Raw genomic sequence first — 72089 nt, 5'->3', positions numbered from 1 at the left:
TTTCAATTTTAACTAATTTAATTACATGTCTAATATAATTATCATATCACACTAATATGAAATCTAATTGATTGGTTTAACTAATATGACAATATATGTACAAAATTGATTTTGACCATGACAACTTTTTAATCTCATTACTTTGAATCATTTAACGCTCCACAAATTGATGAGATAAGGAAAGAGGTATGACCCAAGAGTGGTGGCCTGATCTTTTATATTAGTAATTATCCAAATCCTATTAAATAATTTTTTTACCAATCCTACAATATACTTGAATATATAGTGACACATAACATTTGATGTTTTTCACAATGACAACATGGCCAAATGATGAGTTTATAGTTTTATATTGTTGTAGCCTTGGTGGCCTAACACACCCTTCCCTTAAACTTCAATCAATCATTCAATTCATTTCTACTCCAACTCTCACACATCATGGTATTATCCTTCATGTCCATATAAACAAAACAACACAAATTTATCGACTCAAATTTTGCCTTATACTAATGAAAATATGTTATGTTAATTAAAAAATTTAAATATTTATTACTTTTTTCTATTTCTGCTTCACCGTGATTGATATGAGACATAGTTTAGGACAACAAATCGTTATTCGAAACATCCAAGCCATCACTCCTTTCCATTCCACTTGTGCTAAAACTAATATCCCCATAACCAACCTAATAAAATATAAAGTCAACTAGGACACATACATCACCTAAATCCATAATCCAAATCTTATAACACTTAAATAACAGACCAAGTTGTACATATAGTAGTTGCCAATGTTGAACAATAATACATACACAAAACTTTAGAACTTCCCTCACCAAACACTATAATACACACCAAAATCCTATCACCATTACACTAAAATCATCACCACCATTAGCAATGTCTAACAACAAAAACATCACTCCTTTTATCTTTCCACAGGCTCATTCAACTGTTCTTCCTGACCCATCAAACTTTTTCTCCCCAAACCTTGTCTCAAAACCACTTCCTACTAACTCTTTCTTCCAAAACTTTGTCCTAAAAAATGGTGACCAACCTGAATATATTCACCCTTATCTCATCAAATCTTCAAACTCTTCTCTTACTCTTTCTTACCCTTCTAGATCTTCCAATTCTGCTGTCATATCCCAAGTGTTTAATGCTGATATTACAATCTCTTCAAAAGAAAGTTCCATTGGGAAGCATATAATTTCTTCCTATAGTGATCTTAGTGTGACTTTGGATTTGCCTTATTCCAACCTTAGTTTCTTTCTTGTTAGGGGAAGTCCCTTTGTTACTGCTTCTGTGACCCAAGAAACTTCTCTTTCCATCACTACTATTCATGCAATTATCTCATTATCTTCCAATGATTCTCTTACCAAACACACTTTGAGCCTCAACAATGGCCAAACTTGGATTATCTATGCTTCTTCACCAATCAAGTTGGATCATAGTACTTCTGAGATAACTTCTGATGCCTTTTCTGGGATAATAAGGATTGCTTTGCTGCCTGATTCGGATTCGCGACACGAGCCGATTCTTGACAGGTTCAGTACTAGTTACCCTGTGTCTGGTGATGCTGTGATAAGGGAACCATTTTGTGTGGAATATAAGTGGGAAAAGAGAGGTTGGGGTGATTTGTTGATATTAGCACACCCTCTTCATCTTAAGCTTTTATCTAATAGTGTCAACGATGTTACTATTCTTGATGATTTCAAGTACAATAGCATTGATGGAGAGCTTGTTGGTGTTGTTGGAAATTCATGGATTTTGGAAAGTGACCCTATTTCAATAACATGGCATTCAACCTTTGGTGTCAAAGAAGAATCTCATGATGAAATTGTTTCTGCACTTAAAAAAGATGTTGATGCTCTTAACTCATCAGCAATAACAACAACTTCATCATACTTTTATGGTAAATTGATAGCAAGGGCTGCAAGATTAGCATTGATAGCAGAAGAAGTTTTTTACTTTGAAGCAATTCCAAAGGTTAGAAATTTTCTAAAAGAAACCATTGAGCCATGGTTAGAAGGAACTTTCAATGGTAATGGATTCTTATATGATAAAAAATGGGGTGGCCTTATAACCCAACAAGGGTCTAATGATTCTGGTGGTGATTTTGGTTTTGGAGTTTACAATGATCATCATTACCATTTAGGCTATTTCCTTTATGCAATAGCAGTACTTGTTAAGATTGATCCAACATGGGGTAATAAATACAAGCCTCAAGCATATTCACTTATGAAAGATTTTATGACTTTGGATAAAAAACCAACCTCAAATTATTATACACCTCTAAGATGCTTTGATCTTTATGCATTGCATTCTTGGGCTGGAGGAGTAACAGAATTTTCTGATGGAAGAAACCAAGAGAGTACAAGTGAAGCTGTGCATGCATATTATTCAGCATCATTGTTGGGTTTAGCATATGGTGATGCAAGTGTTGTTTCAATTGGTTCAACACTAACATCATTGGAAATACTTGGAACACAAACTTGGTGGCATGTGAAAGAAGAAAGTACATTATATGAGGAAGAATTTACCAAAGAAAATAGGGTAGTTGGTGTTCTTTGGGCTAATAAAAGAGATAGTGGATTATGGTTTGCACCTGCAGAATTAAGAGAAGATAGGCTTGGTATTCAAGTATTACCTATAGTGCCTATTAGTGAAGTTTTGTTCTCTAATATTGGTTATGTTAAGGAGCTTGTGGAATGGACATTGCCTGCATTGAATAGAGAAGGTGTTGGAGAAGGTTGGAAGGGTTTTGCTTATGCTCTTCAAGGTGTTTATGATAATGAAAATGCATTGAAAAAGATTAGAGGTTTGAATGGTTTTGATGATGGTAATTCATTCACTAATTTGTTATGGTGGATTCATAGCAGAGGTAATTGATCAAGAGGTATAATTTGGTTATTGAAAAGTGAAAAAAAAATGAGAATAAATTTGGTTAATTGGTTTGGTTATTGAATCATTTTTAGTGTCTAAGAAGAAAACAAAAAAAATAATGTTGTAATATTTTCATGCATTGTATTTGTACCCTACTTATGTAGTTCAATTTATGTATGTTATTTTGTAGTCTCTTTTATTAATTAATAAAATATTTGTGGACTTTTGCACTAATTGGTAGTGTTGAATTTGGGGTGATGACTCAGTGGTGCAAGTTTAAGAGCGATTTATTTCATTTTTAAATGAAAGCCACCACCTAGTTGATGCATGTAATCATGTTTTGTATTAACATTGTTGTTTATTTTGGCTACAATTATATAAACTACTAGGGCATTATTACCAAGGAGCAATAATTATATGAATATATGAGAACATATGTTGTCCAACAAGTTAAGTGTGTCATTGCATGTACCATCAACTTGTGATTGGTTGAAAAATGAATAATATGGTAATTAAAAATGAGAAATGATAGTACATGTTATGATATAAATTGTAGGACAACAAATATGAACTCATGAATTTATGTAGAATCATAATATTCATTTAAAATAGTTGTTACTCGTTAAAATTACTTTAACGTGTAGTGAAACAATTAATACACCCAAGTAGGTAATAAGAGAGACTTAATAGAGGTAGGTATTTACAATGTAAAATTTTTATTATATTTAATCATTTAGTTTTAAATATAAATAATACCAATATAAATAATAGATAATATATAAATTTTGACCGTGACAATATATATATATATTACACTATTCTTTTATTTCTCCACTTGTTAAAAAACCACAAAATACAACTTGGTAATAGTAATTCCATTATCTAGGGATATGCTTAAAGAAAGGAAAGAAAAAATATTAAAGGATTAGAAAGTGAAGGAAGCAAAGAGAAAGAGAAAGAAAGACAAACTTCTTCCTTGTTTGAAGTATGAAATTTAGATGAGAGAAAAGTAAAATAATAATAATGTAATAATATTTTTTATTTAAAAATATAATTAACAATAATGTAATTATATAATTTTACTAAAAGAAATAAACAATAGGTTAATTAAAAATGAGAAATGAATAATAATATAATTATATGAAAATAGACACATGAATAATTTTTTTAGAGGCACTAAAAAACCTTACCTCTCATTAGTCTAACTCGAAAAAACTTTCTAAAACTACCTATTCCATTCCTAACCACACTCCCTTAAATGTATGTCTATGTTAAATAAAAAAACTATATATAATGAATAATATTAGTTTAAGGTTTTGTTTAGTTCAGGAAAGAAAATAGAATAAATTAAAGTCGAAAGAAAGATAATAAAAAATGAAATGATTTTTTAATCATTTGGTTTGAAAGAAAAGTGGAAGAAAATAAGTAGAATGAAAAAGTTTGAATATATCAAATGACATATATATCTTTATTACGCATGATATAAAATGTTTTTTTTGATATATTACATATATTTTTCATAGTGATTATGTAAATATAATATTGATAAATTGATGAATATAATATTATACATTACTAGTGTAAATATTTAGTACATTACTCACAATTCATTTATATTACTTTTTATTTAAGAGTAAATGCTAATTAAAAATAATGCTAGATGATACAATAACAATGTAAAAAACTATTACCCTACTAATACATAAATCTGTAAACTAACTGTGCATAAATATTACTCTCATTTTTAACAGTTAGTTTTCTTTTCATTAGTCAAGAGAAAAGTTTTATGCACATCACATATACATTTTTTCTTTCATTCTATTTTCTCTCTTTAATGGGAGAGGAAAGTTCCACAATCACACCATTTTCTCCCCCATTTTTCTTTCCATCCATTTTCACTCAAAACAAACATAAAGATTATAATCTAGGGTATCCTTGCACCCTTTCTAAATGAACAGCCCAATACACGATTGGTGGAATCTATATAAATATATGCAGTCTTACTTTTAGAAGCGAAGAGACTATTTTATATAATCATAAATCCCTTTAATATACATTCTATATTTTGATATAAAGATTACATCCTTGTGTAAATACAGGCAAAAATACAATATACTTTAACCAAGCCAAAAAATGTAAATATTAACAACTTTTTTCATATAGTAAAATAGATGTTCTAAATAATTCTCTGTAGCTTTGGACCAGATTTGTGACCCAATTTCAACATATAGAACAAAAACTCATTCCATGTGTCAACAGGTCCTGGCAAACACCAATGAACACAGTCATTAAATGTCACATTTTTGTCCTTACCATGTCCAAAATTATTAGGATGTCCATCAGGCCTTAGCAGCATAATTTCAGTACTATCTATCATGTTAAATTTCAGACCCCTTTTTATAGCAACCTTTTTTGCTGCTTTAAATTCCTTAACTTGAGTCAAATATGTCTCAAGAACATACCCATCTAACTTCATTTCTTCATTGCTAAATGGTTTTGTCCTAATACAATTCCCTCCTTTGTTCCAATCTCCATTCTCAAAGTGTGATGGAGAAAATGTCCTAAAAAATGTCACCCCTTTAAATCTTCTAAGGTTTAGAAGTGTCCCAAATGCGGTCCGAAACGCTTTCTTGTATCCGTAATAATGACCAAGGTCTGTGACATTTTTCTTCCCACATTTGTTGCATCCAACAAGTTTTTTATTTTCATAGAATAATAGAGGCTTGAAAAACCAATGCCCTGCTGAGATAATAGCTATGTCAAATTCTTCAACTTTACTAGCCCAAGCTTCATCTGCTTCATCTAGATACAGTTTCATAATGCTATCATCACTAGATTTCACAAAATATGGAGACCATAGATTTGCAAGGGTAAAATTGTATTCAACATAATAGTATCGTTTGAAATATGTTTCATCTGTTGTATATTTCAGAGAAACGTCCTCAGGTTCAGACACCTGAAATAATAAATCACATAAGAACCATATAAGTATGTTTTGAAGATTGTTAAATTCATCTGAATTGGATTTATAAGCCGAGCATGCAAAGCGGGTAATGATTATGATCGAAAAACAATTGTTAGACTTCCAATACCATAATATTATGGTCGATATAAAGTACCACAATTTAAAACCTTTACGAGTTAAGACAAGTTTTCAATACACTCTTAAAAATTACATAAAAAAGTAAGTGTGAATTATTTACTTACATGACTTAGGAGGCATAACAAAGATTGCATCTGATTTCTCCCAACAGAGTCTCCTACAAAGACCATTTTCTTACCTTTAACAACATTTAAGAATTGAGTTGCATCAAATAATGGAAGCTCACATTCATTTGGTTTCCACCTCCAATGAAGAAACTCACTATCAGGTCTTCCAAACTTCATGCAATTTTGTTGATCTATTATCCAATGACAACTTTCATTATCATAGTAAGGTCCTTCATGGTAATGAACCCATTTTCCTGAGAAGATGTTACATTGTTTAACTTCTGTGCTGTTTTTCAAAACACTAATAGAAGATATCTTTTGAGATGGTTCACTTGAGTCTCTCATAAGAGAAAGTGGAAGCATAATGAGAAGAAGAGTGAAGAGTATAAGGATAATGCTTTTAGGAGTGTTTCTTGCAGTGTACTTCACATTGAGAACTTCATTGGTTCTAACCTTCATAATTGAGTTAAATTCTGCATCAAAAACTTTGCTGAAAAGCTTATATAAATATAAAACTTTCTTGTCAAGTTTTTAGTTATGATAAACCTTTCAAGCTTTGATTGAGCTTATACTTATAACTAAACTTTCTCAGAGTATTCATTATTACAGCATAATCACACCAATAAAGTATTGGTCTAGTAATGTAAGGTCTTGTTAGATCCCATTATAATTAAAAGATGAATGTTTCGATTCCTGGGAGTGACATTATACACTTGAAATTGATTAGTTCATTACTCAAAAAGGTAAAAAAATAACCGTATTAGTACACAAAAAAGCATCATTATGAGTTCATTATATGTCCCAGTCTTGTTAAAACGTCATTACTCATAATCATACCCCACGTGTATATAGAGGGAAAGAACAGAAACAAAATTACAAAAGTCTCATTTCCACTTTTCTTTTTTTTGCTATGGCACCTTCTGTGGGTGGAAAAATAAGTTTCATATTTTCCGTCTCATTACTAATTAATTTTAAGATAGAACCTTAACATAGTGTTAGAATCAGAGCCACTTTTACTTGTCATGAACCAAAATATATCTTTTAATCACGAGTCAATAGTAATCATTCGCCTAGTAGTACCAAAAAATGGAAAAATATAAAATTAGAATCAATGAACGTGTCTAGTAGATTTCTATGGAGGGGGTGTATTAGAAAGTAAGTCTCACATCGTTCTCATTCTCCTAAGTATAATTTAAATACTTGTTGGGCTACTCCTATTATTTCTAATTGATTTTGAGATGGAATTTGCCTATGTTTTGGTTGTAAAAGAAGGAATTTCTTCTTTTCTAAACAATGAGTTGTAAGCACTTCTTTCTTTTTTTCACTTCTAGCTTTGCATAAAGTCATAAACAATGGTCCTTATGGACTATGGTTGATTCTTCACATTACTTTTATATGCATGTAGATGTATTATGTAAATCTATTATTTTAAATTATAGTTATGATTGTACTTACTATAAATATAAGAAAATGTAATCGATGCAACCATAATTATAGTTATGATATTATTGTGGAGTGTAATTTAAAACATCGTGTCTCTATGAGATTGCTAGCCAATTTATAAACAACTAAGACTTTGGTTTCAAAATATATACTTAACAACTAAGACTCTCTAATTAATAAAACATTTTAAAAATTATCAAAAGAATCCAATTGTTTAGCACTCATTGTATTTTCTATATGTTGTTTATCAATGAAAAGGAAAAAGAAAAAAAAAGAGAGACAGGATAATAGGGGCAAAAATCAAACATTGAATTTGGTGTCTCTCTTTTATTCTTTGTTTTATCATTGCACATTGATTATCTAAATTAGATGACTTTGTATTATTATTATTATTATTATAGAGAATTCAATTATAAAATAGTAATCATTGTGTAAAGCTTTGATAGAATCAAATATCTATTGGAATGGTACATTGTAGGTGACATATTATTTATTATATTGTATTGATACTAATCACTTTGAACATGGTTATAACACACCACTTTAGGGACACATATTTGGAATAAAGGTTCAAGGGATAAGAATATTGCTGACACATAGTTGAACTTCAACAGGGTGTTTTTGTCCAATACTTGCTGCATAAGATTAAAGAAAACTTAAAACTAAAGAATTTCAACATTTTTATAAGTTGTAAGCTCCAATTATGTTGAATATCTTTTAGAAAATATGACCATATGGTCCCTCTAAGTTGTCATAGTTTGGATCGATGTGGAGAGTAATTAACTAATAAATCTAAGTTAATGGATAACAATTATCTCAAATATTGAAGAGTCCAATATTAGAGGTTAGAGTGGCATGCGACCTTAAAAAAAATTAACGGTATAAATTTTAAATTATTTTTAAATATAAAAAATATATAAGTTATGAAATTAATCCGAACCTCATATTTCAGTACTTGCCCATCCAATATCTTAAGTATCTTAGCACAAGGTTCGCATCTACTATCCTATAAAAGTGTGTAATTTCTTCTGATTGGTCGGAAAAAATATATTTAAGTTATAAATTTAATAGTAAAGTATTTTTATGACTAAACAAAAGAAGTGACACACTTTTTGGGACAGAAGATGTGTTCCCGTTAGCCTAAGCTCATGAGACTTCCATCTAAAAGCAAGCCAACAAATCAATCATTTTTTGCTGGTCCTTATGTATTATACTTGATGCATAAAAGCATAATCTTTGTTTGGTTGAATGTGTTTATCTTTATTTATAATGCTGTATGCTTATGACACATCCAAAATGCCAATAATTCAGTTGGTTCAATTAATTCTTTTAGCAATTATATGAGCTTTATTTGAGATTTTAGATGTCGTTTTGTTAATTATTGAAGTATCACTAGGCCATTGATGTGTAATGAAAATTTAGACACTTGTGATATCATCTTTTAGATAATGCTAACAAAATGTGATTTAATAATTTGAATAAAATTTGATATAGAAATCATGTACTGAGAGTGTTATATACTCTCTTACCTATAAATGCTAACAAAATGTGATTTCTTTTAGGCATGCAAATCAACTTTGCTATGTGAAATATTCTGCATGCTTAAACTCAAAATTTTCTGAAATAAATAAACACCATTAAATTATTTTTATCACAATTTTTGTTGTTGTTAAACTCTATTTGACAATTATTTCCGGGAAGACCACGATTCAGTAACTTCTCCACCTAGTGGGGTACAGGGTTTCCTAAAACAATATCAGAAACGAGAACATTTAATATGGATTGTGTGATCTTATTTACGATAAAGATTAAAAGATTGAGGCACATTACTTTTTAAGTGATTAAGTTACAATTAAGCAATTTTCAATCTTATATATCATATGCATTTATCTTTTAGTCTTGATCATTTGAATAAAATCTAATTATACATATTAATTTTTATAATTTCTCAGAATTGCTTCACTTGATTAATTTTCTATTGAATGCTTAAGCCTCCATCAGCTTCCACTCCGGAATAGGGATGACAAAAATATCTGACACATGAATACCCACTAAAATACCTATGACGGGTATCCACAAAAATAACTTATGATCATAGATTATAAAGGTAGCCAACTAGCCTAATTGTTGGATAAAGTTATACCTAAAAATCCTTTTTTTGTAATTCCTATGATGCAATTGGAGCTTATCTACATAAAATAATCAATTTGGACAGTCCTTTGTGGCTCCAATGACGACTAGATCAAGGCATGTATGACTCGGTTCCATTTGTATATTTGGTGGAATCTTGTTAAACTTTTAAAAACTTTTATGAGTCTTTAATGATTCATAAGAACCCCTTAATTTAGGACCTTAACATTATGACATTCACATGTGATAAAAGAATAGAGTAACAAATATCTGGTTCCATTTGTGTTTCCATTTATGCACTTTCTGGTTGCCTTTGTTCTCACCTCTCCGCCTTCCCTTTATGCGTTCCTCATTGATTAGGAACTCAGTTTCCTTCTTTCTCTAAATGGCACTACACTTTCTTTACTTAGCCACTAATGTTCCTCTAATTCTCCCTTTGTGTTTCTATTCATGAGATAGCAAATGATGGCATGGAATAAAATGATTTTCCAATGCATGAGTGCCTCTATTTATAAAATGGTTTAGGATGAGTTATTGGAGAAAGTAACTCTTCTACTTTCACAGAAACTACTCATGAAGTGAGAGAGGGGGAAGTTAACAACACCCTTACTAGTTTGATCCATTAATTGCCAACCATCATCACATTAAACACTTTCATTCAAACTAGTAACTTCCAAGAACATCAACCACTAATTAGAATTAATCTAACAATCTCTCACTTGGTTCATGTGATGACTTGAAGATTCATGACTTTAATTGTGGACTTTAATTGAACTTTACAAATCATTATCCTTAATTGAATTGAAATGGTTGAATATGGCGGTCACAAATTATATGAGGCAACTTGATCCCTTTCATGCATCACGACCAACTCAACTCAACCAAATTTAATTTGAGTCTTCGTTTACCTTTCGAAGACTCACTAAGTTATCTCATTAAAATCATACAAGTACAATCTTTAATATGAATAACTTAAACTTTAATTACGGAAATGAAACTTTCATTGAATTCAAATGTGTCATACAATAATAAGCAAACATCTACACATATATATATGTACATAAGGTACTATCACATTAACAATGACTTATCTATAATACCCATCCTTTCTACATGGCCAATGTAAATTTTGGACGACAATCCCTTAGTTAACAGATTCGCTACCATTAGATCTTTACCAATATACTCTATAGACACTTTCTCATTTCGTACTTCTTCTTTAACTGACAGAAACTTTAGATCTGTATGTTTGGTACCTCTCGAATAACTGAAGAAGAATATAGCTGCGAAATTATCACAATAAAACTTCAGCAACCTAGCTACACTGTCTATAATGTCAAGTCCTGAAGTAAAGTTCTGCAGTTATAATGCATGATTTGTGGCCTCAAAGCATGCCATAAACTCATCCTCCACTTCTCCATGAAATAGTCACTATACCACTGAGTCGCTACCTGGCTCCTGAATGGACATTGGAGTCATTCTTAATTTTCTTTAACCTCACCTCCTCCTGAACGAGCATAACCTTTAATTCTTAAAAATTCTATTTCTCCTTTATGGTGTTATAGTTTACCTGAAATTGGTCAAACTCAACATGAAGGGAGTTAATAATGAACTGTACCAAGAATGCTTCTGTCACCTCCATCCCCATTCCTTTTATTTTCGCATACAAATTTGCCATGCTAGTTACATGATCATGAATGAGCTGCGACCAATCAAATTTCTTGGTCGTCAGCTATGTCATGAGATTTCCCACTACAGCCTTATCAGTAATGTATGATTGAGAGTACCCTTTGATCATTCTCATAAATTCCCTTGCATTATTCGTCTTAGGCATAGACAGTTTGGCATTGTCAGAGATTGACATTTTCATCAAGCTAAAACTCAACTTGTTTAACCGCTCCCAAGCCTCATATAAAGTCTTGTCTGCCTCCGAGCTGGTCTCAGTTATGGTTGGTACATTATTCATAATGATGGTCAAGTCCAACTTCATAACACCTAGTGAGAACTAGATCTGTTCAGACCAATCAACATAGTTCAATCCATTGAACTTGACACATCCGTTGCCTAAGACGAATGCATTGAATGAAGCTGGTTCAAGACATGCTCACACTTTTATGCTTTGAATAAACCTTTATGGATTCAAACAAATTTTTACTTATGCAATTAATTTATCTTTGGATAAAATTTAAATGCATTAAACATTCATTAATGATGCCTAATATTATTCTTTAATGCGTAATTAATCATACTTTTTAAACATGTATGTTATCTTTGAATAAACAAGCACAAACAAGTATGTTTAAAACTTTAATGTCATTAAATACATGCAAGGATTCACCTTCAGGTGATCAAAATATGTCTTATAATTAATGAATAAACCCAATTTATTATCCATATGACATCATAATTTTAATTACATGCAATAATTCACCTTCGGGTGATCAAAATATGCATCATAACATTAATTGTAATTAATTTCAAAATCAACAATTAATTTCTCATACAAGTATAATTATTTTACATTTTCAGACAGATAGTAACATTATGAAAAATAGCAAAATGTTACAACTTTTATTGAAATAATTAACTCCAGATTGAACCAAAAGAAAACAATTCACAATTAATTCATTTCGTGACAATAAGTTTTTTGTTCCATTTTAATGCATTCATGATTTAATTCCAGAAATACAAGGAATGTCATAATGTCCCTAACCTGATGCTCTAATACTAATTGTTGGACTTTTAAAAACTTTTATGAGTCTTTAATAGTTCATAAGAACCCCTTAATTTAGGACCTTAACGTTATGATATTCACATGTGATAAAAGAATAGAGTAAGGAATACCTGATTCCATTTGTATTTCCTTTATGCACTTTCTGGTTGGCTTTGTTCTTACATCCATGCCTTTCCTTTATGTGTTCCCTTGATGATTAGGAACTCAATTTTCTTCCTTTTCTAAATGGCACTACACTTTCTTTACTTAGCTACTAATGCTCATCTAATTCTCACTTTATGTTTCTATTCATGAGATAGCAAATGATGACATGGAATAAAATGTTTTTCCGATGCACGAGTGCCTCTATTTATAGAAAGGTTTAGGAGGAGTTATTGAAAAAAGTAACGCCTCCACTTTCACAGAAACTACCCATGAAGTGAGGAGTAAGGATCCTCTCCATTAATGGAGAGACAAATGCCACACAATAACATACAAAAAGCAACATGTAATGATATTTTTATCCTTTTGTTTACTATAAAATCACATTTTTGTCATTGAAAATATGAGTAAAAAGTGACACTTGCCTCTCCATTAATGGAGAGAATCCTTGTTCTGAAGTGAGAGGGGAAAGAGTTAACAACACCTCCACTAGTTTGATCCATTAATTACCAACCATCATCACATTAGGCACTTTCATTCGAACTAGTAACTTCCAAGAACTTGAACCACTAATTAGAATTAATCTAACAAATCTTACATATCTTAACTAAACCTTTTGCATGAGATCAACATGCACTTGTATGATCTAGAGAAGTTTACTTATCTCGTAGTTTAGCCGCTCTATTAGTTTTTGGTTTTATTGCTTGTTGCTTTGTTTAGTTTAATAATATTGTTAAATGGTAGACACGCAAGACTCAAAATCTCGTGCTAAAGAGCGTGGAAGTCCGAATCCTCTTCAAGACATACTATTAAGATCTCTTATTGAATTGGAATAAGTATGGCAGTAGATCAAAAATCTTGGTGATCTTCTCTATCTAATAAATGGGGAGTATATTATGAAATCATTCACCATGCATGACCGAGTATATGCTTCAATATGAATCACTTAAAGTGGCTCTATTTTATTATATTCCACACATATACTAATTTCACTCATTTAATATCTTAGCTATTGCTTAAGATTAAAATGTAGATATGGTGTTTATTTATTTAATTTGTAACTTGATTACTAAATATAGTCCAACTTGTATGTTCTTCTAAAAATTATACATAATGTATCTAATTATCTTACACATGTAGATGTTGATGTTGCTTACAATAATATGATTTCATTTGAGTTCAAAATTACTTTACACTTAATAAAAGAAATTATGTATGTATTGATAATAATATATCATATGAATGCTTACAAGTCATTTAATAATGATAATATATGTATTTTTGTCGAACAATTATGTGCCATGAATTTTAATGAGCATACAAGAGAAGATTAGTTTGATATGTCAATTTTAATATTTTATTCTTGATGTCATTATTCATTCAAGTTTAAAAAAATCTCAACCATATGTTCTTAATTATATCTTGTTTTATCAAATTATTCGCTTTATCTTAACTATTATGGTTCAACTAACGTAAATATCATTTTCAACAATGAAAACAACAAACAAAATTAGGTAGGAAGATAGCAACATAGTGATTAATATTGAAAATGAAATAACTCAAAATTTTAGTTAAAAATTGTAATTAAATATTATTGTCTCTCTTAAAGTTTAGATTAAGATCTGTCACTACACCCATAAACTAATTCCATTCATTTATTATTTAGCTATTACTTAAGATCACAATATAGAAATTTTATTTTTAAAAATATTTGTTAATATATATATAGTTTCCAAAACAAATTAGTTTCTTATCTTATTTAGAAGTAGAAAACAGTTGATGTTGTAAAGGGCACTACATTTTTACTAAAGCCAACCACACTTGAGTAAATCAAGCTTGAATTTTAGCAATAAATAATTTAATCTAATAATAAGAGAGTTACACATAGTACATGCTCAACTCCTAAATAATATTAATCTATATATGAAAAGTTTTTATAAAAAAAAATTCAAATATAAAAACCTTTTTAATTTAATTACCCTCTCAACTTCTACCTTAGAAATTGATACATAAGATAGAGGGAAAGCTTAAGCCTTCCTATGGTAGAATGGAAATAGAAGAGAAAGAGAATGAAACGAAAGAAGTTGAAGAGAAATATGACATTTCTCTCCTTTGGTTTAGGGGAGAGTTTAAGGAGAGAGAATGAAAATAGAGTGGGGCCCGGGAGAAAATGGGAAGGGAAGAGGAAATAGGATCTATGGTCCCAAATTATGTACTAAATTATGTTACAGAATAATGATATTAAAGCAAAAAAGAAAAATAATAAATTTTTAATTAACATGACATGTTTTCACTGATATGAGACATGGTTTGGGACATAATTTGGGGACAACAAATTCTTGTCCTCGGGAGAGTGGGGGAGAAAAAATTACCTCTTTTTCTTCTTTTTCTATACAACTAAACAACACCAAAATTCATTTTCTCATCTCTTTCTCTCTTTTCAGTATATCTCTTACATATTTCTCTCTTCTTAGTTTCTTCTCTCACTCTATTTCTCATATATTTCTCTCTTTTGGCTCGAGTCTGTTTGGTGGTTCTAAATTTCCATCACTAAAAAAATGAACAAAATATTTTATTACTAATTAAAAATTTATGAATTATAACTTTAAAATTTATTGTAAAAATATATTATTGTCATTTTAAATAATATTTATGAAGTAAAAGAATATAAAAGAACAAGAATGATGTAAAAATGTGTGTAAAAATAAATAATAATATAAAATAGAGAGTGATTAAAGATGTTGATTTTGTCATTTCATACTTTCTTTCACTTTCTCCTCATATATGGAGAGAAAGAATTTTGGTGGGTCTCATGTGTTTTTTATTTTTGTCTTACCTTACTCGGAGAGATTCACTTTCTCTACAACTTATATCGGCTCAACTTATTTCCTCTCTTTCTCTACTCAACCAAACTAAGGCTAACATCTTGAACAATTTGAACCATGTCAAGGTGATACTTTCTCATGAAATTGTTGTGGTTCAACTCCTCTCAACAATGAAAGTCTCTCCTTGACCCTTGGCTTGGTAGTGAAGTATTTGTTTATTTATGGTTATTCTTTTGAACACTATGATTCATTGTTACATACAACTTATAACACCCCTACCATATATATTTGAGAAATTTATATCACAAAGGATTAATATGAATGCTTTAATGGAAGATAACAATTATATTAATGATGAGAAGACCCCAAACGTAGCTTTGAATATCCATTTCTATTGAATTATGAATTGGGTAATGCATTACTACCACACAACATTTGAGTACTACTATTCCTTGATGGGGTGTAGTACCTGTCTTTCACACCTAACAATTTGCTCTCAAATTTTGAGTCAAAATTCTTTCAGGTCTTATTAACTTTCATTATCAGCTTTTGTCTTTTGGTCGAGGAAAGAAAATGAGAAGAGAGAAATACGTAAGAGATAATAAAGACAAAAAATGTGAGAAAATGAATAGATTTTTATATTGTTTGGTATGAGAGAAATAAAGAAGAAAGAGAAGAGATAATGATATTAAGTTTAAAATAGAAAACTACCATTAAATAATAAAGAATAAATAAGTGTTATTATATTATTAAGGACTAAAATTGACATTTCATTAAATTTTACTCTTTTCATCTTTGGGGAAAGTTACTTTTTGTGGGTCCTATATCTTTTTTTTATCTCATCCACCCCTCTTTCTCCTCATCCAAATGAGTGAAAACCCTATTTTTCTCCCTTCATCTTCTTTCCTTTTTTTCTCTCTAATCAAAGGAATGCTAAAAGATTCACGACTAACCAACTTTATTTCCTAAAGATATTCTCGACCAATTAAGTCATTAAAATAGTAAAATGTGTATCACATTTGTTCTTAAGGTTAATGTGATATATCACACATGACATTCTAGATGCTTGATACATGGGACGGAGAACAAACATGGTCTACATTTGATTTTTTTTGATATCTTAGGTAACATACATAATACTAAGTTTGATTGACAACTAACCATTCAAGTAACCAAATCAAGTTTTACTCCAAGAAATTTTGATTCAACAAGTACCCATCATATATAGCTTTTAACTTTCCTAGGTTAAGTTCAGAAAATGAAAGTTAATTAACAATGCATAGGTTTAGGAATAATAGACTTGGAAGCACTTTATTACCTTTTTTATTTGGAATAATGAAGTGTAGTTGCGCCTCATTGAAGTAAACAATTTGTAGGAGTAAGTACAAATGAGCTAGCTAGGTTCACATGACATCAATCATTATCTTTTGTCTTCATCAATCACATTTTTTTGTTATCAAAGTGTAGTTGACTCATTTTTTTGTAATGAGTCATCAATTTCTTTATTGTATTATTTATCTACCTAATTTTGGAGCAATGTCACATAATATGTGATAGTTTATGTGTCATGAATTATGATGGGTCAGAAAAATATTTAATGATTAAACTTTTAACATGAACATATTTTTTCAACCAAATACAACTCATGACACGTGAAATAGTATAATTTTGGAACAATATATCTCATCTACATTTTTCTATTTTTATAGGCTGGTGGCTTGGTTCACAAAAATGGGAAACCAAAAGGGTTTCGAGAGGAGTGGTTCAAGTTAGAAAGACTAACAATATGGTGAAGTGTATAAAGATGATTGGTGAAATTAGTTATTTGGCTTGTGCAAAAACTTGAAAATTAAACATCTACTATATTATAGGTAGAACTTTAGGTAAATGTTTGAAGAAAATGGTTTTTGAAAGTGATTCATCAGTGCCAATCAACTTGGTTAATAATGATTGTGATTAGTACCATCCTTATATTTGTGGAAGTTATTAGTACCTAATTGAAAAAAGAAAAATTGGACACAATTTGATGTATTCACATTCATAATCAAGTAGCAGATTTCAATGTTCATAATTCGGAAGTGAGAATTTACTTTTATTTGACTTAACCAGAATGTCTTTACCCATATATGTTTTAGTCTTGTCTTCTTGGGGTTCTTAACCCTCCATATAACCAAAAAAAAATTACAACTACATACTTAATCATTAATGGCTCCCCATTAATTAATATTCGAGATCTTAGAACAAACCAAGCGTTTTCAATTAATATTCATTTGGTTTTGTTCAACTTTTGAAAAAAAAAAAATTTAATGGGCTCCCCATACATATGAATTCAGCAAGCATTTATTCAATGTTAACATAAAACAAGGACTTCAGCCCCATCCAAATAAATTTGTTGGATTGTCAAATTCCACTAAGATAATATATAATATTTATGTATTGTCTGTATAATGATTTATACACAATTAGTTCATCATTCATTTATATTATTACTTTTTTGATGGGTTAATAATAATTAAACATCATAATGGATAACACAGTAATAATGTATAAAACTCATACATTGTCAATGTATATATTTTTTCCACTATAGTAAACATGAAAAACAGTAAAAATTGTATTTTGTTTAATAAATATTCCTTCACCTAATTGACATGAGTCTAATCAAGGTGAGGTGAAAGCCAACCAACCAAACCCTTCTTAACAATGTTATCTCCATGCAAATTAATTTGTTTTTTTTTTGTCAAAGACCACTATATATATAACAACCCTAAGATGGGTCAACTTTAAAACTATGTATAAAAAGAATTATATCATTCTAATTGTGACATTTCAACCAGCTCTACTTTATGGGGTTGGTTAGGATTTCAATAATTATCCTTCTAATTTTGACATTTCAACCAACTTTTCATAACATTTATGTCATCTAAATAAGTTGCTAATAAAATAAAGAACAACTTGTTTATTATTAAAGATTTAATGTGAACACTTTAATTCCTACAATACTTAAGTGGAAGCATACATAATTAGATGAATAATAAGTTTTAGTCCGAATTTTAGAATCTTTGAGAAGAATAATAATGTTTGGTTGTACGTACAAGAAAACAACATAATTAGAATAGAGAAAAAAATGGAGTAAAAGTTTTATATACTGTTATTTTTAATTATTATTTAATTTTTTTCTGTTATTTTAATCAAGTTTAATAAGTTGCCATTCATCATGTATGCTATTATGTGATTAAGTCAACAACCTTTCTATCATTCATGTAGTTAGATGTTATTATTGTTTTTGTACTACGAGTGAATAAGATAAAATAAATAAAATGAGACATGTTTTACTCTATATTTACCCATATTTTTTAAGTAAAAGATTAATAAGTAATCCTACGGTATTTTCTCACCATTTTTGGTAACTAACTAATTTCTTTTGGGTTTATGATTGTTTTTCTCAACAAATGTCACTCCTAAGATTCAAACATTTGATATTGGAGATTTAATGAGGCCTTATACTACTAGACCAACACATTTCAAGTTGTAGATGAATTGAGAGGTAGATAAGGGGGAAAGTCAAATTCTTAAATTTTAGAAAAAAACTAAATAATCTAAAAAACTTACATGGACTAATTACAAAAAAATCAATTATGTTTACATGGACGAAAAACTTATTCAAGTCAAACACATTATCATATAATGACAAGAGATAAAATGTACCCAAAAAAATAAAATGACAAGAAAAAAAATATATATGTTAAAATGGTAGGAGGCATGAAAAATATTTTTTGATGAATCAAGAAAGATGAGAGAAGAAAATATTATATATTGAATATTGAATGGATTGAATACAAAATTACATTGAATCCTTTATATAAAGGATAGAAAACTAATTATCATAACAAAACTAACTAACTCCAACTAACCATTTTATTCTTAGAAGCTAATCAGTAGAGTTAGAACTAACTCAATCATACAATCTCACATATTCACATACACTATTATTTACATGATACAATATATTTTAATATTTCAACAATGCATACATTGATAGTATATGAGTTTTATATATCGTTACTACATCATCATTTATCATTGATATTTAATAATCTTTGACTTTTTCAAAAAAAGTAATCAAAATGAATGGTGAATGATGTGGTGTCTCCTCATTTTACAAAGATGGAAAACTTGATTAAGCCAAGTGGAAATAACTAAGCTACACTTTAGAGACTAAACTGCATGAGGTTGAATATAATATTTATATAGATTTATTAGTTCAGTCAATATTCTTATTAACACACTTCAAAAGAATCTCATACACAAAAAGTAACCATATCAAATAATATCATTTCTCCTTTTTTTTTATAATCTCATTAAACTAAAGTGAGTGTTAAAGATATAGGAAATCACAAATGAAATTTAAATATGAAATAAGAATATACTCACAATCCCACTTCATCAAATAATATATTGTTTGACTCATATCTTTATTTATTTGAGATACTTGAGAATTCATTATCATATATATATATATAAACACACAACAAGGAAGAGATATATATTATTATGGGACTTGGAAAATTGATGGTAACACTGAAATCAAAATTAAAATGTTTGATAATGAATGAGACTTATGATAAGGTGGAGAAGAGTGGAAGTATGAGAGTTGAGATTAAAAGCAGAAAAGCCACAAAGATTATTGAAAATAACCTTTGATTCACACAACTCCAAAACTTTTAACCTGGATAGTGTAAGAATTCTATCATTATCGACTCTTAGATAAAAGTAATAGAATGAATGGTGGATGATACACTGACTGTGTATAAATCAACACACCATCAATGCATAGATATTATATTCTTTATAATTTCATTTTTTACCTTGCATCATATTGTAGTATTAATATTTAAATTATTTCTTTTCCTCAATATTATTGTTCATACCATGGTTTTAAATTAAGGTGGTGATTGGATTATATTGTGCTACTAATATAGTTGATATATATATATATATATATATGTGATTGTAGAAATTATTACAAATTTTCAACTACAAGTGCAATTCTGAATTTTAATTTAAACCAAATGAAAGTGGAATTCCCATAACAGATTATGACTACATGACAACTTTTTTGGCGAAACCTAATAGTTTTAGGCATAAAGTAATTATCAATGTCAAAATAAATATTTTAAATAATTCTGTTTTGTCTGTAAAATAATTGTGGTAAATATAATTTTACTATCATTCTAGACTTACATGTACCCATTTTCGTACCTATTTGTGAGTAAGTTTATTTACATATTTTGTAATAATTACTACATAAAAATAACATATACATATGATAAATTTGTTCGTATGATTCAATTACTAAATTTTATTATAAAACACTAATAAAATGGATAATAAATATTCTCAAAATAATAATTAAAATTATATAAAATATTTAATTAAAAAATTATACATATACATATATTTGCAAAGCAAATATCATAATATATGCTCTCACTTATAAATTGTTATTGCAAGTACTTATTATATGTATTTCTGTCTGTATCTACATGTATGGGTATTATTGTTATCAATAAATTTAGGTATCATATAAAGAAAATGTCATATTTTTTATCTAAAAAAAATGACAATCGAGTACACGAGATTCTACTTAGTGGGGTATGAGAAATATAGATGTATACATTTCTCTCGTGGAAGTTGAATCTATGAATTCCTAGTGACTAAAAGCGAGCACACCATTGTATATATCGTGGCTCACCCTCTATTTTTTAGATATAAATGGAAGCAAATTGAAATAAGAATAAAATTAAAATTAAAATCCATCAAAATATTTTTTTAATTACAGATATCATCCATGTTAGGACAAGATTATACCAACCATATTTTCCATAATCATAATAAATACATGCAATCGCATAAGAGAATCGACGTCTTCTTAAAATATTTTGATACTTAGTGGAAATAGATATAACTAAAACAATTTTATTATATGAAAATATTTTCAATGAATTTATAATTTTCAAAATAAAAAATATATATTTTAGAAAATTTAATAGTTACTGTTAAAAAAACAATTTAAAAAGATGAGAAATGATTTCTTGAAAACGGAATTCGAGAAAAATTTGTTTTGAAAAGAAATTTTACCAAAAAGATTATCTATTTTATTCGTGATTATCATTCATTGACACCTAGAGTAGGATTAAGCCTTTCATGTTCAAAAGATATGTGCATGTTCTTGCCTGATCTCAAACTGAAAAAATTGGTTGCTCTTTGTTCACTTGAATATAACTGTTTTTACAGGCAAAGTTTTTAACCCTATGGGAAAGAATATAATTATCGATATTAAATTCAAGTGTTCACCAACGGGTGTTGATTTAAGTGATACATGTTTGATTCTTCTTAAGCAAGGTCTTGGTTCGAGTCTTGTGCATGAAAAAATCTGCTGAGAAAGTTAACCCCATATACCTGTGGATGTTCTCAACTCAGACATGATTGCCTTCAGTACGAAGTGAAACCAAAAAAATAGAATTCAAGTGCTCACACTTAATGTCCCATAATTCTACCAATGGGATTAATATGACTCGATTTGAGATGAATAACAATGCTCTAATTGGTTGAATGATTCTCTTTCTGCTTCTTCAAGTGGTTTATCATGTAAGTTCCAAATCTAAAACTTCATCACTTCATTTATCTTTGCCTATATTTTGTTTATCATCAAAGATAATAAAAACCTATAATGAAAATTTTACAATGTCTATCATATAGAGAATCTATTTTGTAGCTTTTGCTTAGACATTCCATATGTCAAGAGCTATGATTGGTTAAAAAAAATATATTGAAATTAAAAATATAGTTATGAAGTATTTTTCTAACCAATCACAACTTATAATATATAAAGTGACATATACCACATAAATGAAGTTGTGCTCCAAAGTTTAAGAAAATAAATATGCACCATAACTAACAACTATAACGTTTGACCTAGGAAGACCCTTCCTATCTAAAGAATTCAAATGTAGATTATTTAAATATCTAAAGTGGGATTACTCCAATGTAAGGTGAAATTCATAGAAATATAATTTTAATTACATCAAAAAGAAGAAAATTCATCTCCAAAACATGTCAAATAAAAATAATAAGTGTACATCCCTACTTTAAAGCTCTTACAATAACTGTGTTTTCAATCCATAATCTCTTGATGGCTAGTTCATGCAAATTAAAGGGAGAGGATGAAGTGAAGTCTAAACATATATTAAACTTATGGGAATTCTTCCTTAATAGATGGAAGATCATAACCATTGAATCTTGGTAGTGATGACATTTCATAAGTTTTGGAATTATTCATTAACTATCGAAAATTATAATGTTCAACATGCAAAGTTGAAGATAACATTTTCAACCTGTCTTGAAAATATATGACAAATGTTAATGAATAAATAATAGAATTGAAATCCATCATAGTATAAGACTAGACTATTTCAAGTAAGAGACTAGAGAGACATTGTATTCCATCATTCTACTATGTTTCATGTGTATAATATAATGATAAAAACAAATACATAGAATCAAAGTTTGTGGATCTTTAAAACTTGTTGATTGAATTGTACTTGTTTATTTATCATCTTGAAATTATTTTGCTTTTAACAATCCAATTTGTATTTCAATGCACATTGTATTGTTTCCTTGCCTTGATCTTTATTCCTTGAAAGATGAATTGCTTTAGATTTTTTTTAATGTTACTAATCTAAACAATATCAATCATTTCATTGCATTGTAATGCATTACCTATGTTGGATTCTTCATCTTCTTGCATAATGACAAAGTGGTTGTTCAATAGAGGAAGAAGGGGGGTTGCAATGGATTAAAAGATGAGAACTAATAAGAGTGATGGTGATAAAGCCTCCTAAGATCCTTGCAGTGATTGCATGTCCAAGGCAGTAAGGGAGGGTCCAGGCAATACAGATGGATTCTTCGGCATCGGCAAACATCACAGCTCTGGAGCAGATCCTCAGGTTCCCGACCACGGCAAACTACGCAATCACCTGACTGTATAACCATAAGACAAATCATATTCCATGCAAAATGTACACAATGAATGACTGGAACATGTTATGAGAAGTACATTGTTAAAGAAAATCTAGTATGCAAAGGATTCATAGATGCCCTATTACTGCAACATGCAAAAGTTGTTTACAAATTTACTTAGCAAATTTGGATACGGCCTCCATTGGTTTCATCTTATAAGATTTTAAGACAGTGGTAGTCTAGTGGATATTTGACTAGAGAGTAGCATGGAGTGTTCCAAGAGTAGAAATGTCAACTGTGTATGTAATCTGAGTTGTTATTCCAAATGTTCCCAACTATTTTACCAATAATAAACTCAAAATTGACAAGTACCAGATAATCTCTGCTTTCTTTCTCAATTCACTTTTTATCCTTTTACTTACACATCCATTTCAAAAATGCATCTAAAAAAACAAAAAAGATAACAAAAATTGTCCCCATTGATTGTACATTAAACATTTTCCTTCTTTCTCATTGCAGAGAAGTGCAATGTAGAAGAATGTCAATATTTACGGGAATTATCACAAAAATGTCCATTCACAAAATAATAAAAGCAAATTATGTTCAGATATATTTTTTTTATTCTTGTTCATGCATCATTGTCAACACCCAATTTTGGTTGACACAACAATTAACATGTTCAATCACAAACTAATATAATCCATCAAGTTTCAATATTATGAGAAATCCTTGAAAATGATCTAAATGCCGGGGGAAACTCGAGTTTTCTTTCACCTCCATCATATGGTATCACAAAAACATATCAAACTGTAAGATGTGTAAGAAGTACAAACTATCCAACTTAGGCAAAATGGTATATGATGGTCGTGTGAAATTCCTCCAGGTCATTCAATTCATATGATAGGCACTCAATAATTCCGAAACACAATGCATACAACTCATTCTTTCTATAGAAGTTTGATTGCCAGGCATATAAACCCACCAGAATCTAAAAGACTGAACTATCTTATAAAACCACCAAGCCAGCAAGCAGCAACCACTACTACAAATACATGGCAGCTATCTCACCCTAAAATTTCACCTCTTAAACAACACCCTTCATTGTCCACCTGTCTCTTTCTCTAGCAACTTCTTTCCACTTTTTCAAGTTTTCTATCATTTTATGATTCTTTATTTGTTTCAAACACATGCCCTCCATAAATTACTCCCGAGTCCAAACCCAAGCAAGATGCAACTCTTGTTTAAATTACTATGGGAAAAAATAAGAGAAGAAAATAACACAATACATGCACAACGAAGAATCTAGTTAAATGGATAAGCATACCTCAAAACCATAATTGGGTAATTCTTGAACCGTGCGGACAAAAATATCTGAGGTTGACTTGCCAGATGGGATTGTCTGGGAATATACTTTTTGATCACCAGTGGCTGCATCCTCAACTTTCTTGAACATCACAAAACTTGCCTTGCACAATGGGCAGGTTGAACTTTTTCCCATTGAAGTCTATAAATATTGATAAGCAATTATGAAATAAAAGAAACATTCAACAGGCATTAGAGTAAAGCTGTACTGGACAAACAAGGTTTACATGATCCAGTCAACGTTCCCCATGAAAACCTTACTGTTGCATGCAGAAATTAAAATAAATAATACAACAACAGGCATTTCTAACCAGTAGAAGGAATGAACATAAAGAGCAAAGATGTTAAAACATCATTTCAATATCGGGGATATATTGGTTCTGAACATAAAGGATTAATTGTTGTGTACTTGTGTCTCTTTAAATAAAAGAGGTGTTGTATAAAATCCTGACCCATTCAATCTGTATTTGGATAAGTCGCGTCTCATAATAGTAAGTTTTGTACCAGAGCTGACATGATTTAATATGTAAAAAAGTTGAGTGACAATAGCAGATCAAAATGTAATGTGATTAAAATCTTTAAGTACGCATTTTTTGAAACAGCTTTACAGTTAAAGGGGAGTTACAATACCTTGGCCTGAATAATGTTCAAATATACATACTAAGTTACTACCAAAATGGTTCAACTAAGAAAAACAAAGCACAATTTTGTTAGCTAGGTGGTTCCTCAAATTCCCAATAAGAAACCAGAAGGCAAACTATTAGTTGATGAATCAAAGCTAAATAAAAAAAAATTGGTTAAAATTTAAAACGTGCAATCTATTCAAATGAAAATGGCATGCAAGAGCAGATTATACAAATCAATTAATACGCTTTCAATAATAAGAATGAAAAAGAGAAGAAAAGTAAAGGCATACCCTAAGATCAACCCAACTCTGGATGCATGTATAACAATACCGATGTCCACACGGCAAAATTCCTCTTGTAGAGCTGTACTCTTCGAAACATATAACACATGACAACTCTTTCGAAGTAGGTAAAGCACTAACAATATCAATCTGACCACTATCTGTGAAATTCTCAGCACTAAAACAAACTGATGTTTGTGCCATAGGTAAAGAATCTTCTTCAAACAAAGTGGAATTTGTATTGGTAGATACATTATTTGAATCAACTATCTGTTCAATGCCATATGTAGCTATGTTGACAGCTCCACTTTGATTATGTAATCTGGCATCTGGTCCTTCTCTATTTTCAAGACTATTTTCGTTGTTGACACCACCAGAATGACTAGAGGTAGCTGCAGCATCAGTGTGCACTCTATTTACTCTGGTAAGTTGGTCCTCTTCCCAGGTTAAATCCAAAATGATAGGATCCAAGACAACTTCATCTACAATATTTTTCGCTATCCTTCTTCCTTTATGAGAAGGTCCAGCTACAGTACTAGCTCCATTATCACTGCACATATTTCTTTTTTGTTTCCGCAATCGACTAGAAGAACGAGAATTTAACTCCACGTGCTTAACAATGGAAAAATCAGAAGAAAAAAAATACAGATTAGCAAGCACTCTAAAAGAGCCAAAATTTAGTCATTATTCATTTACTTGGTCTGCCAGTATAACATGGACATAAGGATTTTAAAGACCCTATATGAGGATATGTTCAAGATGCAGCACATGCAAGTATTCTAAAGCACCTGCATTGAGAACAATAGATAGTCAAAAGAGTTCTTTCAATGAATCAGCTACTTCATATTGCGAAGTCTAGATTTAGGCAAGGATTTGTGGAAATTTCATGAGTGATTGAGACTTGCATGTTGTATTTATACATAAACAATACATAAATATTATATCTACAAAATCAATCAATGATAAACTATTTCTAGACTATATGAGTGTGCTAATTTACATATGAATCATATTGAACATTCGCTAATTATAACATAGGTATTTTGCATTAGCTTGCTTAAAGTAATTTCTAATGTCCATGAATATATCAAGCATATGATACTCTTTTCATTTTATCGATCATATTAAGGGGAAAACACATACAAATAGCAAAGTATTTGCGAGGAAAGCAATCATGAACAGCAAATAGACAGTTATTCGAGTTTGAGACAAATTAGAGATATTGGCAACAAGTTACCACTTACCAGGAAATATTATTGCATACCTGACTACCAGAACTTAAGTCAGTTGTTTGCTTTTCAGAACCAATATCATATGACCTGTCACTAATCATTTTCTTCCTTTTCAAGCTATTTGCTTGAACAGTGTGTGGAGGATCTTTCAGTAACAGTGGCCCTGCTTCATGACCACTAAAAAGATAAAATAAAAGTGAATTTAAGATCAATTGTTCTCCATATTTTACTGCATGCCAGATTATTTGGTAAATCATGTAACGGTAAAATGAATTCCTACATAACCAAGTAAGTGCATCCAAAAAATTTCAAACAAAATAAAAATCTTACTAATAAACATCAGCAAACTCCATAGTGGGTCCATAAAAAAATCTCATCATACAATACAAAATATTCAGACTACAGTACATCAAAACTTCAAGGACTGAGTTTCGCAGAAGTTGTTGCTCTAATACCATGTCTCAAGGACCAACTGTCATAAAGATCAAGCTATGAGGTTGGAGCCTATCTATGAATGGTTTTATACCTCAAATAGAAACTAGTAAAATGATGATTTAAATTATGGCATGGTTCAAAGCAAAACTAGCTCATATTAAATCGACCAGTTTATGCATTTTCAACAGCCATTTTAGTTCTTGAAGCAAAATGTTGGTGTTGAGAAAAGGTAGCTTATCATGTTTTATTTTTCTTTAAAAAAATTAATAAAATACAAGCACTCGAGTATAATTCAGAAGTAAGGAGGATTCCAAATTCACCTTTGCCAAATATAAGAATCTTCTGGCACACGCTTTCCTTCCCTTATGCAATCTTCAATCCATCGGTGGTTGACTACAATTATGTTGAGCTTTTGGGCAATATCAAATTTTTTTCCTTCGAATTTCCAACAAACCTAATCACTCAAATTCAGAAGAAACACCCATTAAACAGAATCATCCCCACTCATTCAGCTAACAAGTTGTTCCTTATTCTTTATCCCTCCTCTTCAGTTTAAACTCACCTCCACATTAGGCCCATTTCTTTAGCCTTAAAAAGTAATTCTAAGATACACGTAAAAAGTGATTTTTTTGAGAAACTGATAAATGAAGTTTCTCATAAAGCTAATTTTCAGCTTCTTTAAACTTCTACTTTTAAGTAAAAGTTCAACAACACTAAATATCAAAAGTCATTTTTTAATGGAAAAGCAGAATACATATCCTAAGTAAACAAATTCGGAACACTCAAGTACTCAACATAAATCCATCATTGATACAAGTTAACAAATAAAAATAACTCCGAATAAACCAGAAACTCAGCTTTTTTGAAAAGAGTCACTTTTACAGAATTGCTCCAAACAAAAAGGCTTTTACGCACATAAAATTGGAACATTCAACTCAAATCAATCACTGATACAAACAAAATAAACTGACCAAGTGTGTGATTGATTTTGATTCCATCCTCCCAACATAACTAGCGCCGGAATACGAAATCAACTTGATGAGATGAAATCGCTCCAATCCATGGTAACCACTCACTGTTGCAACCACACTTTTCATATCTTCAATCGGAAAAACTGCACATTCAGCAATAATAGCATAAATTGTATTGAATGAAACTCTAGAATATGGGTTATTGTGAGAATGAATGAGTTAGTGAAGTATAAAGCAATAATGTTGGTAAATAGTGAAAATTGGTAGAGAAGATAAAGAATGGAAAGGTGAATGAGTGAGAAAAAGAGAGACTGTGAGATTGATGAGGTTCTTCTGCTTCCATAGCATTCCACTGTTTTGCCGCAAATCAATTTTTTGAATTCTCCATGTTAAGCATGGGATCACCTTACACTATCAATCATCCACAAAAAATGTATATACATTTGATTATCAAACACAAAAATAGAAATCTTAAATAACTTTTAAATTTACCCATTTAATTTAGGATGAATGATTGAGATTGAATGTAATCAATAACTTAAACGAGTATAAACGAATCCTCTTTATTTATTTATTTATTTATATATATATATATAAAACTTATATATTATCTGTATACATTTTATTTATATATATATATAATGTCAACTTAAAGATTTATACTTTGCATCATTTTCATTTTAGTATTACATTTAATATATATACATTGACAGTGTAAGTATTTTTTAAACTGTCAGTCAATCATCCACCATTGATTTGTTAACCACTATTGACTCTTAAACAAAAGTAATACAAATCAATGGTGGATGATATGCTGACAATGTAAAAAATCTACACTATTAGTGCATGGATTTTAAACTATTTAAAAGTGAGGGATGATGGATAAAAACTCTAATTTTTAAGATACACATTGTAATACAAAAATATATTGTTTTCGTACTACTAACAGTATCCTCTCATTTTATTTTTGGGTAAGAAACTAATATTTTTTGAATTTTGTGGTTAGCCATCCTAACAAGTGTCACTCTTAAGATTCAATTATATAAAAATAGGTCACCAATAATTGGTTAAAAAATTTATAGTGTATAATATTAACCTCGTATAAGCAAAATATAATTTTCACCTTTTGGTTTTTTTTAAAACATAATTTATATTAGACAAATGCTAAGGGTTGAATATACATACTTGATTCCTTATACCCTCAAATAATCATGTGGAATGATAATAGAATGATGAATGAGAAATAGACAAGTAAGATAATAAACCATACCAAATTAAAAATTGTGGGGCTTTTACTAAGGTAAGAAAAAGAAGTTTTTGATTAATCAATATATCTTATTATTGTATGAGTAAAGAATTATTTTTTTCAAAATATGTGATTGCATATATTAATAGATGTAACTTCTAAAAATTAAACATTTAATATTTAGCTTAATATAATATTTAAGAGTCAATAATGTATTGTACTACTAAACCAACAATTCAAGGTATATGGTAAAAGATGTGGGAAAATTATCATTTTTTCTAACTTATCATGTCATATCCATCAACTCACTAAACCATGGAATAGGATAGGATTATCATATTTGCTTTTATCACAATTGATCAATTATTTAATATCACATGTATTATTTTTATGTTAGTTATATAAGACCAGACATTCTAAGTTTAAAAAATATATAATAATGTATAATTAATTGATAGTTTAAAAAATTTAATTTTAACTCATCATAAACATTTCAAAAAATCATGTACAAGGCTTACCTAAAATATAAAAAATGTTAAGTTTTCTCTTTATATTTCACATCAAGGAGTTGATTGTTTTCTATTACGAGATTTTGAGATATAACTTTATTTTATTTTTCTATTATGGAATTCAATTTTTCTTGTGCATCATATAAATTATTGATAAAGTAGAAATCAACAATAATTATGGAAAGTGGTAATGGTCGATGATTCAAGAGATGATAAGATCTTGAATGTAATAACTAATAAAGAAATAGGTGGTTGAACCATTGATCTTTGTCTTTTTGCAATGTGGAAATATTATGATTATATAAATTATCATTTAACTTAATTAAATAATATAGGACTATCAAAAAAAAAGAAACAATTCTTCAATATTTTAATGTCTACTTTACTTTAAACATTTATTATTACTTTCTACTAAAAGTAGTCTTGAAACAAACACCTTATGTCAAAATAAATACTCTCAAGTCTATTTGAGTTTTTTTATGTATTATTAGCAATTAGTGCTAAAAAATAAGGTCATGCCATCTTTGTCTAATGTCAATGTGTTAGAGTATGATAGTAGGTCTTACATTTCTACATATTTAATTTTTAACAATCATAATTTGAAGCAAGTAATGATAGTAATACACAATGAGAAAAAAAAATATACACTGACTAAAACCTAAAATGGGATGACCACAATAACAATTACAAGACAAAAAGCTAGGGTGTGTTCGAATTTGATGATGAAGAGGAAGAAGAAGTGAGAGAACCGTGAGGTGAGAAGAATATTGGGTTTGAGAGAAAGAAGGAAGAGGAGGAGAAGAAAGAGAATAGAAAATGAAATATGTTTTGTATTATTATTATTAAACGAGTAATGCAATATGCTCTATATTTATAAGAGTAGAGAAGAGAACTATAATATATTTGGACAACTATAGGGGTCAGATACATTATGAACAAAAAAAAGAAAAATAGCCCAAATACATTAAGTGAAAATCAGTTACAAAAATAGTTACACTAAAACTCAACTACTCTAATATTCCCTCCTAAATTTGGAGCCACCATGATCAAGTTGAGCAGTACATAGATTGGTCATATGGAGCTTATCTTGAAGAAGAAGAAATATGGAAGTAGAGAGAGGTTAGTGAGGATATCTGCAACTTGATGCTAAGAGGAAACATGCTCAACAAGTAACTGCTTGTCCTTTCTCTGGCCCAAAAGGTTAAGCTCAATATGTTTGGTCTTAGAGTGTAGAACTGAATTTCTGGAAAGTAAGACAATGCTCATATTATCACAGTAAACAACTACAATAGAGGTCTTGAACTGCAATTCTTGAAGGAGACTTTGGATCCAGATCATCTCACTAGCAGCAAGAGTCAAGTTGTGATACTCTGCTTCAACTGTGGACTAAGCAACCCATTCTTATTTCTTTGACCACTAGGAAACCAAATTAGGACCTAGATAAACACATGCCCCAAAAGTATATTTTCGATCATCAGAGGCCTAATCTGCATCACAATAAGTGTAGAGAGAAAGAGGATGATGAGGAGATATCAGTCTTAATAATAGACTATGAGTAATTGTTCCTTGGAGATACCGTAAAATCTACTTTAAAGCTTTCCGGTGTTCCTCTTGAGGTTGTGAGAGAAACTGACAAATCTTACTGATACTATGCGAAATCTTTGGTCTAGTAATTGTGATGTATTGTAAGGCCCCTACAAGAGATCAGTACAATTTACCATCCTCTAAGAAATTGCTCCCATGCCTAGTAAGTTTGCATCCTCCAACCATAGGTGTAGGTAGACTCTTCATATTATCCATATGAAATTTTTGTAATAAGTCCTTGATGTATTTAGATTGAGTAAGAAGAAGGGACCCATTCCGATGTTTTTGAATTTGAGTGCCCAAGAAATAATCCAAAGTACCAAGATATTTAACAGCAAAGGCAAGATTCATCTTTTCAATAAGTTGCTTAATCAAAATGGAAGAAGTACTTGTGATTATGTTATCATCAACATAACACAACACAAACAATTTATGTGTAGAAGTAGTCAAGAGAAACATAGAGTGATCACATCTGCACTTTCGGAAACCAAAGGATAAGAGAGTTCCTGCCAGTTTATCAAACCAGGCCTTGGGAGCTTGTTTGAGGACATAGATAGCCTTGTTCAACTTGCAAACTAAAGTGTTATCTGAGGTCTTGAACCCCTCTGGTTGTTGCATGTAAACTACCTCCTCAAGTACTTCATTAAGAAAAGCATTATTGACATCAATTTGTTGAACATTCCATCCATAGGTTAGGGCTAAGGTTAACACAAGCCTCAGAGAGACTGGTCTTACAACATGAGAGAATGTCTCATTGTAGTCAAACCTAGGTTTTTGATGAAACTCCTTAGCAACCAGCCGTGCTTTGCATTTATTAATGGCACCATCAGGATTTTCTTTGACCTTGAACACCTATTTGCACCCAATAGCTTCTCTATCCTTAGGTAGAGGAACCAAATTCCAAGTGTCATTTTTCATTAAAACATCAAATTTTGTTTCCATAGCATTTCGACACTTAGGAAGAGATAAGGCAATCTTTGCTGATTTTGGCTCAACATAGGCAATAAGAGCACTAGGAGAAGACAAAATCCTAGAGTGAACAGTTTTTGACAATGTAAGCATCGGGTGAGAATTAATGGACAACACCTGACTAGGACCATGAACCAGTGAAGGCTGAGACACAGACATGGATGAGGATGGACTGAGAGACTTGTGAGAAGGAATAGTAGAGAACGAAGTGGGGTTGGAGGTAGTAGCTAGAGTAGAGGAAATATGTAAGGTACTTATAGGAGGAAATTGAAACACCACCGAGAGAAGGATACACACACTACTACTAGACTGGTGGTTAGATGTGGGAGTGAAAGAAACAGTGTAAGGAAACTTGGTCTCGTTGAAGACAACATCACGAGAAACATACATTCTACCGTTAGAAGAAAGACACTTATATCCTTTGTGATGTGAAGAATACCCTAGAAAAGTACACTTTTCTGACTTATATTGTAATTTGTGTTCGGCATAAGGTCTTAAACAAGGAAAACATGCGTAACCAAAAACTTTTAGAAAAGTGTAGTCAGGATGGGATTTGTATAGACATGTGTAAGGTATATTACCCTCAATAGACTGACTGGGAATTCTATTGATGAAATAGACAGTAGTGTCAAAAGCATACTCCCAATATTGTAAAGGGAGAGAAGCTTGGGCAAGCAACGCAAGTCCCATTTCTACAATATTCATATGTTTCCTTTCGACCATCCCATTTTGATGATGAGTGTGTGGACAGATAATTATATAATGAATACCGAGAGTTTTTAAAAGGAAACAAAATGACAAAACTCCCCACCCCAATCAGTTTGGACAAAATTTAAGACTTCCTTAAATTGAACTCCAATCATAGTATGAAATTGCTTAAAAATACTAAGGGCTTCAGACTTTTGCTTGAGGAGAAAAAACGAAGTGTATATAGTGCAAGAATCAACAATAAACATATAGTATTTGAACCCTGAAACTGATACAACCGGAGAAGGTCCCCAAAGATCCATAAACACCAACTCAAAATGAGTAGAATAAACCGTGTGTAAGGGTCCTGAAGGCAAACAATATAATTTACCTAAAGCACAAGCACTACAAAGAACAGTGTTGTTTTTATTTATGAGAGGAAGTTTACAGTGTTTCAAAATATGTTGTACAACTTCTTTATTTGGATGACCTAGCCGAGAATGCCATAACAAATACAAAGTATCATTCCTAGAGTTTGTATATGTGGAAGAAACATCAAAATTACAACACGAAGGTACATTAGGACTAGTAGTACTAGAAGCCGAAGATGACAATGAGACTGGAAGTTGGAGATCGGTGAAGACATACAACCCTTCAGGATAGAGAGTTTCCTATAGAAGTATGGTACCATCAACCTGAGATTTTACACAGCAATAGTGAGAATGAAATTCAAAATAAACAGAATTGTCCTTGGCAAATTGACTAACACTAACAAGGTTCTTGGTTATAGAATGAACCGGTAGTAAATTTTTAAGAGTGAGGACACGTGAGGGGATGTAAGGGGATTTAAACTCTGATGTACCAATACTTGTAATAGTAACACCATAACCATTACCCATAAAATGTTGTCAGATCCGGATAGGCCAGCAGAGTGTATCAAATTCGACGAATCAGCAGTAATGTGATTTGTCGCTCCAGAATGAGGATACCACAATTGAGATTTGTAAGCTTACGGCTCCATAACAATCGAATGATGTTGAAGGTTGGGCTGCCCCTGTGCTGGATGAAAAGAATCACAATGGGACTGAGCAGATGACATAGGAGCATGCCCTAAAACAGAAGGTTGTCGATATCCCAGATGCAACATAGGAGAAACATTATTTCCATAGGGTCCTGAATAGTTTTGCTGAAAATGTGAGGGAGCATAGTGAGTGGAGGCAGGACGCACAACCTGAGTCGGGGAAGCATACTAGCATACTGAACAGGAGAAGCAGGAATTTGTGTCTGCATTATTAAATCAAACTGATACCAACATTGCAAAGCTTTATGACCAGGTTTATAACAAAGCTGACAGTGAACAACACTTCGACCATATCCTAAATGATACCCCCTGCCACGTCCAGGATAATTTTCGCGTCCTCTACTAGTATGAGGAGCCCCAAGCTGATATTCAGTGGAAGAATACTTATATCCAGCAGGTGAATCTTGCATAATTTTTGAAGGAAAAACAGCCTCTGCCTCATAACGAAGATTCTGAGGTTGATGTCCAGAGAACTGATTCTTGAGGGAAGAACTAGCAATATTAACCGAAAACACCTCATTAGTGGGAGGATGAATCCTCTCCAAATCAATCTCGGGAGCCATTAAAAGAGACTCAAGTTAAATAAACGAGCAAGACTCGGTTCTATTATTGATCGTGGTAACAAAAGATTCATACTCGGAAGGAAGACCTTCAAGCACTAAATGAACTTGTTCACGACTGAAAATTACCTCACCAACCGCAGCAAGAGAGTGAATCAACACCTTTATACGAGACATGAACTCAGTAACAGTTTGAGTTCCTTTCTTAATGGTGCGAAGCTCAGAGAGAAGAAGTTGGCTTCAACTGATGAAGCTCACGACCTTCTTCTGAAAGAAAGCGAAAAGGAATCTAAGGATTTACAACAAATCTTTCAAGCCGATGTGAAGCTATAACGACTTCAACCTATTGTTTCTAGATGAAGTATTTTTTCCTCTAAAAGCTTTGCTGAAACGTTGTGAGAGAACGTGACCATCGCTGGAGGAACCACCATCAAAGGTCGAGGAGAGAGAAAAGGTGACATCGGCGGGAAAAAATTCATGAAGCTTCAAGATCTATAAGCTCATGATATCTTGTTTGAATTTGATGATGAAGAGAAAGAAGTGAGAGAACCATGAGGTGAGAAGAATATCGGGTTTGAGAGAAAGGAGGAAGAGGAGAAGAAGAGAAAGAGAGAATAGAAAATGAAATATGTTTTATATTAGTATTATTGAATAAATAATGCAATAGGTACATGCTCTATATTTATGAGAGCAGAGAACATAACTGTAATATATCTGGGCAGGGGCAAGATACATTATGAACAAAAAAACAAAAAAAGAGCCTAGATATATTAAGTGAAAATCAGTTACAAAAATAGTTACACTGAAACTCAACTTCTCTAATAGGTGGAAAAAAATGACAATAACATGAAGGATCTTTATAATATCAAGGGGAAAACTAACATGAGCCTCACAATAAAACTTTTATTTTCATTTATCATTTCACAAATATGCATTGTTTCTTCAGTTTTATTTCATATCAAATAACTAATAACTCGTCTCATTTTTTTATTAGTTTTCCCTTTAACATTTCCTCCTACTTTCTTTACCCAACAACATACAAAAGTGTGCTTCATCCTTCCCAAAATAATGATATAAAATTGAAACAAATATGAGAAGGGGGAGAACACTCTAATTCAATCTTATAACATGATTGTTTTATGTAAGCAAGATATTATGTCAAAGCTCTAAAGATATATCTCTCAACAAGCAACTTCTATCTAGTCCCACCATGCACATTATAAATAAGAGTATAATATCTATGCAATGTCAGAGTAAAGATTTATACACAATCAGTGCATCATCTACAATTTATTTAAATTACTTTTTTTCTTAAAGAGTCGGTGATGATTAAATATGAATGATGGATGATAAGGTAACAGTGCTTAAAACTCATACACTGTCAATACATAAATCTTTTCTATGTAAAGATAGATCTAGTCATAGTCATGACAGAAATGTGTTTTCATGTAGCTGTGGACCAAAAATTTCTCAAAACCAGTCATATATAAACCTGAGAGTCTAATCATTCAGCTTTGAATGACACACAAGATTTGAGAACCTGAAGTTTATTATGGCATCATATGCTCTCATCTCCTGGGAGGGTTTGCTCCTTGAGGCACATTTTCATATCCACCTCCACCACGAGTGGGTGGTGTCCTTGACCCATAAGGCATATTGGGTATATTGTTCATTGTCGGAGCATGTCCATGCGGATCGGCAACACCTCTTGACTGTGCATCATAGCTACTTGCTCTTGACGCATCGTAGCCTGGACCTCCTCGCTGCACTTCATAACCTGGACCTCCTCTCTGCACTTCGTAACCTGCTTGACTTCTCTGTGGATCATAACCAGTTCTCTGAGCATCAAAAATTGCCGCTCTCTGTGCATCGTAAGTAGATCCTCTAACTGCATCATAACCGGTCGACCTCTGAGCATCATAAGTTGCCCTTTGAGCATCATAAGCAGTCGCTGCAGATGCATCGTAAATAGGCCCTCTCAGAGCATTGTAACCAGTGTTTACAGAAGCTGGGACAGGTGGAGCACCAGCAGCAGTTGTAGTAGCATTGCCACCGCTGGCTGTGGGGAGGGAACCATGTCCCTACAAACAAAATGAAGGACAGAGCAAGGAGCATTATTATTATTAATATTGTGGCAAAGAAATTAAACTATTAAAGTGACTACATTAAAATCGGACAGCTGAAATGTTTCCCTTGTTATTGTTACAAATAACATAGGGTGGACTTAACACAACGGTAAAGTTGTTGCTTAGTGACCAGGAGGTCATAGGTTCAAATCCTAGAAACAACCTCTCTGCTTGCGGGGGTAAGGCTGCGTACATTTACCTTCCCCCCGACCCAATAAGTGGGAGCCTCGTGCACTGGGCCGCTTGTTTTACTATTACAAATAATATTTTATGACTCATTTAAAACACAAGAAAAACAGTTGACCACAACATCTATGACCTGTCTAAAATACTTGTAGACAAGTCCAACTTTCTCTGGGCATACATGCATAGTTGTCCATATCCTTATCATGAAAACAATGTGACAGATATTCCAACAAACATGACACTTCTATATCTATAGTCTATACTAATTCTTAAACTAACATTTCTGTTTTATTAAAACTCTCTGATAGAATGCTGAATATTGCAGACTAATGAGCAACATCTTATGGAAATCAGATCAAAGTATTTACGGGTATTCTCCAAATTATAGGAGATATAAACATACTACTGCTAAGCATTTAGGTTTGAAAAAAATTAATGTCAAGTTGAAAAATGGAGAAAATAATCAGAGATTAACATTAGACATTAGACTAGAATGCTTGCACCCTCACAAGAAATTTGAAAGATAACACATAGGGTGCACACACCTGGGCAACAGCATAACCATCTTCATATGCATTTTGTCCATGAGGAAGACCAGAGGCCTCATTCTCATGAGTTCCCGATGTGCCACCATAAGGCCCACCTGCATTTTATCGGATACCATAATCAATCCATAAAGAAAGATTCCGAGAAAAGGCTCTGATAAGAAAATGTGACAGAAGGAGATACATACTGCTTCTTTGATCAACAATAGCAGTTTTTGTAAGCTCTGCTCGGAGTTTTTCCACTTCTCTAGACATAGAAGTATAGTTCTTTTCCATCACCTGAAGTGACTCAAGGTGGTCATTGTATAATTTCTTTTCATACTCAAAAGTGGCCCTGAATGATTAGAAGTCAGAAGAAAAAATTGTCAGGGGCATTTCACATTGTAGATTAACACTACATTAGCAGTTAGCACGATCCATGAATGGTAGTCATTTCACAGATGAAGTATCTTAAGGACAATCTTGCAGAAACAGGTTAGTTGAATGATAAGCCTATTGACATTCCTATGGATCCAAATATCAAACTTCTAACAAATCAGGGGGAGCCACTTTTCGATCTATGAAGGTAGAGAAGAATGATCAGGGTATCTCATTTGCAGTCAGTTTTGGTCAGTCGTTTCTTAAATTCTCCATACCAGCATCATTGGAATGTGGTGATTTTAATCTGTATCATTAAGTATACTAAAAGAGCCCAAGGAAGATTATTTATCGAAAGATAACGGCCACATGACTCGTGCCTAGATTGTTGGATATTCAAATGTCAATAGACAAGCTACTTAAGGTTCACTTATGGTTATTGCATATTACATTGCAGGTAATCTGATATTCTGGAAGAGTGAGAAACAAAATGTGGTCAAAGGACCAAGTACCAAAGCAGAATATTGAGTCACAACTTCAACCACTTGCAAACTCAATCGGTGGAAACCACTACTTGGAGAGCTTCAATTCAGGGAGGTTATGCAAATGACATTTATTTGTAATAATCAAGCTACATTGCATATCGTCTGGAATCCAATGTTCCATGAGAGGACCAAACAAATTGAGGCATATTGCTATTTTATAAGAGATAAAATATATCTGGAGACATCACGATTAACTTTGTCAATTCAAATGAACATCTGGATGATGTTTTCACTAAATCCTCCAAAGTTTACCTACTTATCATTTGATAAAATGATCCTTATAAAACCTTACCCAATGATTCTCCTATAACCTTTACCTACTTTAAAAGAAGCATACACCTAAGAAAACAAATTCCATGGGATTGAGTGAGTAGCAGAGATTGCCAGATTGGTATCCAACACTTCTAGTCCAAACCGTACTTGCTCTGTATAACCCAAGAGTCCAAGACAAAAAAGGGAATTACTCTACACAAATATGCAACAACCATTCACTGGGCAAAGTGACATTTTCATAAACCAAATCACCAAGGTCACTCCAACTTAGGCTTATAATGGTTCTACTTATAATGGCTTAATTGTTCATTTATTCTTGAAAAAGTTTTATTATGTATTGATATATTATTTTAATAATGTTGTCACATGTTAATTAATGTCTTTAAAATAATTAATTATAGAATTTTCACGATAAATTATATGCAATTGACTAAGATGGTTTAATAATTACTACAGCCAAAGATCATTAGAAGCATAACGCTCTCAAATGGTTTCATGGCGCACGGAGCTCACAGTAGAAATCAAGGTAAAATAACATAAATGAAAAGATGGAAATAAAGAAGGAAAGTGAAGTGGTTATGTCTTTTGTATCATAATATCATCACATCACTAATCACAATATTATCGATAAAATTTACTATTCTCGTCATTCATTATTCTCCTTCTATATCTAGTCCCTATAATTTCAACAATTATTTTAGGGCTCAATCAATAGATCATCTATTATTTCATTGTTTTGCTGCTAGATTTCCACGAGATAAAAAACGAAGAATAATAATTTGTTAGTTAATGTTAAAATAAATCACAGTGGCCATCTTTCATCTAGTAAAACACCGATTCATTTACTAGCTTTGAAATTTAATTCATAGTGAATTATTTTATTTCTATATTTATATATATTAAACTTTGCATATGTATAACTAGACCAGGAAAAGTTTTCAATACCAGATATTAAGTTATTAACTCTATTCCTGTGACAGATTAACCTCATAATTGCTTGAATATACTAACATATGGCACATGCAAGGGTTCTTAAAAAGTCACAACATCTCCCAGTCAACCAAGTTTCTCTTCTTTTTCCTCCTGCTCCAACTATAGAAAACTTTCCACAGTTTTATGGAAAACCCCGGCATATAAAGGTTGTTCATGAAAGTGGGGATACTACAATTTTAATGACAGGAGAATGTTAATAATATTTTGTTATTCAATAATACAACCTGTATAGTTCTCAATATCATTACAATTCTTCGTGATTGTTCTACTGATATTCACCTTCTGCAATACTTCTAATTTCTTCACAAATTTACAGGTAACAGATAACACTAACACTATTTATAAAGAAGTCAAAAAATTGCAATCCTCAGATTTCCTGTTTACGGGTTTTTGAAATCAATAAATGTATAGGATTGGTAAAGCAGCAAGATGTCATTATTGTTCTTATCCTTCACCTAAGGGATACTTGAGTTCTATCATAAATATCTACAGTACATACATCACAATTGTGAGAAACGAACATTTCGTCAAATTGAAAAGAACATAAGCAATAAGTGAGAATCATGGTTATCACCACCAGACAAAAAAAAGCACAAGATTACCTGCAATGCTGATAGTCCTGTCGGAGGCGCTCAAGTTCTGACACAAGAGCTGGGATCTGCTGTACTTCCGCAAAGGTCCTTTGAAGTTCCTGACTCAACTGATTAGCCTTAGAGGCAAGCTCTTCCCTGGACATCACCAATTTCTGAGCCTCCGCATGTGCTTTCTGCAATTCAACCTTAACCGGCTCAGCAGCCTGCAGCTCAGCCTCCATTCTTGCAATATTATCTGCGACATCCCGCAGCTGCTGCTCCCTCTCGGCCCTCGTCGAGCCAATCTGCATGTCTAGCATCTGCAGCTCTTGCTGCGCTGCGGCGAGCTCCTGCCTCAAGGTTCCATGGGTAGCGGCAAGCCTGCGGTTCTCCGTGAGCAGCCTCTGCATCTCACCGTGCTGGGAAGCAAGCTTGTGCTCCATAACTTCAGGGGGTGGCAACATACCGAATGGCGAATATGGACCATGTAGAGGGTGCATCTCAGGATGCAACATGGAAGCAGACCCTTGAGGAAGAGGGTGCCTCATATGTTGAGGCGGTAACGGTATCCTACCTTTACTTCCCATGCTGTTATGGACCTAACTGTCACCCAAGCAAAAGAAAAATTCAAGATATAACACTAAACAGCTCAATTTCGATTTGAGAGTGAAAACAATGAACAAAATCTCCCACACACACACCAAAGGAATTTTTTTTCTCATTACCATATTCTACCATTAGTACTACCCATGTTATCATTATCCTAATTGTGACCTAAAAATTGAAGATACAGAATAAAATAACTCAACGAGGACACATCAATTCATCAATACCATAGCATTAAAAAACTCAATTATTGACCTAAAACTGAATAAATACTGATAAATTTTCAAGACCATAGCCTTAAGAAACTCAATCATGCAAGTATGCAACATTGGGCAAAATCATTGAACATTAATTGATATATTGTGACCTAAAACAAAATACATAAAATGACCCAATGAGGGCAGAGAACAATTCATGGGTACCATAGCATTAAAAATGAAAACTTTGATATAGAAAAAGTGAATGAAAAGTGAAATGGATAAAAGGGCATAATAACATGAAGAAGGTGAATTTTGATGCAATGAATAATGGAAGAAGAAAAGATGGTACCGAATAGAGAGAGATAGGAATTGTGATTGTAGTTGGAGAGTGAAACTGAAACAAAATGAAGAGTTTTAAGAAGAAGAATGATTAATGTATGTCTTCTCATTCTTTCATCATATATATAAAAAATCTAAGGTATTTTATTATTTTTATTAAACTCTTGTAAGATTATATTTCTATCCCAATAATGATTATAAATTAGACAAGGAGTAGAAATAATTAGGGCTCACAATGAACGGAACCAACTTGGTATTCGTTCGAAATTCGATTTATTATTTAGCTCGATAAATTTGGTTCATACCAAATGAGTCGAGTTTGAGCTCTAAATTGAGCTCATTAAATAAAGAGTCGAACATGAATTGAATACAGTTCGATTCGTTAGGTTCATAAGTTGGTTCGATATATATATATATATATAACTAATTTTTATGTTTGTTATGACTCATACATTATTTTTTATATTTATTGTTATTATATATAAAGATGGTTATATTTATATGTGTAAAAAAATTGTAGTATTATAAAAAAAATTAATTAACTATTTAAGTTGTTCAAATGAACCAATTGAGCTGAGCCGAACAGTTCGCGAACTTTAACCGAACTGAACTCGAGCTAAAAAAATAACTCGAGTCGAGTTTTGAGCCAAATCAGTCTTTATCGAGTTGAACCGAGCTGAACTCTGATTCGATTCGGTTCGTTTTAGCCGTAAAAATAATCATCACTTATGTGATTTCAATATGTGTGAAAAAACGGATATAAATCTAAAAAAAGGAAAATAAAAATAAATAAAGATTATCCAATTGAAAGTATAAAAAAACTATATACTTAGAAATATAAAGTGCATACAAACAAAGAAGTGGGTTGATAATTTGAAAATTCACATGATTTAATTAAATAATTGGTTATTATTTTTCTCTTCAATTTTATTATTCATTTAATCAATCATTTTTTATTTCTATTATTATTATTAGAGTAAATAGTCAATGAATTGTAATAATTTTTACCCTATTTATCAATAATTAATTCATCACATATTATGTATTAATCGTCATTTACTTTTAAATAAAGAGAAAAATATGTATGTACTAATAACGTATAAGTTTTATATATTGTCATTATATTATCTAGCATTGAAATTTAATTATAGTTGACTTTTCAAAAAAGATAATCCAAATAAAGGGTAAATGATGAATTACAATTTTACCCTCTTAAATAAAAATAATTCACATATAAACTTTACAAGTGTATACATATTAATTAAGACTAGACACAAGAGAGTGAATAATCATCTGAAATAGGGTTCACCATAGCTAGGTGGGTGAGTCAGACCCTATCAGATTGCTATGTAGAGGAGTTATGAAGATAGTTTTGTTTGTTTTCATCTCTTTCCCATCATATAACATACAACATGTTGCCCCATGCTTTCATTTTCTTACACCAAAATAAACATCTTACCTTCTTTGGGTATATTTTGTTGATAAAAATATATATGCATTAACAATGTAAGAGTTTTATATACTATTAATTTATCATCCACAACTCTACTCTTCAAAAAAGAGTAACACAAATAAATGATAGATGATATACTAACTGTGTATAGATCTTTACACTGACAATGCATAGATATTATACTCTTTTATATTAAAATAATTACAAAAATTCACTGTTGGAAGCTTTCTATAGCACTACCAAAAAAGGTTTGAATTTGATGTTAAGCCCCAATGTTTTTGACATTTTTTAGTGAAAAAAGTTTAAGAAAGGGAATTTGAAAAGTTCATTGTCACATGGGAAAATTGAATGAGAAATAAGCCATTTAACCCTTCAAATAATCTCAACCAGAACCAACAGAATAAAGCTATAATTTATAAACAAACAGAAGGATATACTAATGATACACATACTTATACCTAAAAACAACTTTTCCTACAGGTATGGAAGCTTCTTGTCCCCTCTGTTACATAATTTGCCCATATGAATGTCCTACAAAACTGAAGTCAGTTCTATCAGGCAATTAGATGGGATTGATGGCTTGCATGAATGAATACCCTTCAAGCATCCAAACTGCTTTTATACACAATTAGCCGAAAGCGCAAGCCGAGGCAAACCTTTATGGCTAAGGATTTCAAATGTGCATTAAATTACATCAGGTTAGCATCATATCTGCATTTCATACAAGAGTTACAAGTTGTCTTCTATCTCATCAGGTACATGCAATTTCTCAATGGCAGCCTGTTAGAAAATGATAAGAAGCTTTAAGTCACATGGGAAAAATAAAGTGACAACAATCAGAAATTCCAATGTGTTCCGGAGAGGCCATTCAACAGTTTACAAAATTACAAACTAATTTAACTTTCACCAAATAAAATTAGAGAGCAAAAAGATCGGTTGTGTGTAAAAAAATTGAAAAGTTTAGACCAAAAGGATTGGTATTGTAAGCCGAATCACCTTGATGGTAGCAACATCTGTTGCAGATGGTTTCAAATCCAAAGCAATGCCATAATGAAGCATTGCTCTGTCATGCATGTTACGTCTCTTGTAGATATTGCCCATCAAAGCATAGACACTACTTTCGCTGGGAGAACACTCTTTAAGCTCCTCTAGGACCTCCAACGCCTCATCAAATTTTTCCAAGCACATGAGTATGTTGGCCTTCTGATACATTGGAAGCGGATTTTTCTGATCCGCTAAAATAGCCTTGTCCATTATGACCATCGCTTCATGACTTCTCTGTCAAATCATGAAAGAATGAGTTCAGAATCCTGGATGGTTACGAACAAGACAAATAGAGCTCTAGTTTGTAATACTACACAATCAGTGCAGCAAAAGGTAAACCTTCACAGCATGCAAAGCAGTTCCAAAGTAAGACATTATAACAGAAGATTGTGGATTGATTTGGAAAGCCTTCCGGAATTGATATTCAGAGAAATCAAACTTCTCCTGGCGAAGATATATCATTCCAAGTCCATACCAGGCGTTATAATGCCTTTCATCAACCTTGAGCGCACTCTGGTAGCACTTAATCCCATTCTCAAAATCTTCTAGTGCAACATACCTGCAAGTCGCAATGAATTACAAGAGAGTAAAAAGTTACCAAAACCATGTGAGTGCACATGTGGGCATTTATTATAAACAAAAGGTCTGTTCATACTCATGCCCGCAAAGGGTGTGTGCATATGCAAATCTAGGATTCAGTTGAACAGCTCGCTGGAAATTCTTCAGTGCAGTTTCATGATCTTTCTGCAGGCTGTAGCAATTACCCATGGCACACCTGCCACAGCATTAAACAGAATGATTAACTAGGATAAACAAAAAAATAAGGATAAAACAACAAAATACAGCAAAACATAGAAAAAACAAGAAAATACTTTCAACGTTCGACTCTTATGCTCTAGTTTGCCAAAAGCACATTCTGTGGTGCTTGAGTAACAGATAGTATTATCATAAGAATAATTGTGAATAGAAAGGTTTTGCAAGCAGATAGGTCAGGTAAGACAAAACAAAAAATTATTTTATGGAAGACATTATAGTTCATGAATAGAAGAGTGCATGATTTTTTTAATAAGAGAATAGTTTATACAGTAGGCAGGATATAGAGTGCACAACATACATTTTTGATAGAGTACACACATACACACACACACGGGCATGAACACACAGAGAGTATATACCAACTAGTAAAGTGAAGAAAGACACTCATATCAAGTAAAAAAAACTTAAAGGAAAGAAATTTGTGACTTGTGAGAGAATAAATTTCAGTACTCCACATATAATTACATTTCCAATTTAGGCATACCAAGATTGAGGAGCTAGGCGATCAGTTGATATCAGTTCCTGTGCCAGGTAACTCAACTTCATATCTTCCTTTAAATGCTGCACCAAAGATAAAGTAGTCTTTTGGTTAAGCAGTAAACATGCAGGTACACCATTGAAGTTTTAAACTAGAAGTAGGAACAGGAAGCTAAGGAAATACAAGGATATAGTGTTAAAAGCTATTGCTACACATCAATTTCGTTGTTCTTTTGAAATTTGATGATGATGGCCATAAAACAAAGGAATGTTTCTATATATATAACTGATAGCATCAGCGAAATCTTAGCCTCAGACATATTTGAAGAGCAATTATAGGCTAGGAGCCTAAGACAAAGACAAAAGAAAAAGTTGGGGATGACAATTTTCTTCTATGAAGAGAAACAGCAAAAAATGAGTCCCTGAGGCAAAAGAGAGACAAAAAAATTGCTTTTCACAGAGAATAAAATATAAGTTAACTCACATAAAGGACTGTTGAGTATATATCCATTCCTTCTAAGCTATAAGGTGTAATTTGACGAGCAAGACTAAAGGCCCGATCAGCTTCTACGTAGTCAACTGATTCAAAGTATGCTTTTCCAACCTGCATGACATATTCAAGTATCATGACAAATAGTTAATGAAATACACCTATTTAAGAATCTACCAAACACCAAAGAATCCAATGGCATATAAATGAGCCAGCCTTTACAGTCAGAAGATCATAATATTGAATTTGCCCAGGATAGCCTTAAAAAAGTCAATTCAAAACATCAAAAAAGTCAAGAATATGAAAGTTGAGAGAATAAGGTCATTTTTAAAACCTCAAAATGTAAGAATATGAAAACTAAGAGAATGGGTGGCTTTACTAGCCACATTCTTGAGTTTTTCTCTTGTTGCTTATTGTGATTACTTTTTTTCCCGTTTTCCAGATCTGGATGAGAGGGTGAGCTTGGCGCTATGGTAAGGTTGCTGCTTAGTGACCATGAGGTCACAAGTTCAAATCTTGGAAACAAACTCTCCGCTTGCAGGAGTAAGGCCTCGTACATCTACTCTCCCCATATCCCACTAAGTGAGAGCCTCGTGCATTGGACTGCCATTTTGTTCAGATTTGGATGATATTATTTTCCCCTTGGTCAAAATATTCTACTTTTCTCTCTATAAAAATAGTATTTTCATCTAATATGAAGTCTCTGTCCATTTATAACTGTAAAATCTGACTATATTTGCAACCTGTTTTAATGAGTACTCCAGAAGGTTCAAGAAAATCACAACTTTGGATGAGACTATAAATACTTGAAATAAAATAAAGTACATCATGTGGCAAACTGAAGCAATTAGTGCAATCAAGGAAAAGCATTCTCTATTTTCAAGGTACAGTAAAAACAACAACATTGGAATATATCATCATAAATCATAATCCTGAACATAGTATTTTTCTAATCAATGTCAATGTGCCAAGAATTCATATGAAAGACTAGAGAAAGCAACTTGAGCCACCAAAGTTACCTGACAAAGAACCCAGCCAGTATTGTAATGCGCATGCGGAAGTTTCAGATAGTTATCCAGCGCATCCTGTTCCACCAATAAACAGATTTGAGAAAACAAATTCCAATTGAGGAAAATTTCCACATTTTTATTTCCTTTTCATATCACTAATAACAAAATATTAACAAACTCATTATGTAAATGATATCTGGATAGATATAGAAGTAATTAATAAATACCTGGCACCTATACAAGCAGGAAAGTCTATAACCTTCACCTAGAACTCTAAGAAGGGACAGTATTTCTGAAGCACCACTGATTACTTTAGAGCTACTCATTACTAGTCCACCAACAGGGAAAATTGCTGCTTCTTGTTCACAAGATTTAACTTCAATGGCATGAGATGAACATGAGCTTGTTGAAGTAATATTTAAACGAGAATCATTTTGAGCTTCATTATGAATCCCTAAAATAAAAGAAACACAAACTGAGTAAGTATTTGTATGAAAAAGGAACCTTTAGGTAAAAATCAACTCTAAAACGAAAATGTGTAAATCATAATCATTAATGGATACACAAACCCTTCAGCTTATTAGAGTTCAGGATATTAGGCTTCCACCTGACAGATTGATATTCTATCTGGAATTACCATTTTAAATTAAAAAGTACCAACAGTGCCAACAAGACCATCAACACTTTGAATTTTGCTTCGGATGATATCTTAAGAAAGGCGACGATATAGAAGACAATTGACAAAGGAAATTTAACATCATAAGCTAGGATGCAACTTGCACAAGTAAATGAATGGCTTAACTAGGACTGTACCAAAATAATAGTATTTAAGAAGGGATACATTTCCATCTGTCAATAATAAATTGATATGATATAGTAGTGACATATATAAAGTCCCATCACCTTCATCAATGTTTTCATTGGCCCATGACTGTCCCTTACGAATTGTCATGCTACGAAATTTTATAGGGCTGAGCTTTGATCCCCCAAGATGCTTAGAAATGTTATTAGTTCCATTTCCAGATAAAACTGTTGCATTAGCATTTGCATTTATGCTTGCTTCACTAGAGAGTCTTGAACTACGTCGAGGACCAGAATCAGAAAATAATCTACCAGAAATCTGGACCAAAATGTATTTAAAAAATAAGGAATGGTGAAAAATGAGAGAATATAACATCATGTAATCCATCAAAGTCAAGCATTCATTCTAATATGTACATTTTTTAAATCATGCAAAAATCATCGAAATCTGTCACAAAACAAAATATATGGTCAAATAACTCACATGGCGAATACTTTCAGAAATTCATCTTACAGTGTTTTCCCCATATACACCCACAAGTAAAAATCAGCAAAGACAAGAATTCAAATAACCGATAGCTGAGTTGAGTTTCAGAAAATTAAGTAAATATATCACAATCATATAAATGATTGTGTTATCGCTTAGTTGTTGCCTGTAAGCAATGCACTGTATGCCACTGCATCAACGGCTGGATGTATCGAAAAATAAGTCAGTTCACGAGAATATTACATTTTGGAACTTGGTAAAGTGGCATGCTTACAGGTAAGTCAATGGAAATAGCTTACATCATAATTAAGACAGGGATTACTTCTACGCAACTACAAGAAACTAAGCAGGTCAGAAATCAGGCGAAGGAACACGACCTGTAGCGCTATAAGCTTTGGTATATTGGCAAGGTAAAATATAAAAATGAGGTAGGCATAATAGTATATAAGAATTTGAAGAGTGATGTTTTCGATGTAAGAAGACATAGCCTATGATAGGACATAATGACATCATCTGATCCATGTAGCTAGTTGACCCCAGTTAGTAGGAAAAGGTTGTTGTCGTAAAAGATAACCAATGGTAACATGAAATCGAAAGGTAACTTCAGATGCCCATAAAATCATGACAAAATGAAAACAAAATTAATGTCCAATATTGGTGTCAGAATAAATAATAGCATTCCTAATATGAAAGGCTCATTCTGTTCAATGCTTGATTCAAGACTGCCTGTTTTCATGTTAGCAAATTGAATTTTGAATAAAACAACACAACTCTGGTCCAAGAAAAATGCATTCGAAATTAGCATCGTACTTCAGCCTTCAGCTTAAGTCACTTAATCGAATCTATGATTATATACAAAGATAATGCAAGATAAGGTGACATTTTTATCTAGTGATGCAAAGGGGCTCAGAACAAAAAATCAACCTTTCTTAACTTTCCTTCACCCACAAACTTTCTCCGTGGAGCTTGAATAGTAGAGTTCAGTGTTGACTTAGGAGAACTGTCACTACTAAGAGTATTCGGGTTTGGACCATTTGGCAGCATATTCCTACATAAAGGGGGTGGAGCAACACTTGACAACTGCAAATGAGAACAGGTAAGTCAACTAGTTGAAATGGAAAATGGACATCAAACGCATATCCATTTGTCCTAGGAATACCACATTATCTTGTAAGGATAAACAGGACACCATTACATATATTTCTGAATCCTGTGGACCATATTCAGAGTTATACAAATTACTATCATATTGACTGTATTCAAATTTATAGAAACTATTACCTACTCTACAGTTTAGCCATACACAATTTTTAAAGAAGGGTTAATATACACTATTTAAAATTACAAATACCTGTGTGGCCTTTGGAGAAGGGGTGTTATAAAATGATATGTTAGATGGACCGCTGTTAATAGGTTCAGCCGCCATTCCTCCAAATATGGATGTTCCATGATGATTTCTAGCATTATCCTTTAGGCCTTGCATTTGTCTTAGTTGCCTTGGACTCGCATCTTCCGAAACAGTGTGTCTAGCAGCAGCCATGCGACAGTCCTCAACTGATGAATGCAGGCTTGGAGAGGTTGCAGAATTTAGGTATTGCTTTTGTAAGCAAAGAGTAGCTGCTTCACCAAAAACTACAGTTGCTTCTACAGCAGCACCTGAATATTCAGAAAATGGTATAATGATAATGATGATGGCATAATGACAATGGCATAATGAATGAAATAAAGAATACTATATCGATTATTTTTAAAAAATGGAACAACCTTTTAATACACTTAAGTTTAGTTTTGCATTACTTTCCTGGCTTACATCTGCTTTCTATCGAGTAATATGACAATTTCAATATTGGTAGAGCATAAGCATTCTGGAATAAACAAGTTTTTTTTGGTGGTGCTCATTCAGTTGTTTTTAATATATCACTAATTTACCAGTCGAGGTCAAACCACAACAAACTTACACCTAATGCTAAGTTACTGAAACAATATGATTGAAAAGTATGTGCCTTATTCTGGTATGACAAAGGTTTAACATGATTTCTTTGCTCAAAGCATCTTGCTTAATCAAACTAAAAGTAAGCTCATCCAAATGGAGAACAAATGACTCGACAAACTAGCAAGCAACCCCTGAAACTACTCAACTATGTTTCCACTTAGTTCATCAAATATTCTTGAATTTCTTTGAGAATCAAGGGAATTTATCGTACAGACCTAATAAGCACAACTCCTCATATGCAGCCCACATTAGAGGATCCATTGAAAGTGCCTCCTTAAAATGATGTATGGCACTTTTCCTCCTGTCAGTGTACCTGAAAAAGTAAAATAGTAATTAAACGGAAAATAGAAGGAATAATATGGATCTGAAAATAGCATAATCAAATTAGAAGTTTAAGTAGACATATATTTAAAGATAATTCAATGGAAATCAGTCCCAGGTAAAGAGGAGGAAATCTCCACAAAGCACAATACCAAATACTTAATGGGATTCAACCACCAAATGAGATGGAGAATTAAAGCTGGAAATGCAAGAGATTGGGAAAGGGGGATGCACTATTATTGAAAAGTAAGATTATCCGCAATCCACAATGTGACGGATCCTAAGCAGAAGTCTTGAACAATACCAAAAAAAGGGCAGCCCAATACATGAGGCTCCCACCTAGTGGGGTATGGGCAGAATAGATGTATGCAGTTTTACCCCCGCATGCGAAGATGTTGTTTCCAAGATTTGAACCCACGTTTAGATCACGAGGCAAGCAACCTTACCGTTGCGTCGAAGCTCACCCTCTTATTGAACAATACCAATCTAAACATTTTTAGCTCTTAGCTAAAATAGATTCTATAGAAGTGGTTACAATTTAAAATCACACCTTAATGTCTATTTGAAGTATCTTAACAACATGCCTTATGCAATTTTCTACGGATACTCTTTTTGTAGTTGTTATCCTTTTGTAGCAAAGAATATAATTTATTCAACTTTTCAATATTTATTGGGATGGTCATATAACTACAAGTCTGTAACTCTCTTTAGCTTCTTGTATGCTCCACTTAGAGGTAAGAAAAAAACCATTTCTGATTATCTTTACATTGATGTTAAATACATGTCCATATGGATGATTTGATTTAGCCAGGATCAGGTTCTTTTCTATGACACGGTACTAAAACTACTAAAGTAGAGTTTGGGAGAAACAGAAACCAATCAATAATGGATGGGAAGACTGATCAGTAAGTAACCTGTAGATGAGCCCTAATAGATAGTGACCAGCTGAACCATTTGGAACCTACATAGTAACAAAGGCAACAAAATTGAAGTTATTCACCTTTCCTGAGCAAAAGCACCAACAAGTTAGAACAATAAGCAACTTAAAATAGAGGGGCGTTTCCAAAGTTACGTGATAAGTGAATTTACATTTGATAATAACAAAGTGGGCTAGGTATAAAACAGAAAAAGAAAAGAAATTTAAAGTTGTGCAGGGAATGAAATAAAATATTGCCAACCACATATTATTATAAATGTAATAAAAACAGTTTGGGAGGTATTAATAATATAAAACAGAATCGAAATTGTGTTTTGTACCTCTGCATTAGGCTCATTAGAAGGACATAATGCGGCTTCAGCTTCACTAAGAAGATCCATCTGAAAGCATGATAGTGCAAACAAGTACCGGGACTGAGCCGTTTGTGTTCCTTCAAGCAATAAAGAAGAAAGAATAATGAGATACATAATGAAAAGCAAAACTAAAAGATAATATAGCAAGCAAACAAAGGAGAGAAAACATTCTATTAAAAGAAAATTAAAGAATCGGAAAAGGAATATTTAAAAATAATAGGAATGAAACCCCAAAATTAAATAACTAAATATTGCGAGAAATGTACCCTTTAAGATGTGATATGCAGCATATGCTTGATTACACTGCAAGTAACAGCCAGCTAACAGTTGCAAGTTTGTCTGCATAAAGTAAAATAGTTACCAAACACTTACTAGAGAGATTAATATGTGTCCTTCAGCAATAGAAAGTGACAATAAATAGCCAAAGAAAAGGCCAGAACAAATTTATTTAACAAGAAGTAATAACTAAAAGATTTATACGGATGCAAAACCCTTCTTTACTGGTTAGGCACATTCCAATGGATGTATTAATTATTGACAGACATGTCCAAATATATGTCTTTGGGACATCCCAATACAAGTATAGCAGGCACATCCATATACACTACACATGTTCTTCAGCATGAGTGCATGACTAGGTCTACATGCATAATATATCACACAGTGGAAGTATAATCTTCATGTTAATGTTTACTTTTTAAATGATGTGTGCAATTCATATTTGTTGCGAATATATTTTGTCTAGACCAATAAGAGTGTGTTCAGAAGTACAGAATATCGTCGAATCTTAAACCTAAAAACGTTGCAAAAATGCAGCTTTATGTATGGTCACATTAAAATTGAAAGTCATACTGAAATTTCTAGAATTGGATACAACTACAAATAGAAAATAGTCCTCACAATAATAAACCACTTTGAGTTACTGCATTGGCAACTACAAATTTCCAAAGACAGATCATCCAGTGTTATTACTTTTATCTGCAAAAAGAGTTCAGATTCCTTTATTATCATTCTAGAATACATACTCCCCAAGCAGGATACTTAACGCATTACTTACAGCACTGCAAATTTTTATACACATGAGCTAGGACTGTTGGGGTATCTAAGCTATGTTCTTTCCAATCTCTTTGCATTTCACGGCTCCACCGCAAATTTCCTCTACCCCTACAGTACTCCAACTTGGTTACTACACAATTTGATACCTAGGCCCACCACAGCTGGACTCCACAAATGCTAGGGTTAACTTAATCATCTCAGCCCCACTAGAAACCAACCAAATCCCCTAAATACCGAATAAGATAAAACCCTATCAATCTCCAAATATCATTGAATAGGAGGAAAAAAACAAAAATCCCAATAGAAGGAGTTGATATCTCCTAGATGACTTCTTGGCAAGTTAGACTCTCATATAAGTAGTCTCTGGTTCACTGAAACCTCTTAGTGCCACCTTTAACTTAGTATCATAGTACCATTTGCAGCTGCCACATCCTACACTCAGCAACCATCACCGTTCTGACTAAGGTCAGTTATGTGAGGGGCAATGCTTCTTGAATTGATAGAGAAATTAAGGCTATCAAAAAACTTAAATTTTACATTTTTCTTATAAGTAGATACAATTTTGAAACAAAAAAAAGAAACATAAATTCTTTAATTTTGTCCCCTTGACTAAAGTAGTGTTCTTCTTTGTCCTCCTCAATAAACACCTTGTAGCTCCAACCCTAGTTATGTCCCAAGTTAAACTCTTCAACAAAACAAAAAACAAAGGAAGACCGAAATAACCTTCAAACCCCAATTTAATCACATAACTATAGTAGCAAGCAACAATAGGTTAAAACAAAAATTCAATCTAAATCAAATAACACTTCGGAAAATGAATTGAATCAAATTTCAGAGTGAAAACCCAACCAGAAACAATCGATCTCAATTCACAAGTAGCGTAGCGAGAGGAAGCTAAGAAACATAGCTAAAATAGAGAAGTATAAACAAGAATTGAAGTTTATTAATCTCATAATGAACTGTTCCGAATAGATCATTTCTCGTAAATTGAAGGAAATCAAAGAAAAAAGGAAGGAGATTCTACCTCAGAAGGAAAATGAGCGCAAAGACGATGAGAGATGAAGATAGCGTTGGAATGCATGAAATGGCGAAGATTCTTCTGAACACAATCAATCAGAATCGCTTCCATCGTTGCTTTGGTTTGGTTCAGAGAGAGAGAGAGAGTGAAGTGAAGAAGAAGAAGAAGAAGAAAAAGTGATGGGGATTTTGTGGCACGTGTTCTATTCTCTTGTTTTTCAAATTTGGTCACGTGACTGGGTGGACTATCATGGATCAACTCATATATACATGTTGCTCCACTTTTCTTGGAGAACATCGTCCCAAAAATTATGATATTTAAGTTGAAAAAATATATTTAAATTAAATATTTAATAATTAAATAGTTTTTTGATTAATCAGAATAAATGCTATATATCAATGGGTGTTGGTTCAAGTGATACATATTTGATTCCTCTTAAGCAATAACTCGGGTTCGAGTCTTCTGGATGGAAAAAATGTTCGTTGGGAGAGTTAGTCCCACGTACCTGTTGATGTTCCCGGCTCGGACGGGATTGCCTCCAGTATGAGGATACTCGTGGGAAAAAAAAAAGAATAAATGATATATAAAGTTGTACAAATTATCAATGTACTCCTCACTTATCCTACCTATCAAATTTCATTTGGGTTTAAGGAGATTTAATATTCCAATTTATCAAATTTGATTGGTTTGGTTTGGGTTTTACTCCATATAGTACATAAGTTGAGTCAACTACACGATTGGTTTGAGCCAACTAATTTATCTTGGATGTGTAGTTGTTTCTTTTAATAAGTGTTGTTCTCAAAAATTGAATCATTAATCTATTACCATACTTAGGAATTAACATTTGGAAATTAAAAGGTACTCTTTATGGAAAATTTACTATTGACAATGTGTTAAAGGTATTAACATAATCATCATTACACCTTTCCAAATAAGAGTTCAGTCAAAATAGGAATTTTGAGTTATTACCATCTTAGGATTTTTCAATGCGTGAAGTAGCTTGAATTGGTATACCCGAGTCCTAAGAATTGAGAAAATGAGTTAACAACAATAATGAGATGTGATTGGAGACATATAAACAACTCAAACTCCTAATCACATTTTGGTGAATCATAGTTTGAATACAATGATGATGTGATGTTAAAGAACTATGATCATAATTAGGATTGATATAAGAGATAATGACAACTCTAGAAGATATGAGCCAACAATAATTTTAGGGATCTTAATTCTCATAACCATGGGATAACTAAGTAAAAGGAACGAATAAAAGTAATTAGTTTATGCTAGATGTGTAGAAAAGACAATAATAATAAAGATTGTTCTATCAACGTTTAGTTGAGTTTATCGATTTTTAAAGATTCAAGATTAAGATAAATTTGCATAACACATGTATATATAACTTCTATTGGAACCCACTACATCACCCTTTAAGCTCATAAATCATATACAATATTTTTGACACTTCACCCCACAAAGTGTGGTCAATATTTTCTACTTCCTTGTAAAAATAATGTATTTATTAACGGTGTAAAAATTTATTATATTACCCAACATTCATATTTAATTATCATTAACTTTGAAATATAAGTAATATGGATGAAGTATATATATTATTCTATCGGTATATAAACTCGTAATACATATATATTAAATTCAATTTAAATGACACATGATTTAAGTGTTTAAAGTAATTAAACTCCACTCTTGATGTATGTTCATCATAGATCAACAACTATCCATTAAGCAGCCACTATAGTAGAACCAACAACACTCTTGAAGCACTTGCTTAGACTTTTAGCCCCATGTTTAAAAAAGAGGACAAATATCAATTAAGGTGAATTTAGGAACCCTTCACCAAATTATTTGATGTTTAAAATATATAAACAATAATTATCTTCATTAATTGATAGACAAATACTTGATTTTATATGTGTTTTAATAACAAAAATGTTATTACATTGTATATAAAAATGTCTTATTATGTTATTATTTTTTGTAGTACTTGTCTCTTCATTATTGGAGAGAATCCTTCCTCAAAATATATCACCATGCTTGTTTAACTTGATACTTGAAATGTAGATATCAACCCATCAAAATCAATTTCACACAAACATAAAATAGATTAAAAAAATCACTCCACAATGAAGCACTAAGAGAGTTTAATAAGATTGAAATATTTGACCAAACTCATGATGTGTATCTTGATTAAATTAAATTATTTTTTAGAAATAATAGTTACACATTTGTCATCACGTAGCTACCATCATATGTTATTTAGAGAGAAAATGTATACTATGATAGTATAAATTTTTTTTATACAAACTACTTATTATCTATTGTTTATCTTTAATTATCATTAACTCTTCAAAAAAGTAATGCAAACAAATGATGAATAATATTTTGACTACATATATATTTTTACACTGACAATACATAAATATTACATTATGTCATTATTTATGAAGAGTTAATGTACTAAAATTTATTAAAAAGGGTATTGTTCCAATAATTATTTCTATTAGAAAAAGTGATGGTTTAATGAATGTTGAATGAATAATATAACAAGTGATTGAAAATCTTATTAGTCCAATTGATAAAGGTTGGAGCAAGAATTGCTTGAAATAATATTTCCTCATTAAGTAGTGAATTTAGATAAAAATGATTAATAAATATTATCTCCATGCATGGTGGAGTGTCCTAATACAAAAGGGGTATTGATTTGTATATAGATGTAAGATAAGGTTCAATTTATTAAATGAGAAAATATGATGGTGTATGGTTTTGTTTCCATTAGTTTAGAATGAGATAATTAATGATAAATCTACAAATTAAGTATCTCAAAATCTAGTAAAAGTTGCTAAATCTTTCATAGGCCTTTTTGTCTTATACTAATATAGAGGAAAATGACAATTTGGGTAAGTTTGAATGTTAGATTTTCTCAATTCATACAAATATTTCATACCTCAATACATTATTGTTAGGTGGAGCCAAAATATTCCACATCCGAAAATAAGCAATAGGAAGGTTAAGTTCACAATATTGTTGTACCAAAGTTATGTTTGGCAGATAATTTTTTTCAGGTTTTGTTTTGGAGTTTGATTTTGGAGGGAAATGAATGACTTTGGAAAACCTCTTGTTTGGAGTTGGATAAAGAAGGGAGGAAGATTTTGGACGGTTTCTCAAGCTCTCTAAAGCTCTTAATGTGTCTATTTTTATAGTTCCATTAATTTGATATTTTTCTGGAGACAAAATATCAATTTTGCATAAAAACGTTCATTTCTGAGTGTTAATTACATTTTTAAAGGAAAAATAAAAAAATATTCTTACATTATTATTAGTTTATCATTCTCATCTAAATTTCATACTCCCAAATAAGGAAAATGATTACTTTCTTTTCTATTTCCCTTCCTCCCCTTCCTAGCCATTTGATCCATCTCATTCTCTTTCCCTCATAACTCTCAAACATGGTTTTACAGGAAAAATGTATGCAATAATAGTTTATGAGTTCTAAATATTGTCTCTCTATTATCTACTATTCATATTTAATTTTCATTGATTCTTCAAGAAAATTAATTAAGAGGTATAAGACGAAAGAGATTGGCTCTATGATTCAAATGAGTGGAATTTGGTCATTACGGGTTTGTAGAAATGATATTATCTTTAACAACAATAGGATGTGTTTGGAAGAGTTGTTGAATGCGATAAAGTTCAAATATTGATTGTGGATCAAAAGTAGAATCAAAGACTCATCTATGTCTTGGTTTGAATGGACCTCTCACCCGATTACTAGTTTGAAATGTTATTGTTAGTCTTATCCTAATATTTCTAAATGTTGGTTGGTTTCAGGGTTGCTTATATCTTGGTGTTGTCTTATGCTTTGGTGTTGTATTTTCTGTTCCTTTTGTTGTACCTTTGTTCTTATTAATAAAATTTTCACCTTCAAAAAAAATCAAATGAATGGTGGATGATATAATAATTGTGTATAATTTTTTATTACAACGCATAAATATTACCTTCTTCCTTTTAATCTAAAAAATATTAGCAATAACATGCTATAAACTTTTCATTTACCACTTAAATGTCAAAACAATAGAGGCACCATTTTTGGCTTCCAACTTGGTCACAATCAACTCCCACACTTATACTTACCACTTAACACAAAAACATAGGACATTAACGTTAGATAGCATGTTCCATACCAATTTGATTAAGAAAATGTCATTAAAAATATTTAATTTTTTACTTTGTGGCTTCAACTAGTTACACCGAATTGTTCAAGAAAAAAATATAATAGATAACTTTGGTTCTTTCCCCAAATACAAAAGGAGATAATCACTCCATATTATATCATGAATGCACTTCGAAATGTGATTTTTTAAAGTAATTTTATTTTCCCTTCGTTTTTTTATTATGTTAGAAATCAGAAATAGATGATCCAACCAAGAATTGAACTATACACATTGTCATTATTCCCTAATTAAATGTACTATTTTTATATAAAATTATAAAATCGAGTTTTGATAAGCTTAATTTCCATTAAAAGTGACTTTGCAATATAGTGATTAGATACATGTTGGACTCAAGTTACATCATGAACTTGTTTAAAGTAAAATTTGTTTACATCCCCAAAGGATGTATCAACTATGTGAAATGAGTTTATTTTAAAAATAAGAATGTACTTATACCTCTTGAGTTTTAGTGAAGTTATATAAATTATCTTTTCATTTTTTTACACCTATAAAAATTCCATGATTTTTATACATACATTATATTAAAAATCTTGCATAAGAAATAAGTGTAATTTTAAAAAAGAAAGATGATAAGTGTAATTAAGTTAAACAAAATATGATATATTGTGAAGACAAGTTCAAATACTATACGAGTCAATATATTTTGATTATTTTTGGTTCATTATAAAATGCATCAATAATTCTAAGGATATATTGTTTAAATAACTGTTATACTATATTGTAAATGAACAAAAAATAATGAAAATGTATTGACTTGTATACTATTTATACTTATTTCCATAATATAATATATTTTATTTAACTTAATTACACTTATCACATTTTTTGTTTAAAAAATTACACTTATTTATGAAGTTAAGTAAAACTTTTATGAGTTTATGATCCTAGAGTTATATTTCATTTATTTTTCCTTATAGATTCATACTTGAAGTAAACTCTAATAAAATTGGAAAACTTTTGATTGGATCCGCAACTTTAGGATTCTACATTTACAGTGATTGGAACAGAATGTAACTTTGATCATTATTTTTGAACTATATAATGAGAATAGAGTTGATTTTATGATCCTTATATAACAAAGAATAAGTGCATTGAGATATCCTTATATGATAGACCATGACTTAGTTTAAATTGTTGTATGTTTATGGGTGAAAATTTGATCTTGGAGAAGAGTAAAAGGACAAAGAATATTATAGTTGATTTGAAGTATAAAACCAAATTACAAATTGATGGGTATAAATTAGTTGTGTAAGGTCCCGTTAAATCTTATTAGAACTAAAATGTCAAATGTTCAATTCCTAGAAGCGATACTTGTTGAGAGAGATAATCATGTACCCAAAAAAGATTAGTTATTTACCAAAAAATAAGGAATATCATCAGTAGTATCAAAAAAAATTATTAAACCCCACATATATATTTCTAATTTTATCTATAGTTTTTAATAAAGTTAATAAAAAGTATAATATGAAATTCTCACCTTCATAACAAAAAGGGACCAATGGTAGAAAGGATTTAATAGAATTCACCTTCACCTTCTCTACTTCTCTTATGGATTTAATAGAAAAGAAGAAGGAATTACCCTAGAATTCATAGAATTGTGAACAAAGTTTCAGAGATTCCAATGGTAGAAAGGAATCTAACCTTATCTTATTGAACAAAGAACAAGAGAATGTGATAATTTAGAGAGTATTACATAGTACAACCAAAAGAATGAATAACATTATTGAAGAATAGGCAATTTATATGCCTAGAATTCAATAGAAATTCAAAGAATTCACTATTCTTTCAATTAAAAAAATAGCAAATCTGTCGTCTCACAAAATATCTCACTTTATGTGTCACTTATTGTGATTGATTGAAAAATTATTATTGAAGTTAAAAGTTTAATGATTAAGTATTTTTTTGACCAATCACATTACGTAACACGTGGAATAACACACTTTATGAAACAAAAGATGTCAATATTTGGATTTAGATGTGTCTATTTTAACTATAATATTCCTCAAATTCTTGAACCTTAACTTAGATTTTGACTTTAGGAATATTGGCTAATGAAGCTTTGACTTGGTCATATGATAAAGAGAGATCAACAACATTACCTTGCAAATATTTGTCATAAGCTGGTAAATCAAAATGGCCATGTCCACACATAGCAGTTAAAATAACCTTAGCTTCTCCACTCTCTCTACATTTAAGAGCTTCTCTAATGGTTGCAGCTATTGCATGAGTTGGTTCAGGAGCTGGTATCAACCCTTCAGATCTTGCAAATTGTATAGCACCTGTAACAAAAACAAAACATGCACTATTTCATCTATATCATTCTATAGAATTTTTTTTGAGTAAATACCAAATATGGTCTATAAATTTTCGTGTGTACCGTATTGATCCTCGAAAAAGTCAAAATCCAAACTAAATACTCAAGAATTGCGCAAATGTGAGTCAAAATAGTCCCCAACAGGTCAAGAAAATGCTAAAAAATACTTCCTTTTGACCCACGTTTGATATTTTTTGGACTATTTTTTGTTTTTTTCAAATTTTGAAGGATCAAATTGGTAAACGCAAAGTGCCGAAATAGGTCTTTACAATTATTACATGAAAATGTGAATTACCTTGAAAACACTCAGTTTGTGGAATTGCAATTGCTTCCATTAGACCCAACTCATAAATATGTGAAATCAATGGTGCCATACCATGGTAACGCAATCCACCTATAAGTAAGCAAATATGAAAATACAAGAGTTACATTAAGTCATTATATAAACAGGAGATGAAAAATGCTACTGCCATAACTTTCTGACAATGATTTGAAATGATTTGGCATGCATGTTCATTCCTAGATGTATAAGTGGTCTCTAGTCTCTACCAATTTATTCCATCCAACATCCACCAATGTATTCTGTCTAAATTTGATTACTTTTTACGGGAAATTAAACTGACATCCGGTGATATTTGACTTAATTACGTGTGTCACTCAGCGTGTTCTTAAAGTTACACATATCCTTTAAGGGAAGTCGGTGTAATTTCAATCGCTAACCCTTTTACGAGAAGTATGTGTAACAATAACATGCACTTCAACGACAAAGAGTGCGTATCTAAGTGTAACTAAGCTAAACTTTAAGAAATGTCAATATAACATGCATGTTCATTTGAGATAAAACCCTCTCAGGAAAACAAGAAATTACCAGCATGAATTGGATCTGGAACAAAGTTGTGGCCAAGTGTGTGCATTTTCATCAATGGAGTTAACCCTGCTGTATCACCATAATCATAAGTATATACCCCTTTTGTTAAAGAAGGACATGCTGCAGGTTCAACAGCTCTTAAAACAGGATCAATTTTCTTATTCAACTTCTCTCTAAGGAATGGAAAACTAAGTCCTGCAAAGTTTGATCCACCACCAGTGCATCCTATAATAACATCAGGGGTTTCTCCAATAGCTTCCATTTGTTTAATACACTCTTCTCCTATAACACTTTGGTGGAGTAACACATGGTTGAGTACACTCCCTAAACAGTACTTAGTATCAGCATTCTTAGCTGCAACCTCTACAGCTTCTGATATAGCTATGCCTAAACTCCCAGGGCTTGATGGATCCTCACGAAGTATTTTTCGACCGGCTTCAGTGATCGTAGATGGCGATGGATGTACCTTTGCACCCCATGTTTGCATCATCAGTCTACGATATGGCTTTGTATCATATGAAGCGCGCACTTGCCACACCTGCATAAGTTATTTAACTAAACTTCACAGTTTCTTATATTATGTAACTGCAAAGCTAAAAATAAAAGGATATGCAGTGAATTAAGGTGCCAATGATACTCAAAAGATCAATAGAGGAAGTATAAAAGAAACAGAAATTGATGATTTCTTTCGGAGCATGGATGGAATTTTAAGTAAATTTACTTGCTAGCAAGAGTTGTCAACATAGAGGCACCATAACTTCTTTTTTAGACTTTAGATCATAGTTTTTAGGAAATTGAACTTGTTCTTCATTTTGTACTTAGCTATAGTAAGACTATGTTAAAGGTGGACTCCTACATGGTACTTCGAGTGAAGAATTCGGTATGTGGCACGCGAGTTTAATGATTGAACCTAGTAACTATGCTTTATACACAGTTAAATGTAGGCATATTATCAAGAGGTTAATCTTAGTTTGAGCAAATCGATTAGCTCATTCGAATAAACTCTTGATAGGGTTCTCCAATGCATGAGGCTCCCACCTAGTGAGATGTCGAAATTGTAGATGTATACAGCTTTACCCCACAAGTGGAGAGTCTGTTTCCGAGATTTGAACTCATGAATGTCAGGGTCACAAGACAAGCAACCTCACCGTTGTGTCTGAGGCTCACTTTCACAAGTCAAGTAAGATAAATTCGTAATGAATTTAATCCCCATAGCACAACATACCTCACAGTCAAGGCCAAAAATGCTGCTTGCAAAGGCTAATGCACTTCCCCATTGTCCAGCTCCAGTTTCTGTCACAACATTCTTGATGCCTGCTTGTTTATTATACCATGCTTGTGGAACAGCAGAGTTAGGTTTGTGTGATCCTGCAGGACTCACACCTTCATACTTGTAGTAAATTCTGGCAGGTGTATCAAGAAGCTTTTCCAACCTCTTGGCTCTATATTCACCAAACATATATAATATTCATCTTACTAAAGTGCCGAATGACAAAAAGGAAACAACAACAACCAAGCCTTTATCTCATCAGGTCAGTCGGAAATGACAAAAAAGGAAAGTGGATATATATTGATAAACAAACCTAATGAGAGGGGTTGGGCGCCAAAGCTTATAAACATCGCGAACTTCATCGGGTATATCTATGAATCTTTCATTGGTCACCTCCTGTTTAATTAACTCATCACAGAAAAGGGGTGACAAATCTTCTGGTTTGACTGGTTCATGAGTCTTGGGATGCAATGGTGGAGGAGGTTTAACTGGAAGATCTGCAATTATATTGTACCATTGGTTCGGAATTCTAACCGATTTATCAGCATCCAAAGTTGCTCTTATTCTGCAGGCATTTGAACGAGTTGGGCGCGTTGGCTTGGCATACAAGGCAGAATGCTGAGGCCATTGTTTGTCAACTGAGGGTAACAAATAACAGAAGATGTGATTACCAAGTTGTAAAACAAAAATCATAAATCTGATTTGGTTATACCATGTAACAAACATATCTTCACAACAAAGGTAGCCTACCAACAAGGCGTAACTCTAGTAGTTCCCCAGATAGATTCAAAAGTCAAATGTTCGATTCATGGGACAACACTTGTAGGAAGAGATAGTCACGTATCCCGAAAGGGATTAGTTCTTTACTCATAGGATGAGGAGATACCCTTGATTAAACCAAAAATTTAAAGGTTGCCTAAGTTGTTCAAAATTAATATGAACATTGATTTGAGGACACTTTATACTTTATACTAATCAAATTTATCATGTGGAAGCAAAAAGTTTCAATTTCCCTTAAAAAATAACTCGCAAACAAATATTTTTCTCCATTCATTGTTTCAATTGTAGAACGTATCAGCAAGTCCTTAAAATATATAAATCATAAGAACATGATCTGCATTAAACATATTAAATTAAAGATGTATCTAAAAATCTGTCAAATTCTACTAAAATGAACATGAATTTAATTAGACTAAGATCTGCAAAAGTTACTTAACCAAAACTAGGAAATGTGTATTACAATCAATAGCTGAAGAGAATAACACAATACTGATAAATTAGTTAGAAAGTAGCATTAGTGAATACAAAGAAATAGTACCTTTAGAGTGGAAAGAAATTGAAGTAGGAAGTGGATTAGGATAGAAGATACAATGAGATATCATTTTAATGTTTTTGCTTGGATCTTCAAAACATGAATGGATAGTATAGAACAAGAATTACAAATGGCCACTTACTTGTATTTTATTTGTGGGGCATACCAAAAGAGGCATGTCTAATAATAAAATAAGAGGGTCACATCTTCTATTCCTTAATTTGTGTTATTCTATTTGTCACAAATTATAATTGGTCAAAAAAATATTTAATAATTAAATTTTAATTTAAATATATTTTTTCAACCAATCATATCGTCCTAACACATGAAGTGATACTCATTATGAGACAACAGATGTATATCATACACTTACTCTATTAATAAATTAAAAAATATACTTAATATCTTAATTATTTATTTTTTATTCTATAAAAATTTAATAATTCAAATTTAATGACTAATTTAAATCAAGTAAATAGATATATAGAATGTATGGGTAAAATATAGACCATAAAACAAAGAGAGACAATAACAAAAATAGATATAGTAGGAAACGTTAAAAAAACAGTACAAGACAAGACTTTGATTTTTTTTTCTCACTCTTCACCAAAATTAAGGAAGAATAATCAATTTTGAAGAGCCCCACCAACCCACCCACCCATTAAATTAGTGATAAAAGAAAAGTCAACAGCCAGCTGGCATGCTTTGGGCTTTGAACTTACCATATTCACCAATTATTGGTCATCTACCCTTTTTTTTAATTTTCCATTATATCTTCTCTAGGATGATTTTGGGATTTGTTTTGGCTAAATTTGAGTTTTGATAATTATATATATATATATTTTGTTTTATCCGGGTTCTAAATCTCACATTATGATTGGGCGTTGGCGTAATCGACTCGAGACTGAATGACATAAATTTTGATCAGATATTCCCGAATCTTGGTTGGGCAACTAGATAATATAGTATACATGTTGTCTGAATGATACAAACCTCTATCACCTGCTGCATGCTACTATGTCCTACTGTAGAATGGACTTATCGTGTGATGACTCAAAGTAATATAAACATAAGTCAACTATCCACAAAGTACATACCTGCTAAGAAAAACAACTTTGTCTAGAGCAAACCCTTTGGTTAGTCACGCTCACATACTAATTTTCTCTTTTATTATTATCTCATTCTCTCCATCTTTTTCGTATGTTAATTTTATCATCCAAAATCTTTTTTAGATACCTCCTCCAATGCATCAAAGTACTTCTCAAGCAACACTAGGAGACTCTACTCCATTTCCCATACTTCCAGGACCACATCTTTACAAGACTAAAAAGCATATATAAAGAGATGAATATGTACCCAAAAAAAAGTGAGATGAATATGTAAAAAAAAGTGAGATGAATATGTACAAAAAAAGTGAGATGAATTACTCCATATAAATATTATTAAATGAGAATAAAGTATATCCCTGTATAAGGATATAAGTTATCTCCTCCAACTACTAAAATTTTGACATGTGTATTATTTAATTATTTTCTATAAAAATATTTCCTAAACTAAACAAAACAGTACACATATTATAGTTTTACTAGTCGAATGAGATAAGTAATCTTCTGATATAAGGAGATAGTTTATTCTTTTATTAAATATATCAGATTTACTAACGGGACAATTGTTATTTTTGGGTTTGAGCATATTAATATTAACATTAACATTGTTTATGTAAACATTTGAACAAAAATATCATGGAATCATGTATATCCAAACTTCTTAGACCGTCTCATTCAATTATACCCATGAAAAACAAATTTCTTCTAGCCTAACTTTTCAATTGCACGACTTTCTTAGAGTTGTCACTATATTTTTTATAGTAAAAAATATAGAAAAATCTTTTAGTCCCAAATTCAACAGGCTTTGAATTTTTTATATTCGGATGCGGGAGTCGGTTATGTAATAGGGAAGATATTAGTACTATATTCACCTGTTTTAAATTGTAACCCCACTAAATTGTATGTCTTGTATTTTAGTGTAGAGTTATTTGGTTATTTAATTAATTATTAAAAATATAATATTTTATTTATTTTTTGTTGTGTCCGAGAACGTAAAACTATGCTCCTACGTATCACTATGACAGATGAGGAATCAATGTTACGTAGTTCTTAGAAAATTATTTGTCAGTTGAGTATTTTAATTAGACGTAGAAGCAACGTAGCGTGAACATCCAAATGATGAGTTGAGGAAAAGAAGTCATCAGGGGCGACCCTTCCTCTATCCCTTGATGTGGCTAGCAATTTTATTTTTTTGTGTATATTTTAAATTTTGATAATTATTTATTAGTAAAAAGTAATTTATAATTTTCATTATAGATAATTATTAGTTTAATTAAAAAGTGTTTTTATTGTTAATTTTAGGAATTAATCAAATACATAGTCATAACACGGTCATTCGAAGACGAAAAGCGTTATTGCGACCTTCCTCTATTTTTTATTAATCCCATAATTTATATTATTCCAATAAAGACTACCATGTAAAAATATATTTTTCAAAGTACTAATTTTTATTATTGACATCTTTAATAATATAAAGAAACTGTTATTATTTGTATTTTTATACAATTTTATTTTAAGAATCACCGGCAACACAATGAAACTAAAAAGAATATTAGTAGGAGAAACTAACCAGATTTATTACAAATGTTGAGTATGAAATATGACTTTGTGGAGCTGGAGATAGCTTAACGGATTGCAACTAGTCGTCGACCACTAAGGAAAGTGGGTAGTTGTTGAAATGAGAGATTTCACTAAGCCAAGAATTTCCCCCTCAACAACAAAATGTGTCATTTTGTTGAAGGGTTTTCCTAGTTGTTGCAAGTTTATTTTAATTTATTTTAGAGTGATGAGTGGTGAAAAACTTATTTATTTGGTGACTTTATTTATTTACTTCCTTTTCGGGTTCCTTTTAACATCTCATAAAAGTCGGTCTCATTTTATTAAGTTAACCATATCATTTCTTATGAAAGGTTGGTATCAAAGAATAAAACGAACAAAAGAATAAAGTTAGAAGTTAACCGTACCACTTCTTTCGAAGGGTTGACATAAAGAATAAAGAATAAAATAATAAACAAATGTTAGTTGCGGAAATGTAAATGACTGAAAGTAAATGTTAGTTGCGGAAAGTAAATGTTAGTGTGAAAAGTAAATGACAGAAAGTAAATATTACTTGCAGAAAGTAATTGACAGAAAGTAAATGTTAGTGGTTAGATTATTTTTCATCACTCTTTATTTGTTAAGTAAAAATCCATTGATTGGATTCACTCTTTTGCATACTATTCATATGCTTTTAGGAATCTTTTATTCAACAAATAAAATTTATAAGTCAAAATTTTACTATGTTACATTTGCATCTATTTTCAAGATTAAATTGTAGTATAGTATAGAGTTTTGTCGAACCAAATGGAATTGCATTAGAAGAAGATTATATAGGCATATTATAGCAAAAATAATGATGAATTTTTTTTGATGATTTTTAAGTTATGTTCATAAAAATATTAACAAGGAAACATAAACTAATATTCACATATTCTTGAGAAGAAAACTGATTTGAAACATGAAATTATTTCTAGAATCAAATGATTTTGAAAAACATTAAAGTTGTGTGTTATACTTTCGGTTAATTCCATACCATTTCTAAATCCTTCATCTAGTGTCCTAGTATGATAAGATGATTTTCAAACCTTACGTAATATACTAAATAATAGCTAAGTGTCACTCGTCGGAGTAGGTTGTCACACCCTACTCAGGCTTCATTAACATCATTTAGCCTTGAACATAAGTTGATTAAAATAGATGTTTGATATGATAAGTGAACTAAAGGTGTGGGTTATACTTTTTAGTTCATTTGTCAACACTTAAAGAAAAAGCATTTTTGGATCTTTACATCAAGTTTTAGGTGATCAAGCTAAAAGCACATTAAGAACTTCTCAAAGAATCAAAACTTAACCAAAAATAATAACTTGAATGTATTGAAATCAAAAGATGATACAAATGAGGGGAGAAAATTACACCATAATCCAAATCAATGTATAAGCGCATAAGTCATCTATCCAAGGATGAGATGTTTTTGAACCCAAATGAGATTATAAAATTATGTTTTTGTATCACATTTGTCATCTCATTTTTTCCTCTTGAATTCTAAGTAAAAAATTACAAGAATTTACCTAGAACAAGCTTAAAAACGTGACCAAAATTTCTAGAGAGAAGAAGTGAAGAAGAAGAAGAATGTGTATTGAAGTGAATTTTGAATGGAATGTGAATTCCTTGAAGAGTGGAAGATGACCTCTATTAGTAGGCAACTCGCATGGCCCCCACCTGGTCCACACAAGGTGTACCAAATCCTTCAACATGGGTTTAGTCTATGACCAAGTAGCTTAGTTAGCTGATTCATGTTGACTCAACAAAGCTAGTTGTGAGCTACTTGACCAGACTATTGTGAGCTACTCTGAAAAGTGCTCAGAGGCCTTGTCAAGTGAGGTCATGCATGATGTCAAAGTTGCTTGGTGGCTAAGTCAAGTTTACTCTTTGCTAGGTCCAGCCCGCCTGGTTACTTAGCTGTCCACACTGAACTGTCTGCTTGAGCAGTTTGTCCTGTTCTAACTAGGTGTGTGGTTCCAGTTGGGCGGTCCTAAGGTGCACGCTGAGTTGCCTGCTTCAGCAGGTTGACTTGTGTCATACTTGAGTCTGACCATGTAAGGTTTGTGTCTGACCAAGCCAAGTTGGTGCCAGGTCAGCTGGGGGTGCTAAGTGTCCACGCCAGGCTGCTTAGTGTGCAACTTCATGTTGTTGGTCCGTGCTTGTGGTCAAGCACTTAGCTTGCCATGTGTGCATCAAAAATGGCTTTTGTGGACACCTCATTGTTTGACTATTTCTTGATTTTTCTTCTCTTCAATTTTTTCAAGAAACTTCACACAAAGATTTAAATAAGAGGTGGACAAAAATTTACAACCACAATATGACAATTTATCTAAAAAATGTTGAATTAAATTGATTTTGTATGATTTGCATAAGATAAATGTCATAAAAATTAGGTATTTTTGGCACTTACCAGTAGTGTTGCACTAATTCATGAACAACTCTATGATAGATGATGGCTAAACACAACATGTGGAAAATGGGATATTGCAAGTTATTTTACTATTTTTTGAGATAATTTTGGGTTATTTGATATTTGTTGTGTGTTTGAGATAATTACATGATGTCAGTGACTTGTTGTGTGGGTTTCTTTGTTATTTTTTTGATTGAAGGGTATAACTACCATACAAATTTTACTATTTTTTAGAGAGGACAATAAGTATTTTTTGAATTTTTCTGGAATGATTTTTTTTTGGAGAGATTTATATTTGCACATATCCTTCTTAGTTATAGTGATGAGATTTAGTCATGTGAAATAAAATAGGATCTCTTTATTAAATTATTGAAAATAATGAAGGGTAAATATTTCCTTGCCCATAAATCATATTTTTTTGTGTGTGTAGATTTTCTATCTTTTTAGTGTGTGATTTCTCTTATTTAAAGAGAAATTTCAACACAAGTTTTAAAAATAAAAAAGTTAACTCATAATTCACATAGTCATTTCATATTCTAAAACATTATCATATTCTTAATAATAAAATTCAAATTTGAAAATAATCATAAATTCAAATATTCGAGTTGAGTAATTTTAAGTTCCAAGACATCTAAAAAATGCATTTTATATGAAAATAATCCAATAATTTTTATAAAGTTAAAAAATGTGGTAATACCCAAAAGTGATCTCAAATAATTATTTGACCTTTTTAGAATAGTTGTAGCCATAAATATCTTATTCGATAGAAAATTATATGGTGATGAGAAGATGGTGGTGTGATATTGTGGTGGTCACTAAATTCAATTGTCCTAAGTTTATTGGGATTTCCTAGTTTGGTTTGGAGTTGTATATGTATTTACCTATTTTTAAAGTAAATAGAAATATAACAAATGTATCAAAATATATATTATTCTCATGATATAATGATTATGTATAAATTTTTATTATCAGTATATAAATATTATACTATTTGAAGTATTATTTAAGGAAGAGAAATATAATTTTTTCTTTGAAAAATGCTATCTTCTAACATTCACAAGTGTTGAACATATATTTTCAAAGTTGATTTAACTCTTTTGTATTTTTTTTAAATGGTCCGACCCTATCCACTCACCCAATACAGTTCGATCATGATCAGACCCGAATAAAGTCGTGTTTCATCAAATTTAGGGTCAAGTTCGTATTCAAATATTAGATCCGATTAATATTTAGGGTCGGGTAGGGACCAAACATGATTCCTCCTGACTTGTTCCATGACCACTCACTCATGATGTTTGCATGTGTGCATATTCAAATGCGTGCGGATTAATGTCATTATTTTGTCGAAAATATCATTAATTATTTAATTTTTTATCTATATATATGATTAATAATATATATACATATATTATTTTATATGTCAAATCACATATTCATAATAATAAATAATATTAATGAGACTTTATCTAAAATGAGTATGCATTATATTTAATCGGGTCTATGGTCGGGTTCGAGTTTAAATGTTGATACGATCGATATTTAGGATCAGATTAACTCTAGGTCTAGCGTCAAGTCCAAGTTCAAAAAGAACCCAACTAATATTTAAGATCGGGTAAGGACGAGTATTAATCTATCCCAACTTGGGCCATGCTCACCCCCTTCACTTAATGGATCCCAACCAGGGGGTTTGATGTTCGGCCAATCACCACGACATCCCAATCTTATGTAGAGACTTTTTTTACCTGCAATATTACAGAGAAATGAAGTCAATCATGAAAGTCCACTGTGTTTAAGCTTTCCACCTTCAATGCCCCATCACTCATTCACCTCCATTTTATTCCATCCCTCTTATCTATTACCAAGGAAGAATATATTGACCTGCTACATTACTCATTTTAAACCTTACTATTTCCTGTCTCATTTTCATCCCATAAAACCACACACTAATCTCAATGAAAAGCAGTTGTTTAGACAATTCAGTCCAAAAATCATGTGTTAAGATCTTTGACTTTGATAAATTTGGACCACTGAAAATACATGACAGCTGAATAGAATGGAATCAACTAATAAAATAGCATAAGTACCTGGAAGTTTCTTGTCTGACAAGATTAACTGTTTTAAGGCACTCAAGCATGCTTGTGCCACATTCTTGGCATATGCAGAGTCCCAGCCCTGGAGCTTAACAACCACATCAGCATTTGTGTATGCAAGCCTGCCATCTTTGACGTTCTTACGGGTCTCCTCCTTCGCAGAATCTTCATCTGTATTTTAAGCTATCAAAATTGCTTTTTACTGGAAACAACAGGCTGATACAATCATGCCAGTGAGTGAACATGTCTTCCGACATTTAGGGTATGTTTAGGAGTTGGGACATGTGAGAGGAAGGGTGGAGAAGGTATCGAAAAAAATGAAGGGCGAAGAGCAGAGTTTGAAAGGTTAATTACTAGGTTTCCTTTCCCCTATTTGGAAGTTAAGACTCCTCCATATTTCTCCAAAGTGAGAGAACTTTAAGATGTTCGCAAAAATTAATAAGGGATGGTTATGGAGGTTATATGCAGTCCCCCAACTTCCTCCTCTCATGCTAAATACACCCAATGGTTAGGTTTATTTCAAACTTTCTCTTCCCCGCCAAAGTCCTCTATCGAACAAGACCTTAGTAGTAGTAAAAGTTTCTTCATGATTCAAGTTGAGGCTTAGGTGACCCATCCATATTTTAGTTCAAGTTGTGAGTAAATTTGAAGGTTCAATACAAGGCTGGGTTGCGCACATTTATCCTACAAAATGAAATGAAGATTTGAGAATAGATCAGAAAAACTACCTGTGGCTTCAGTCTGTGACAACCAGACAGTAAATCCTGCGTAAAGATGCCGCCATTTATCAGTTCTGCCAGAAGCACCATGTTGCCCTCCTAATGTTGCAACCGCTGCCCTCACATGACTGGAAACCGGATGGCCATTCAAACACATATAAATGTATTGGTTCCCAACTACATACTTATCCATAAAGTTAAACGAAGCCATTGACTAACCTACTTATGCTTTCCAGA

The 72089-nt window shown here is 31.7% G+C and overlaps 7 protein-coding genes across 9 annotated transcripts in view; 1 reads left to right on the top strand and 6 right to left on the bottom strand.

Annotated features, from left to right (window-relative positions):
- LOC109336700 (endo-1,3(4)-beta-glucanase 1-like) lies at positions 860-2993 on the top strand. Its single transcript, XM_019573455.1, has 2 exons — positions 860-2881; positions 2957-2993. Exons 1-2 carry the CDS (start codon positions 898-900, stop codon positions 2962-2964), a joined length of 1992 nt encoding a protein of 663 aa, XP_019429000.1. The 5' UTR covers positions 860-897; the 3' UTR covers positions 2965-2993.
- LOC109336538 (protein trichome birefringence-like 19) lies at positions 4952-6651 on the bottom strand. The gene is made up of 2 exons (XM_019573199.1): positions 6091-6651; positions 4952-5839 (listed from the first exon to the last, which is right to left on the bottom strand). The coding sequence occupies exons 1-2, from the start codon at positions 6550-6552 to the stop codon at positions 5060-5062; spliced, it is 1242 nt and encodes a 413-aa protein (XP_019428744.1). The 5' UTR covers positions 6553-6651; the 3' UTR covers positions 4952-5059.
- On the bottom strand, positions 23125-28690 carry LOC109336536. 2 transcript variants are annotated; one of them, XM_019573197.1, is made up of 7 exons: positions 28608-28690; positions 28296-28438; positions 27645-27778; positions 26922-27066; positions 25667-26269; positions 24713-24892; positions 23125-23409 (listed from the first exon to the last, which is right to left on the bottom strand). In XM_019573197.1, the coding sequence occupies exons 1-7, from the start codon at positions 28636-28638 to the stop codon at positions 23239-23241; spliced, it is 1407 nt and encodes a 468-aa protein (XP_019428742.1). In that variant the 5' UTR covers positions 28639-28690; the 3' UTR covers positions 23125-23238. The 2 variants fall into 2 exon arrangements, with proteins under 2 accessions (XP_019428742.1, XP_019428743.1); XM_019573198.1 differs by lacking the exon at positions 28608-28690 and having other exon boundaries at positions 28296-28327; positions 28381-28443.
- On the bottom strand, positions 36449-41796 carry LOC109336178 (protein FLX-like 2). 2 transcript variants are annotated; one of them, XM_019572608.1, is made up of 5 exons: positions 41684-41796; positions 40559-41138; positions 37977-38122; positions 37789-37886; positions 36449-37012 (listed from the first exon to the last, which is right to left on the bottom strand). In XM_019572608.1, exons 2-5 carry the CDS (start codon positions 41113-41115, stop codon positions 36500-36502), a joined length of 1314 nt encoding a protein of 437 aa, XP_019428153.1. In that variant the 5' UTR covers positions 41116-41138; positions 41684-41796; the 3' UTR covers positions 36449-36499. The 2 variants fall into 2 exon arrangements, with proteins under 2 accessions (XP_019428153.1, XP_019428154.1); XM_019572609.1 differs by having other exon boundaries at positions 40559-41131; positions 41684-41772.
- On the bottom strand, positions 43466-54141 carry LOC109336177 (cell division cycle protein 27 homolog B-like). Its single transcript, XM_019572607.1, has 16 exons — positions 53936-54141; positions 52122-52194; positions 51823-51932; positions 51480-51526; positions 50460-50557; positions 49603-49907; positions 49176-49331; positions 47867-48083; positions 47191-47417; positions 46973-47038; positions 45948-46067; positions 45471-45547; positions 44826-44945; positions 44510-44729; positions 44123-44404; positions 43466-43906 (listed from the first exon to the last, which is right to left on the bottom strand). Exons 1-16 carry the CDS (start codon positions 54038-54040, stop codon positions 43856-43858), a joined length of 2274 nt encoding a protein of 757 aa, XP_019428152.1. The 5' UTR covers positions 54041-54141; the 3' UTR covers positions 43466-43855.
- Positions 60181-64069, bottom strand: LOC109336496 (tryptophan synthase beta chain 2). Its single transcript, XM_019573121.1, has 6 exons — positions 63953-64069; positions 62948-63272; positions 62590-62806; positions 61365-61902; positions 60792-60890; positions 60181-60461 (listed from the first exon to the last, which is right to left on the bottom strand). The coding sequence occupies exons 1-6, from the start codon at positions 64014-64016 to the stop codon at positions 60205-60207; spliced, it is 1500 nt and encodes a 499-aa protein (XP_019428666.1). The 5' UTR covers positions 64017-64069; the 3' UTR covers positions 60181-60204.
- Positions 70646-72089, bottom strand: part of LOC109335544 (probable inactive shikimate kinase like 2, chloroplastic) — a 3789-nt gene continuing 2345 nt past the window's right edge. Inside the window, exons 5-8 of the mRNA XM_019571680.1 lie at positions 72072-72089; positions 71862-71980; positions 71128-71304; positions 70646-70785 (exon numbers count right to left, since the gene is read on the bottom strand). The exon at positions 72072-72089 is cut by the window's right edge and continues 49 nt beyond it. Coding sequence (XP_019427225.1) covers positions 70646-70785; positions 71128-71304; positions 71862-71980; positions 72072-72089 — 454 coding nt within the window. The remainder of the gene's footprint in view (positions 70786-71127; positions 71305-71861; positions 71981-72071) is intronic.

Source organism: Lupinus angustifolius, chromosome LG20, assembly GCF_001865875.1.
Source record: "Lupinus angustifolius cultivar Tanjil chromosome LG20, LupAngTanjil_v1.0, whole genome shotgun sequence".
In the NCBI taxonomy this organism is placed as follows: domain Eukaryota; kingdom Viridiplantae; phylum Streptophyta; class Magnoliopsida; order Fabales; family Fabaceae; genus Lupinus; species Lupinus angustifolius.
Note: the sequence above shows the minus strand (reverse complement) of the source record. Positions and strands in the feature narration are given on the sequence as shown.

Excerpts from the sequence above, each read along its gene's own strand:
- LOC109336700 (XM_019573455.1), top strand. The coding sequence starts at position 898 with ATGTCTAACAACAAAAACATCACTCCTTTTATCTTTCCACAGGCTCAT.
- LOC109336538 (XM_019573199.1), bottom strand. The coding sequence starts at position 6,552 with ATGAAGGTTAGAACCAATGAAGTTCTCAATGTGAAGTACACTGCAAGA. Across the intron at positions 5,840-6,090 it reads TGTTATGCCTCCTAAGTCAT|GTGTCTGAACCTGAGGACGT; the intron begins GTAAGTAAATAA and ends TTATTATTTCAG.
- LOC109336536 (XM_019573197.1), bottom strand. The coding sequence starts at position 28,638 with ATGGAAGCAGAAGAACCTCATCAATCTCACA. Across the intron at positions 27,779-28,295 it reads CAAAATCAATCACACACTTG|GTTTGTTGGAAATTCGAAGG; the intron begins GTCAGTTTATTT and ends TTGAGTGATTAG. Across the intron at positions 27,067-27,644 it reads GATTCTTATATTTGGCAAAG|TGGTCATGAAGCAGGGCCAC; the intron begins GTGAATTTGGAA and ends TTATCTTTTTAG.
- LOC109336178 (XM_019572608.1), bottom strand. The coding sequence starts at position 41,115 with ATGGGAAGTAAAGGTAGGATACCGTTACCGCCTCAACATATGAGGCAC. Across the intron at positions 38,123-40,558 it reads CAGGACTATCAGCATTGCAG|GGCCACTTTTGAGTATGAAA; the intron begins GTAATCTTGTGC and ends CTAATCATTCAG. Across the intron at positions 37,013-37,788 it reads ATGGTTATGCTGTTGCCCAG|GGACATGGTTCCCTCCCCAC; the intron begins GTGTGTGCACCC and ends TTTTGTTTGTAG.
- LOC109336177 (XM_019572607.1), bottom strand. The coding sequence starts at position 54,040 with ATGGAAGCGATTCTGATTGATTGTGTTCAGAAGAATCTTCGCCATTTC. Across the intron at positions 48,084-49,175 it reads GTGAAGGAAAGTTAAGAAAG|ATTTCTGGTAGATTATTTTC; the intron begins GTTGATTTTTTG and ends ATTTTGGTCCAG. Across the intron at positions 45,548-45,947 it reads TATACTCAACAGTCCTTTAT|CATTTAAAGGAAGATATGAA; the intron begins GTGAGTTAACTT and ends TCTTTGGTGCAG.
- LOC109336496 (XM_019573121.1), bottom strand. The coding sequence starts at position 64,016 with ATGATATCTCATTGTATCTTCTATCCTAATCCACTTCCTACTTCAATT. Across the intron at positions 63,273-63,952 it reads AATTTCTTTCCACTCTAAAG|TTGACAAACAATGGCCTCAG; the intron begins GTACTATTTCTT and ends TGTTACCCTCAG. Across the intron at positions 60,891-61,364 it reads TCCAGATCCAATTCATGCTG|GTGGATTGCGTTACCATGGT; the intron begins GTAATTTCTTGT and ends GCTTACTTATAG.